The 69,219-nt window shown below is 35.1% G+C and overlaps 2 protein-coding genes across 2 annotated transcripts; one reads left to right on the plus strand and one right to left on the minus strand.

The window, feature by feature from the left end:
• Positions 1 to 3,168: 3,168 nt before the first annotated feature.
• On the plus strand, positions 3,169 to 3,573 carry LOC132559855 (helix-loop-helix protein 1-like). Its single transcript, XM_060224486.1, has one exon. It carries the CDS (start codon positions 3,169 to 3,171, stop codon positions 3,571 to 3,573), a length of 405 nt encoding a protein of 134 aa, XP_060080469.1.
• Positions 3,574 to 29,460: 25,887 nt separating this feature from the next.
• LOC132559862 (23 kDa integral membrane protein-like) lies at positions 29,461 to 54,595 on the minus strand. Its single transcript, XM_060224492.1, is given in 8 exon segments — positions 29,461 to 31,848; positions 32,304 to 32,387; positions 33,215 to 33,337; positions 33,861 to 34,013; positions 36,337 to 36,384; positions 37,051 to 37,290; positions 50,003 to 50,183; positions 54,576 to 54,595. Coding segments are annotated over 7 exon segments (777 nt in total). The 5' UTR covers positions 50,069 to 50,183; positions 54,576 to 54,595; the 3' UTR covers positions 29,461 to 31,785.
• Positions 54,596 to 69,219: the final 14,624 nt, after the last annotated feature.

The following is a 69,219-nucleotide window of genomic DNA, read 5'->3' on the forward strand; positions in this document are numbered from 1 at the left end:
CATATTCAACAATTACTGCTCTTTTTCCTTGTTGATACGGATATTTGATAACCCGAAAAGTGTTAGGTAATCCGAGGGCGTGCCCTTAAATCAATTAAATATTGATTTAATATCGTCTTTTTAAATTCTCCTCGAGAGCTCAATGTTTAAACCTACAGGATCAACAGTATACTGGGAACTCTTCGATTCGACTCTGTTTTTAAACATAACGGAAGAGAGTTCCGAGATTGGGGTTCACGAGAGGGTGACGTGATAAGTGCAATCAAGTGATACTGGTTTAACTACCCAGAAACAAGACTATAAACATCATATGAAGACAAGGGGGATTAAATCGTCTCCGTCTTTTGTACTACGTCATAAGGAAACAATATGACAGCAATATATATCATGACGTCCGAGGAAAATTTCAAACATGTAAACTTATTTCTAACACTATCTTAAGTAAACATAACATAAAGTAATTTGATATTATCTACTATAGTTTAATTGTTTACAATCGTTCGTGTTTTAATTAACCTGAAATCGTACTTAGCTTACGTCGTTTGGTGTTTGTAGCTTACGTCGTTTGGTGTTTGTAGCTTACGTCGTTTGTGTTTGAATTAATCTGAAATCGTACTTAGCTTACGTCGTTTGGTGTTTGTAGCTTACGTCGTTTGGTGTTTGTAGCTTACGTCGTTTGTGTTTGAATTAATCTGAAATCGTACTTAGCTTACGTCGTTTGGTGTTTGTAGCTTACGTCGTTTGGTGTTTGTAGCATACGTCGTTTGGTGTTTGTAGCTTACGTCGTTTGGTGTTTGAATTAATCTGAAATCGTACTTAGCTTACGTCGTTTGGTGTTTGAATTAACCTGAAATCGTACTTAGCTTACGTCGTTTGGTGTTTGAATTAACCTGAAATCATACTTAGCTTACATCGTTTGTGTTTGAATTAATCTGAAATCGTACTTAGCTTACGTCGTTTGGTGTTTGAATTAATCTGAAACCGTACTTAGCTTACGTCGTTTGGTGTTTGAATTAATCTGAAATCGTACTTAGCTTACGTCGTTTGGTGTTTGAATTAATCTGAAATCGTACTTAGCTTACGTCGTTTGGTGTTTGAATTAACCTGAAATCGTACTTAGCTTACGTCGTTTGGTGTTTGAATTAATCTGAAATCGTACTTAGCTTACGTCGTTTGGTGTATGAATTAATCTGAAACCGTACTTAGCTTACGTCGTTTGGTGTTTGAATTAATCTGAAATCGTACTTAGCTTACGTCGTTTGGTGTTTGAATTAATCTGAAATCATACTTAGCTTACATCGTTTGTGTTTGAATTAATCTGAAATCGTACTTAGCTTACGTCGCTTGGTGTTTGAATTAACCTGAAATCGTACTTAGCTTACGTCGTTTGGTGTTTGAATTAATCTGAAATCGTACATAGCTTACGTCGTTTGTGTTTGAATTAATCTGAAATCGTACTTAGCTTACGTCGTTTGGTGTTTGAATTAATCTGAAATCATACTTAGCTTACGTCGTTTGTGTTTGAATTAATCTGAAATCGTACTTAGCTTACGTTGTTTGGTGTTTGAATTAATCTGAAATCATACTTAGCTTACGTCGTTTGGTGTTTGAATTAATCTGAAACCGTACTTAGCTTACGTCGTTTGGTGTTTGAATTAATCTGAAATCGTACTTAGCTTACGTCGTTTGGTGTTTGTAGCTTACATCGTTTGTGTTTGAATTAATCTGAAATCGTACTTAGCTTACGTCGTTTGGTGTTTGTAGCTTACATCGTTTGTGTTTGAATTAATCTGAAATCGTACTTAGCTTACGTCGTTTGGTGTTTGAATTAACCTGAAATCGTACTTAGCTTACGTCGTTTGGTGTTTGAATTAATCTGAAATCGTACTTAGCTTACATCGTTTGTGTTTGAATTAATCTGAAATCGTACTTAGCTTACGTCGTTTGGTGTTTGAATTAATCTGAAATCATACTTAGCTTACGTCGTTTGTGTTTGAATTAATCTGAAATCGTACTTAGCTTACGTTGTTTGGTGTTTGAATTAATCTGAAATCGTACTTAGCTTACGTCGTTTGGTGTTTGTAGCTTACATCGTTTGTGTTTGAATTAATCTGAAATCGTACTTAGCTTACGTCGTTTGTGTTTGAATTAATCTGAAATCGTACTTAGCTTACGTCGTTTGGTGTTTGAATTAATCTGAAATCGTACTTAGCTTACGTCGTTTGGTGTTTGTAGCTTACATCGTTTGTGTTTGAATTAATCTGAAATCGTACTTAGCTTACGTCGTTTGGTGTTTGTAGCTTACATCGTTTGTGTTTGAATTAATCTGAAATCGTACTTAGCTTACGTCGTTTGTGTTTGAATTAATCTGAAATCGTACTTAGCTTACGTTGTTTGGTGTTTGAATTAATCTGAAATCGTACTTAGCTTACGTCGTTTGGTGTTTGAATTAATCTGAAATCGTACTTAGCTTACGTCGTTTGGTGTTTGAATTAATCTGAAATGTTTAGCTTACGTCGTTTGGTGTTTGTAGCTTACATCGTTTGTGTTTGAATTAATCTGAAATCGTACTTAGCTTACGTCGTTTGGTGTTTAGCTTACATCGTTTGTGTTTGAATTAATCTGAAATCGTACTTAGCTTACGTCGTTTGTGTTTGAATTAATTGAAATCGTACTTAGCTTACATCGTTTGTGTTTGAATTAATCTGAAATCGTACTTAGCTTACGTCGTTTGTGTTTGAATTAATCTGAAATCGTACTTAGCTTACATCGTTTGTGTTTGAATTAATCTGAAATCGTACTTAGCTTACGTCGTTTGGTGTTTGAATTAATCTGAAATCGTACTTAGCTTACATCGTTTGTGTTTGAATTAATCTGAAATCGTACTTAGCTTACGTCGTTTGGTGTTTGAATTAATCTGAAATCGTACTTAGCTTACGTCGTTTGTGTTTGAATTAATCTGAAATCGTACTTAGCTTACGTCGTTTGTGTTTGAATTAATCTGAAATCGTACTTAGCTTACGTTGTTTGGTGTTTGAATTAATCTGAAATCGTACTTAGCTTACGTCGTTTGTGTTTGAATTAATATGAAATCTTACCTAGCTTACAAACAACATGTGATTAATTAGTCTGAAATTAATCCTTTCCATTTGTCTTTACAGAGATACCATGAAAGACTTTGAATCGGATATTCAACACCAGCATGCACATCATGTAAATCTTATCCCCTTTTCAAGTATGGAGAATGGCAAACTCAGTGACTGTGACTCAACTGATGAATGTTTTTACCCGACTGAGGAAATTTGTGGCGGTAAATTACGAAAGACCGGAAACCAAGAAAATAGCTCCCTCTCGCGTGAAGAACGACGGAGAAGACGGCGAGCAACACAAAAATATCGCACTGCGCATGCCACACGTGAAAGAATACGTGTAGAAGCCTTCAATGTGTCATTTGCCGAACTACGTAAACTGTTGCCAACGTTACCTCCAGATAAAAAGTTGTCAAAAATCGAGATACTGAGATTAGCAATATGTTACATCTCATATCTCAACCACGTACTCGACTTAAGTTGATAACAGACTTTAAATTGAATGTAACGTTGCTATTGTTTATGATTGATAGCAGAAAGCTACCGGCCAGACATTTTCACCTGAAACCATGGTAGTGTGTGGATCTGATATGGACACGTGACATCACCATGGATGATATTAGGCATATGGTATTTAGTGTTGAATCCCACCGAAAGATATCAATGCAACGCAGGTGTGGACCACAAGGTTTAGCCTCCATACTCTCGTGAACACGATAATTGTTAAATACTAATGTCTAATTTATAATCTGATGATATACATAACATCACACCAGATAACTCTGTATACATAACATACACACCAGATAACTCTGTATACATAACATACACACCAGATAACTCTGTATACATAACATACACACCAGATAACTCTGTATACATAACATACACACCAGATAACTCTGTATACATAACATCCACACCAGATAACTCTGTATACATAACATCACACCAGATAACTCTGTATACATAACATCACACCAGATAACTCTGTATACATAACATCACACCAGATAACTCTGTATACATAACATACACACCAGATAACTCTGTATACATAACATCACACCAGATAACTCTGTATACATAACATACACACCAGATAACTCTGTATACATAACATCCACACCAGATAACTCTGTATACATAACATCCACACCAGATAACTCTGTATACATAACATACACACCAGATAACTCTGTATATATAACATCCACACCAGATAACTCTGTATACATAACATCCACACCAGATAACTCTGTATACATAACATACACACCAGATAACTCTGTATACATAACATACACACCAGATAACTCTGTATACATAACATACACACCAGATAACTCTGTATACATAACATACACACCAGATAACTCTGTATACATAACATACACACCAGATAACTCTGTATACATACACACCAGATAACTCTGTATACATAACATACACACACACCAGATAACTCTGTATACATAACATACACACCAGATAACTCTGTATACATAACATACACACCAGATAACTCTGTATACATAACATCCACACCAGAAAACTCTGTATACATAACATCCACACCAGATAACTCTGTATACATAAACATACACACCAGATAACTCTGTATACATAACATACACACCAGATAACTCTGTATACATAACATACACACCAGATAACTCTGTATACATAACATACACACCAGATAACTCTGTATATATAACATCCACACCAGATAACTCTGTATACATAACATCACACCAGATAACTCTGTATATATAACATCCACACCAGATAACTCTACACACCAGATAACTCTGTATACATAACATACACACCAGATAACTCTGTATACATAAATTATAACATCCACACCAGATAACTCTGTATACATAACATACACACCAGATAACTCTGTATACATAACATCCACACCAGATAACTCTGTATACATAACATACACACCAGATAACTCTGTATACATAACATACACACCAGATAACTCTGTATATATAACATACACACCAGATAACTCTGTATACATAACATACACACCAGATAACTATGTATACATAACATCCACACCAGATAACTCTGTATACATAACATCCACACCAGATAACTCTGTATACATAACATACACACCAGATAACTCTGTATACATAACATACACACCAGATAACTCTGTATACATAACATCACACCAGATAACTCTGTATACATAACATACACACCAGATAACTCTGTATACATAACATACACACCAGATAACTCTGTATATATAACATCACACCAGATAACTCTGTATACATAACATACACACCAGATAACTCTGTATACAACATAACATCCACACCAGATAACTCTGTATACATAACATACACACCAGATAACTCTGTATACATAACATCCACACCAGATAACTCTGTATACATAACATCACACCAGATAACTCTGTATACATAACATACACACCAGATAACTCTGTATACATAACATACACACCAGATAACTCTGTATACATAACATCACACCAGATAACTCTGTATACATAACATCACACCAGATAACTCTGTATACATAACATCCACACCAGATAACTCTGTATACATAACATCACACCCACATCCACAAAAATAACTTGATATTTTGAACTGTAGATAACTTTGTATATTGTGAACTGTAAATAACTGTGTATATTTTGAACTGTAGATAACTGTATATTTTGAACTGTAGATAACTGTGTATATTTTGAACTGTAGATAACTTGATATTTTGAACTGTAGATAACTGTGTATATTTTGAACTGTAAATAACTGTTGATATTTTGAACTGTAGATAACTGTGTATATTTTGAACTGTAGAAAACGGTATATCTTTAACAGTATATAACTGTGAATTTTGTCAACTGTAGATAACTATGTATATTTTGAATTGTAGATAACTTTGTATATTTTGAACTATAGCTAACTGTATATTTTGAACTGTAGATAACTGTGTATATTTTGAACTGTAGATAACTGTGTATATTTTGAACTGTAGATAACTGTATATATTTTGAACTGTAGATAACTGTGTATATTTTGAACTGTAGATAACTGTGTATATTTTGAACTGTAGATAACTGTGTATATTTTGAACTGTAGATAACTGTGTATATTTTGAACTGTAGATAACTGTGTATATAACTGTATATTTTGAACTATAGCTTACTGTATATTTTGAACTGTAGATAACTTTGTATATTTTGAACTGTAAATAACTTGATATTTTCAACTGTAGATAACTGTGTATATTTTGAACTGTAGATAACTATGTGTATTTTGAACTGTAGATAACTGTGTATATTTTGAACTGTAGATAACTGTGTATATTTTGAACTGTAGATAACTGTGTATATTTTGAACTGTAGATAACTTGTATATTTTGAACTGTAGATAACTGTGTATATTTTGAACTGTAGATAACTGTGTATATTTTGAACTGTAGATAACTGTGTATATTTTGAACTGTAGATAACTGTGTATATTTTGAACTGTAGATAACTGTGTATATTTTGAACTGTAGATAACTGTGTATATTTTGAACTGTAGATAACTGTGTATATTTTGAACTGTAGATAACTGTGTATATTTTGAACTGTATAACTTGTATATTTTGAACTGTAGATAACTGTGTATATTTTGAACTGTAGATAACTGTATATTTTGAACTGTAGATAACTGTGTATATCGTGAACTGTAAATAACTTTGTATATTTTGAACTGTAGATAACTGTGTGTATTTTGAATTGTAGATAACTTTGTATATTTTGAACTGTAAATAACTTGATATTTTCAACTGTAGATAACTGTGTATATTTTGAGCTATAGCTAAATGTATATTTTGAACTGTAGATAACTGTGTATATTTTGAACTGTAGATAACTGTGTATATTTTGAACTGTAGATAACTTTGTATATTTTGAACTGTAAATAACTGTTGATATTTTGAACTGTAGATAACTGTTTATTTTGAACTGTAATTAACCGTGTACATTGTGAACTGTATATTTTGAACTGTAATAACTGTGTATACTTTGAACAGTAGATAACTGTGTATATTTTGAACTGTAGATAACTGTGTATATTTTGAACTGTAGATAACTGTATATTTTGAACTGTAGATAACTGTGTATATCGTGAACTGTAAATAACTTTGTATATTTTGAACTATAGCTAAGTGTATATTTTGAACTGTAGATAACTTTGTATATTTTGAACTGTAGATAACTGTATATTTTGAACTGTAGATAACTGTATATTTTGAACTGTAGATAACTGTGTATATCGTGAACTGTAAATAACTTTGTATATATTGAACTATCAATAACTGTGTATATTTTGAACTGTAGAAAACTTTGTATATTTTGAACTGTAAATAACTTGATATTTAGAACTGTAGACAACTGTGTATATTTTGAACTGTAGATAACTGTATATTTTGAACTGTAAATAACTTGATATTTTGAACTGTAGATAACTGTGTATATTTTGAACTGTAGATAACTGTGTGTATTTTGAACTGTAGATAACTTTGTATATTGTGAACTGTAAATAACTGTGTATATTTTGAACTATAGATAACTTTGTATATTTTGAACTGTAGCTAACTGTATATTTTGAACTGTAGATAACTTTGTATATTTTGAATTATAGCTAAGTGTATATTTTGAACTGTAGATAATTGTGTATATTTTGAACTGTAGATAACTGTATATTTTGAACTGTAGATAACTTTGTATATTTTGAACTGTAGATAACTATGTATATTGTGAACTGTAAATAACTGTATATTTTGAACTGTAGATAACTATGTATATTTTGAATTGTAGATAAGTTTGTATATTTTGAACTATAGCTAACTGTATATTTTGAACTCTAGATAACTGTGTATATTTTGAACTGTAGATAACTGTATATATTTTGATAACTGTGTATATTTTGAACTATAAATAACTTTTTATATTTTGAACTCTAGATAACTGTGTATATTTTGAACTGTAGATAACTGTGTATATTTTGAACTGTAGATAACTGTATATTTTGAACTGTAGATAATTGTGTATATTTTGAACTGTAGATAACTGTGTATATTTTGAACTGTAGATAACTTTGTGCATTGTGAACTGTAGATTACTGTGTATATTTTGAACTATAGCTAAGTGTATATTTTGAACTGGAGATAACTGTGTATACTTTGAACTGTAGATAACTGTGGATACTTTTAACTGTAGATAACGGTATATTTTGAACTGTAAATAACCGTGTATATTGTGAACTATAGATAACTGTGTATATTTTGAACTGTAAATAACTTGATATTTTGAACTGTAGATAACTATGTATATTTTGAACTGTAGATAACTGTATATTTTCCACTGTAGATAACTGTGTATATTGTGAACTGTAGATAACTGTGTCAATTTTGAACTACAGATAACTTTGTATATTGTGAACTGTAAATAACTGTGTATATTTTGAACTGTAGATAACTGTGTATATTTTGAACTGTAGATAACTGTGTATATTTTGAACTGTAGATAACTTGTATATTTTGAACTGTAGATAACTGTATATTTTGAACTGTAGATAACTGTGTATATTTTGAACTGTAGATAACTGTGTATATTTTGAACTGTAGATAACTGTGTATATTTTGAACTGTAGATAACTGTGTATATTTTGAACTGTAGATAACTGTGTATATTTTGAACTGTAGATGACTGTATACTTTGAACTGTTGATAATTGTGTATATTTTGACCTGTAGATAACTTTGTAGATTTTGAACTGTAGATAACTTTGTATGTTGTGAACTGTAGATAACTGTGTATATTTTGAACTGTAGATAACTGTGTATATTTTGAACTGTAGATAACTGTGTATATTTTGAACTGTATATAACTGTGTATATTTTGAACTGTAGATAACTTTATATTTTGAACTGTAGATAACTGTGTATATTTTGAACTGTAGATAACTGTGTATATTTTGAACTGTAGATAACTTGTATATTTTGAACTGTAGATAACTTGTATATTTTGAACTGTAGATAACTTGTATATTTTGAACTGTAGATAACTGTGTATATTTTGAACTGTAGATAACTGTGTATATTTTGAACTGTAGATAACTGTGTATATTTTGAACTGTAGATAACTGTGTATATTTTGAACTGTAGATAACTTGTATATTTTGAACTGTAGATAATATTTTGAACTGTATATTTTGAACTGTAGATAACTGTGTATATTTTGAACTGTAGATAACTGTGTATATTTTGAACTGTAGATAACTTGTATATTTTGAACTGTATAACTGTGTATATTTTGAACTGTAGATAACTTTGTATATTGTGAACTGTAAATAACTGTATATTTTGAACTGTAGATAACTGTATATTTTGAACTGTAGATAACTTGATATTTTGAACTGTAGATAACTGTGTATATTTTGAACTGTAGATAACTTTGTATATTGTGAACTGTAAATAACTTGATATTTTGAACTGTAGATAACTTTGTATATTGTGAACTGTAAATAACTGTGTATATTTTGAACTGTAGATAACTGTATATTTTGAACTGTAGATAACTGTGTATATTTTGAAATATAGCTAACTGTATATTTTGAACTGTAGATAACTGTGTATATTTTGAACTGTATATAACTATGTATATTGTGAACTGTAGATAATTTTGAACTGTATATTTTGAACTTTAGATAACTGTGTATATTTTGAACTGTAGATGACTGTATACTTTGAACTGTTGATAATTGTGTATATTTTGAACTGTAGATTACTGTGTATATTTTGAACTATAGCTAACTGTATATTTTGAACTGTAGATAACTGTAGATTTTGAACTATGGCTAACTGTGTATATTTTGAACTGTAGATAACTTGTATATTTTGAACTGTAGATAACTGTGTATACTTTGAACTGTAGATAACTGTGTATATTTTGAACTGTAGATAACTGTGTATATTTTGAACTGTAGATAACTGTATATTTTGAACTGTAGATAACTGTGTATATTTTGAACTATAGATAACTTTGTATATTTTGAACTATAGCTAACTGTATATTTTGAACTGTAGATAACTGTGTGTATTTTGAACTGTAGATAACTGTGTATATTTTGAACTGTAGATAACTGTATATTTTGAACTGTAAATAACTATGTATATTTTGAACTGTAGATAACTGTATATATTTTGAACTGTAGATAACTGTGTATATTTTGAACTGTAGATAACTGTGTATATTTTGAACTGTAGATAACTGTGTATATTTTGAACTGTAGATAACTGTGTATATTTTGAACTGTAGATAACTGTGATACTGTATATTGAACTGTAGATAACTGTGTATATTTTGAACTGTAGATAACTGTGTATATTTTGAACTGTAGATAACTTTGAATATTTTGAACTGTAAATAACTGTTGATATTTTGAACTGTAGATAACGCTGTATATTTTGAACTGCAGATAACTGTTTATTTTGAACTGTAAATAACCGTGTATATTGTGAACTGTAGATAACGGTGTTTATTTTGAACTATAGCTTACTGTATATTTTGAACTGTAGATAACTTTGTATATTTTGAACTGTAAATAACTTGATATTTTCAACTGTAGATAACTGTGTATATTTTGAACTGTAGATAACTTTGTATATTTTGAACTGTAGATAACTGTGTATATTTTAAACTGTAGATAACTGTGTAAATTTTGAACTGTAGCTAACTTTGTATATTTTGAACTGTAGATAACTTTGTATATTGTGAACTGTAGATAACTGTGTATATTTTGAACTGTAAATAACCGTGTATATTGTGAACTGTAGATAACGGTATATTTTGAACTGTAGATAACTGTGTATATTTTGAACTATTGATAACTTTGTATATTGTGAACTGTAGATAACTGTGTATATTTTGAACTGTAGATAACTTTGTATATTTTGAACTATAGATAACTGTGTATATTTTGAACTGTAGATAACTGTGTATATTTTGAACTGTAGATAACTGTATATATTTTGAACTGTAGATAACTTGTATATTTTGAACTGTAGATAACTGTGTATATTTTGAACTGTAGATAACTGTGTATATTTTGAACTGTAGATAACTGTGTATATTTTGAACTGTAGATAACTGTGTATATTTTGAACTGTAGATAACTGTGTATATTTTGAACTGTAGATAACTTGTATATTTTGAACTAGATAACTGTGTATATTTTGAATTGTAGATAAATTTGTCTATTGTGAAATGTAGATAACTGTGTATATTTTGAACTGTAGATAACTGTGTATATTTTGAACTGTAAATAACTGTTGATATTTTGAACTGTAGATAACTGTGTATATTTTGAACTGTAGAAAACGGTATATCTTTGAATTGTAGATTACTGTGTATATTTTGAACTGTAGATAACTGTGTATATTTTGAACTGTAGATAACTGTGTATATTTTGAACTGTAGATAACTGTGTATATTTTGAACTGTAGATAACTTGTATATTTTGAACTGTAGATAACTGTGTATATTTTGAACTGTAACTGTGTATATAACTTGTATATTTTGAACTGTAGATAACTGTGTATATTTTGAACTGTAGATAACTGTGTATATTTTGAACTGTAGATAACTTGTATATTTTGAACTGTAGATAACTGTGTATATTTTGAACTGTAGATAACTGTGTATATTTTGAACTGTAGATAACTGTGTATATTTTGAACTGTAGATAACTGTGTATATTTTGAACTGTAGATAACTGTGTATATTTTGAACTGTAGATAACTGTGTATATTTTGAACTGTAGATAACTGTGTATATTTTGAACTGTAGATAACTGTGTATATTTTGAACTGTAGATAACTTGTATATTTTGAACTGTAGATAACTGTGTATATTTTGAACTGTAGATAACTGTGTATATTTTGAACTGTAGATAACTGTGTATATTTTGAACTGTAGATAACTGTGTATATTTTGAACTGTAGATAACTGTGTATATTTTGAACTGTAGATAACTGTGTATATTTTGAACTGATAACTGTGTATATTTTGAACTGTAGATAACTGTATATTTTGAACTGTAGATAACTGTGTATATTTTGAACTGTAGATAACTGTGTATATTTTGAACTGTAGATAACTGTGTATATTTTGAACTGTAGATAACTGTGTATATTTTGAACTGTAGATAACTGTGTATATTTTGAACTGTAGATAACTGTGTATATTTTGAACTGTAGATAACTGTGTATATTTTGAACTGTAGATAACTGTGTATATTTTGAACTGTAGATAACTGTGTATATTTTGAACTGTAGATAACTGTGTATATTTTGAACTGTAGATAACTGTGTATATTTTTTAGATAACTGAACTGTAGATAACTGTGTATATTTTGAACTGTAGAAAACGGTATTTTTTGAACTGTAGATAACTGTGTATATTTTGAACTGTAGATAACTGTGTATATTTTGAACTGTAGAAAACGGTATTTTTTGAACTGTAGATAACTGTGTATATTTTGAACTGTAGATAACTGTTGATATTTTGAACTGTAGATAACTGTATATGTTGAACTGGAGATAACTGTGTATACTTTGAACTGTAGATAATTTTGTATATTTTGAATTGTAGATTACTTTGTCTATTGTGAAATGTAGATAACTGTGTATATGTTGAACTGTAGATAACTGTACATTTTGCACTGTAGATAACTGTGTATATTTTTCTAACTGTAGATAACTGTGTATATTTTGAACTGTACTTTTTATATTTTGAACTGTAGATAACTGTGTATATTTTGAACTGTAGATAACTTTGTATATTGTGAACTGTAGATTACATGATCTTTTGAACTGTAGATAACTATGTATATTTTGAACTGTAGATAACTGTATATTTTGTGAACTGTAGATAACTGTGTATATTTTGAACTATAGATAACTGTGTATATTTTGAACTGTAGATAACTGTGTATATTTTGAACTGTAGATAACTTTGTATATTGTGAACTCTAGATAACTGTGTATATTTTGAACTTTAGATAACTGTATACTTTGAACTGTCGATAACTGTGTATATTTTGAACTGTAGAAAACTGTGTATATTTTGAACTGTAGATAACTTGTATATTTTGAACTGTAGATAACTGTGTATATTTTGAACTGTAGATAACTGTGTATATTTTGAACTGTAGATAACTGTGTATATTTTGAACTGTAGATAACTGTGTATATTTTGAACTGTAGATAACTGTGTATATTTTGAACTGTAGATAACTGTGTATATTTTGAACTGTAGATAACGGTGTATATTTTGAACTGCAGATAACTGTGTGTATTTTGAATTGTAGATAACTTTGTATATTTTGAACTATAGCTAAATGTATATTTTGAACTGTAGATAACTGTGTATATTTTAAACTGTAGATAACTGTGTAAATTTGGAACTGTAGCTAACTTTGTATATTTTGAACTGTAGATAATAATTTTGAACTGTATATTTTGAACTGTAGATAACTGTGTATATTGTGAACTGTAGATAACTTGTATATTTTGAACTGTAGATAACTGTGTATATTTTGAACTGTAGATAACTGTGTATATTTTGAACTGTAGATAACTTTGTATATTGTGAACTGTAGATTACATGATATTTTGCACTGTAGATAACTGTGTATATTTTGAACTGTATATAACTGTATATTTTGAACTGTAGATAACTGTGTATATTTTGAACTGTAGATAACTGTGTATATTTTGAACTGTAGATAACTGTGTATATTTTGAACTGTAGATAACTGTGTATATTTTGCACTGTAGATAACTGTTTATATTGTGAACTGTAGATAACTGTGTATATTTTGAACTGTAGATAACTTTGTATATTGTGAACTGTTAATAACTGTGTATATTGTGAACTGTAGATAACGGTGTTTATTTTGAACTATAGCTTACTGTATATTTTGAACTGTAGATAACTTTGTATATTTTGAACTGTAAATAACTTGATATTTTCAACTGTAGATAACTGTGTATATTTTGAATTATAGCTAAGTGTATATTTTGAACTGTAGATAATTGTGTATGTTTTGAACTGTAGATAACTGTGTATATTTTGAACTGTAGATAACTTTGTATATTGTGAACTGTAGATTACTGTGTATATTTTGAACTGTAGATAACTGTACATTTTGCACTGTAGATAACTGTGTATATTGTGAACTGTAGATAACTGTGTATATTTTGAACTATAGATAACTTTGTATATTGTGAACTGTTAATAACTGTATACTTTGAACTGTAGATAACTTTGTATATTTTGAACAGTAAGTAACTTGATATTTTCAACTGTAGATAACTGTGTATATTTTGAACTGTAGATAACTGTGTATATTTTGAACTGTATAATTTTATATTTTGAACTGTAGATAACTGTGTATATTTTGAACTGTAGATAACTTGATATTTTGAACTGTAGATAACTGTGTATATTTTGAACTGTAAATAACTTGACATTTTGAACTGTAGATAACTTTGTATATTGTGAATTGTAAATAACTTGATATTTTGAACTGTAGATAACTGTATATTTTGAACTGTAAATAACTTGATATTTTGAACTGTAGATAACTGTGTATATTTTGAACTGTAGATAACTGTATATTTTGAATTGTAGATAACTGTGTATATTTTGAACTATAGCTAAGTGTATACTAACTGTGTATATTTTGAACTATAGCTAAGTGTATATTTTGAACTGTAGATAACTTTGTATATTGTGAACTGTATATTTTGAACTGTAGATAACTGTATATTTTGAACTTTAAATAACTGTATATTTTGAACTGTAGATAACTTTGTATATTTTGAACTATAGATAAGTGTATATTTTGAACTGTAGATAACTGTGTATATTTTGAACTGTAGATAACTGTGTATATTTTGAACTGTAGATAACTTTGTATATTGTGAACTGTAGATTACATGATATTTTGAACTGTAGATAACTATGTATATTTTGAACTGTAGATAACTGTATATTTTGCACTGTAGATAACTGTGTATATTTTGAACTGTAGATAACTGTGTATATTTTGAACTGTAGATAACTGTATATTTTGAACTGTAAATAACTGTATATTTTGAACTGTAGATAACTGTGTATATTTTGAACTGTAGATAACTTTGTATATTTTGAACAGTAAGTAACTTGATATTTTCAACTGTAGATAACTGTGTATATTTTGAACTACAGGTAGCTGTATATTTTGAACTGTAGATAACTTTGTATATTTTGAACTATAGATAACTGTGTATATTTTGAACTGTAGCTAACTTGTATATTTTGAACTGTAGATAACTTGTATATTTTGAACTGTAGATAACTGTGTATACTTTGAACTGTAGATAACTATGTATATTTTGAATTGTAGATAAGTTTGTATATTTTGAACTATAGCTAACTGTATATTTTGAACTCTAGATAACTGTGTATATTTTGAACTGTAGATAACTGTATACTTTGAACTGTAGATAACTGGGTATATTTTGAACTGTAGATAACTTTGTATATTTTGAACTGTAAATAACTTGATATTTTGAACTGTAGATAACTTTGTATATTGTGAACTGTAAATAACTTGATATTTTGAACTGTAGATAACTGTGTATATTTTGAACTGTAGATAACAGTATATTTTAAATTGTAGATAACTGTGTATATTTTGAACTATAGCTAAGTGTATATTTTGAACTGGAGATAACTCTGTATACATAATATAGATAGATTTTCCGGATTGAAGATATAGAATAGCAGTTTTTATAACACAACCAGTAGAAGATTAGAGTGTGACGTTTCGATGACTTCACGGTCACCTTCATCTTATAACACAACCAGTAGAAGATTAGAGTGTGGCGTTTCGATGACTACACGGTCACCTTCATCTTATAACACAACCAGTAGAAGATTAGATTGTGACGTTTTGATGACTACATGGTCACCTTCATCTTATAACACAACCAGTAGAAGATTAGAGTGTGGCGTTTCGATGACTACACGGTCACCTTAATCTCATCTCGAATTGCCTACTGTACATAAGGTAAAAATATAAAATCTGATAAGTATGAATTATAAACCACAGCGTCAACACTGAAGTATAAATTATAAACCACAGCGTCAACACTGAAGTATAAATTATAAACCACAGCGTCAACACTGAAGTATAAATTATAAACCACAGCGTCAACACTGAAGTATAAATTATAAACCACAGCGTCAACACTGAAGTATAAATTATAAACCACTGCGTCTACACAGATGTATAAATTATAAACCACAGTGTCAAGACAGATGTATAAATTATAAACAGGGTCAGCACAGAAATATAAATTATAAACAGCGTCAACACAGAAGCGTTAATTATAAACAACGTCAACACAGAAGTATAAATTATCAATCACAGTGAACACAGAAATATAAATTATAAACCACAGCGTCAACACAGAAGTTTAAATTATAAACAGCGTCAACACAGAAGTATAAATTACAAACAGCGTTAACACAGAAGTATAAATTATAAACCACAGCGTCCACACAGAAGTAAAAATTATGAATCACAGTGTCAACACAGTAGTATAAATTATAAATCACAGCGTCAACACAGAAGTATGAATTATAAACCATAGCGTCGACACAGAAGTATGAATTATAAACCAGAGCGTCAACACAGAAGTATAAATTATAAACCACAGTGTCAACACAGAAATATAAATTATAAACAGCGTCAACACAAAAGTATAAATTATAAACAGCGTCAACACAGAAGTATAAATTATAAATCGCAGCGTCAACACAAAAGTATAAATTATCAATCACAGCGTTAACACAGAAGTATAAATTATAAACCACAGCGTCCACACAGAAGTAAAAATTATGAATCACAGTGTCAACACAGTAGTATAAATTATAAACAGCGTCAACACAGAAGTATAAATTATAAACCACAGCGTCAACACAGAAGTATTAAGTATAAACAGTGCCAACACAGAAGTATAAATTATAAACCACAGCGTCAACACAGAAGTATGAATTATAAACCACAGCGTCAACACAAAAGTATAGATTATAAACCACAGCGTCAACACAGAAGTATAAACTAAAAACAGCGTCAACACAGAAGTATAAATTATAAACCGCAGTGTCAACACAAAAGTATAAATTATAAACAGCGTCAACACAGAAGTATTAATTATAAACAGCGTCAACCACAGAAGTATAAATTATAAACAGCGTCAACACAGAAGTATTAATTATAAAGTGTCAACACAGAAGTATAAATTATAAACCACAGCGTCAACACAGAATTATGAATTATAAACCACAGCGTCAACACAGAAGTATTAATTATAAACAGCGTCAACACAGAAGTATAAATTATAAACAGCGTCAACACAGAAGTATTAATTATAAACAGTGTCAACACAGAAGTATAAATTATAAACCACAGCGTCAACACAGAAGAATGAATTATAAACCACAGCGTCAACACAGAAGAATGAATTATAAACCACAGCGTCAACACAGAAGTATAAATTATAAACCACAGTGTCAACACAGAAGTATAGATTATAAACAGCGTCAACACAGAAGTATAAATTATAAACAGCGTCAACACAGAATTATGAATTATAAACCACAGCGTCAAAACGCAAATACCACGATGTCATCCAATAGGGACAAACTATCACAGCGAAAACATTTGTGGAACTACCACACATCATCAACTGATAGGTACAAAAAATAACAAGGCTTCAACAGACGGAGACGCAAATGTCAAAGCGTCAACACAAACAATCATAATATACAAATGCGTAAACATACAACACAACAAACCTGAGAGTCTTAAACATTTGTAAGTATATCGTCTTTTCTATTCTTTATAGTCAGTAATGATCGGTATTGATAGCTTGAGGTATAAATTATTTACAAAAGCTGAGTTTTCATTGTCACGATAATGTATTTATAAACAACAGCGACAACACACAAGGACAAGTAGTTATTTCATATTTATTTGCAAAAGTTTTAATATTGCTGAATGGTAATATTCATAGGTTAAACGTGTATTTAACAATAATCTTGAATATGATAAACAAACTTTTAGAATTTCAAGTATCGTTTAATTTAAATGTTCATATCTTAAATGTTTGGTAATTTGTAATTTTTGTAAGTATTTAATAAATGAAATAATAATAATAAAAAAAAACATCGATTATTGCTGATTCGTGAAGAAAACTATTTTAAATATTGATGGGTTATAAGGTTTATTGTCAATGTTATCTACTGTCAGCGGATGAATGGTAAGACAACCTCAGACTGGACAGGATGGTCAGGATGGAACTGACATTGAATGATATTGGCTGTTAATGAAAGGAGTGAATTACGTAATGAATCTTTCTGTAACAGATGAGAAACTCTGCTCACTTTAGCTGTAACATGTCGTATTTCGATGAGTTGAAAAGGGGCGTATTTAATGAAATAAAGAATTGAACATGTTTTTCGAACGAATGAAATGTTTTTGCATAAATTAATCATTCCTTGTTGTACTTTCTGTTGTTATTTGTATTACGATCACATTACTAGAATTATTTATACATAAGTTCAGTTTGGAAAGCCCACCTTCAGTTTATACAATATTTCTAGACTAGATCCCTAACCTTTACAATTATAGCTGGCTCGTCTAAGTGTTCAACCAAGCCTTTATCTAAACTACTAACTACCATTCTAAGTACTATAACATCTGGGTTACAGTCTTATGGTGATACTGTTTACTCAAGAGGTGGAATTAATAGTATGTGGATTTTGAAGAACTCCAAAGACGTTTTAAACGATCTTCGACACCCTTTTCTGAAAACATTTAATCTATATGAATATTTAGATTACCACCCTGTACATCACCACACCCCATTCTATACTGTAGTAACACCTTCGTTCTCTTGTTCTGATAACTTTCTTCTTCAAGAAAGGTGAACGGCGGTATAAATATATATTTGTGAACGATACTGAAGCGTATTTCGTAAAATTTACGTTCAAATTAAAGTGGAGGACAAAATCATAAAAATGAGCAAGTTTCTAGTTGACAACATCTTCGTCGAGTTTGGTGGTAAGATCTTCCAAACGGCTATTGACATTTACCTATAGGAACCAACAGTGTCCCTCTTTTGGCTGAATTGATTTTGTTTTCATACGAAGCTAAATTTATTGAAGGTTTTATCGAAACAGGTCGCATAGACCATGCATAGTCGTTTAATTTCACATTCAGAAATATTGCTGACGTTTTGTCTTTAACGAGAAATTTATTGACTACGTCCATCGTGTATACCCAGCAGAACTGGAAAACAAAGTGACGACAGACTCTTATACATCAGTTGATTATCTCTTTTCCTACAACGAAATCAACATGGATAGCTTTCCAATAAACTGTATAAAAAACGTGAGGATTTCAGTTTCCCTATTGCGAATTTTCCATTTCTGGATAGCAATATACCTGCATCTCCAACCTATGGTATTTACATGTCACAATTGATTCGATATTCAAGGCTTGTCCTCATTATCACGATTTTCGTGGAAGAAGGCGTCAACTAACTGATAAAGTCGTAACACAGGCGTTCAAAAGATGCAAGTTTAAGTTAATTAGGGGAAAGTTTGATGGTCGCCATAGTGATCTCATTGAGAAATATTCTATTTCTTTGTGAGACACGAAGCTGGACGTGTTTGATGCTTGTTTGTTTGCATGTTGGTTCCATTGTTGTATACCTTGTTCTCATTTGAGAACGTGACATTACTTACCTGGATTGACCAAGGTTTATATGGCGGGTGTCGTCAATGAAGCAGAAGACGCTTACTCTTCCGGAATACCTGGTCTAATTCTTCTTTATCATTTTCAGGAGTCTCCATGTAATTTTTTCTTTTATTCACATTGTTTATATTGTTTATGTAAATCAAACAAAGATGTGATAAAGAAATACTACACAAAAAGACATAATCCTCCTCGAAATTTTGTGATTAAATATATAAAATAAATAAATATAAAACAAAACTATCTATGTTAAAATAGCACAATGAATTTCCTTGAGATCATGTTTAGAAATATCATGAATTTTAGGTCACTTACAATTTACGATTACGTTTTAAATAACTGAGATACAGAAATAGAACCAAATAATATATTGAATAGGTGACAAAGACAGAAGCCACATCAAACAGGAAACTTATAACCACACACCAATACACATAGGTGAGAATGCGAGGAAGACTAGAGAATCTGAGGACCCTTTGCAATTTGCAGAAACAAACGCGTCTCTTTCAAAGATCTAAAAAAGTGAATAACACTTTTCAAAATAAGTTAAGATGCAGTCAAATCCAACAACGAATTGATCTGCATCATACAGCTGTTTCGTCCTTCTAGGATTGGTCAGTTATGTTACATCATACAGCTGTTTCGTCCTTCTAGGACCCGTCAGTGATGCTACATCATACAGCTGTTTCGTCCTTCTAGGACTAGTCAGTGACGTTACATCATACATCATACAAGGACAAAACAGCTGTATGATGTAACGTCACTGACGAGTCCTAGGACGAAACAGCTGTATGATGTTACCATCACTGACGAGTCCTAGAAGGACGAAACAGCTGTATATGCCGTTAAATTCATTGTTTGGCTCTGTCGTATCTAACTCTTAATTTGTATTAAAAGGCGCTATTCATTTGTTTCTCGTTTGCACAATATCTGAGCGACAGTGATATATTAATCAAATAGCACACGGTAAACATGATACTGGTAAAGTTTTTTCTGCAACAAAATGAAGGTTTTTCCACGTTTTATTGACAAAGACAAATAATAATATTAATAATAATAAAAATACACCTACAAACGTACATGTCTTCCCCTCAGAAGGCCTCTCAGTCACAACAGTTCTTTCATTAACGACACATGTCCTTGTTAGAAGCATTTAATCGACAATTACTCAATAAGATAAATATTGATATAGATTATATATGACAATGAAGGCAGACCACTTTCCCCAAACCATCGAAAAAATATTATAATGATAAAAATAATACATAAATTACCCTTTATCTGGCCTCTGTCCGTGAACCGGAAGTGTCTTATAACCGCTTGCAGACACTGTGGCAGACGACATATTTTTTTTCACCAAACGGATTTTTATCTCATCATATCATTGCATCGTTTTCCGCAAATGTATATCAAAAGTATGTTTTTATTATCATACCATTTTTCATAGTTACAACAGAACATAACTAGTCTGTAATTACGACTTCAAACGAGTCCACATGTCGGTAATCAGCTCCCGTAAAGATATTAGTCAAGATTTGTCAGAACGTTTTGAAAATTACACTTTACTGCTATCCCTTGTTGATGCAACATGTACTTAATACTAGCAAAAAGAAAGTAAGATTACACAAGGGAAACATTGTTTGAAAACAGCACACTTAACAGAATTACGACTGTACTATTAAGGTTATTAAAAGTTAATAACTCAACCCAGTGGATTCCCGTCTCATCAATCTGTCAGTGTCAGTTACTAGGAAGTGTAACGAATCGGCAGTTCCCGCGAACCTGTTGGAAAGGTGAAATTTCCAACAGAATGTAAAAAGGTTTCTTCCTTTTAATGCTCTCATTCCAATCTTGTTCCAATGTATACTGCTTACATCATGAGTGAGTCATTAGTTAGTGTAAAAACTTAAAAAAAAAGATTGATTTTCTAATTTTTGTATCTATCTGTGATGACGTTCAGAATAGTAACAACTTGTATTAGTTAATTTTCTATTCAATATGATATCATATCAAACAAAAACTCTAAAAATGTTTCATTTCACTAATCACCCAGGTAAACTTAGATCATTACACTTAAACATTTTAGTGGAAAGCTGTGGAAAGCTGTGGAAATCCGGATAAATACCTGGTAAGTCTGTCATCAACAGATTCCTGTCTAGATATTAGTTACAAACACTACAATCCGGATAAATACCTGTCCTGTTGGAAACGCGTGGATGGGGGTTTGTCTTACTGTGGGTGGGAACTCGAGTCCTGTTGGAAACGCGTGGGTGGGTGTTGGTCTCACTGTGGGTGGGAACTCGAGTCCTGTTGGAATAGCGTGGGTGGGGGTTGGTCTTACTGTGGGTGGGAACTCGAGTCCTGTTGGAATCGCGCAGGTGATCCTATATCTTTTCACGTCCCTTCCGGGAATCGAACCCCGGACGGCTAGATGAAAGACACCATTGCGCGATCCACCCACTCTAAATATGATGTTGACTTGGTGACAAGGGATTAAGTAATTTTGAGACAGAGTCAACTCGAACTAGGAGAATCTTGTTGAGCAGGTCATACGTCGTAGGAAACATTTCATGATACTTAGTCTGATGTCTCCCTGTGTGAGCACCTGGATGAAGTAATAAAACTTCTTCTGGGGTAGGTCTTAAATGTTAATTACTGTCTGAATGAGATTCTCGACCACTCTACAGAACAATCAATGCCAACAGAGCCCAGCTGGTATATTCTATATTTACATTAAAACACTAATTCGCTTTAGCATTACGGCTTACAGCTTCAAAGTTAACATTATATGTAAACACATATATACAAGTAATTATCTACACCATAGCGGCATACAATTACATACTGTAAATAACATTTTTTAGCGAGAATTCAATTTATAAATGTGTAAGTCACCGTCTTGTTCGCGAATACATGATTCCGCGGGTACTACGAATACATGATCCCGCGGGTACTACGAATACATGATCCCGCGGGTACTACGAATACATGATCCCGCGGGTACTACGAATACATGATCCCGCGGGTACTACGAATACATGATCCCGCGGGTACTACGAATACATGATTTCGCGGGTAATACGAATACATGATCCCGCGGGTACTACGAATACATGATTTCGCGGGTACTACGAATACATGATTTCGCTGGTAATACGAATACATGATTTCGCGGGTAATACGAATACATGATCCCGCGGGTACTACGAATACATGATTCAAAGGGTACTACGAATAAATGATTTCGCGGGTACTACGAATACATGATCCCGTGGGTACTACGAATACATGATCCCGCGGGTACTACGAGAACATGATCCCGTGGGTACTACGAATACATGATACCGTGGGTACTACGAATACATGATCCCGTGGGTACTACGAGAACGTGGGTAATACGAATACATGATCCCGCGGGTACTACTACATGATCCCGCGGGTATACATGATTCAAAGGGTACTACGATTCCGTGGGTATACGAATAATGATCCGCGGGGGATACTACGACATGACATGATTTCGCGGGTAATACATGAATACATGATTTCGCGGGTAATACGAATACATGATCCCGCGGGTACTACGAATACATGATCCCGTGGGTACTACGAGAACATGATTCCGCGGGTACTACGAATAGGCGAATCCGCGGGTACTACGAATACATGATCCCGTGGGTACTACGAATAGGTGATTCCGCGGGTACTACGAATAGGTGATTCCGCGGGTACTACGAATAGGTGACTTCGCAAGACTAAAGAAATGATGTTATTTTGTAGACTCTTAATTTCTTTGATATCCCAATAAATCTGTTAATGCTTGTTCTAACATTTCTTGGACATTTGTGGATTAAGTGTGCCCATTCAATCCATCAAAATAAATCCCCACAAAAATTTTACTATACCCATTCAATCCATCAAAATAAATCCCCACAAAAATTTTACTATACCCATTCAATCCATGAAAATAAATCCCCACAAAAATTTTACTATACCCATTCAATCCATCAAAATAAATCCCCACGAAAATCGATGGTTTTACTATACCCTTTTAATTTATTAATGTATGACTTTCAACCAAATTTGTGCATATCATTTATATCTATCAGAATGAAAGGAAAATTACAGATATAAAACATGAATGCTACAGATCATTTTCACCAATTTCTGTATACTTTTAACCCAGGAAAAGCGTTTTTTTCTGTAGAAGATCGCTATGGGGTGACTTTTCTGAAGGCGACGAAGTCGTCCCTAACACTAAACCTTATACTCTTATATCTGTAGCTCAAAAAGTATACATACAATAGAACCTATATAGATGACGAAGTGGAAGCCTCAACGCATTAATCATTTACATATCACGGTCAAACAACTCTGAAAATCGTGGATGTTGAAAAGATGGATTTTAAACTTCTGCATTTAGCCCAGCTTCTCACTTGTGTTGCACAAACGTCACAGTGTAGATAGGGTAGAGGTAAACAATTAATTCAACTGAATAATAAGATGTAATGTTCTCAGTAGGACTCGTCTTTTGTGCTACATCAAAAACTCTTTCGTAATTCTAGGGCTCGTCAGTGATGCTACATCATACAGCTGTTTAATCCTTGTAGGACTCGTCAGTGATGTTACATCATACACCTGTTTAATCCTTGTAAGACTCGTCAGTGATGCTACATCATACAGCTGTTTCGTCCTCCAAGGACTCGTCAGTGATGCTACATCATACAGCTGTTTCGTCCTCCAAGGACTCGTCAGTGATGTTACATCATACAGCTGTTTCGTCCTTCTAGGACTCGTCAGTGATGTTACATCATACAGCTGTTTCGTCCTCCAAGGACTCGTCAGTGATGTTACATCATACAGCTGTTTCGTCCTTTTAGGACTCGTAAGTGATGCCAAGGGCCTAAATATTGAAATGTATTTGGTTGCCGAGGAAAAATCCAAAGCGATCGACAGAAAAGTCCAAATCTAGACGGGGAGGTGCAGCAGCACCATAATTAAATTAATTTCGTAATTTTATTGTATCAGACAATTCCAGAACAGCGTCAAATACATGTGTATATTCTGTACCACTTTATACACTGTTACTATTACCATAATACTAGCCGTGCATCTCTCTCTGATCACGGACTTATGCACGACCTGATCTATCTCACGATATCCTAACATACACTTGCACGTTTTTATACAGTCGTAAATCTTCACAATTCTTAATATGACTGAAGATACATTTTATTGCAGGGTTTGTACTGTATCGTTTATAATAAGCCCTGCCTATCGTCAGATTCAGCCTAATTAAAAACCTATATCTAAATCCCAAGCTCATTTTCTGCTGAAGTCGCGCGCTCCTAACCGCTGTTTACAGCAAATTTATAGCCAATATTTTCTGATTTCCCCCGGCGAGTCAATCTTTTGTTCGTCATGAAAATCTTTGTGTGTGATGTCGTACCATCATTGAAGACGAATTCGAGCCTCGTTTTACCTGCGTCTCCATCATTTAACAATAAATCGCAAAAGACAACGGGACTATCAGTCACTTGATACCGGCAAACACCTCTCCTGTTTCCGGAGATACAAAATGTTACACGGCGCGCGACGGAACTTCTCGATCAAGCGAGAGTTTGTCTCTAATTAGCAGCTTGTAAGAGAACATGCCGACAGCTGCGCTTATTTCGTATAAAGAAGATTTAAATGAATTGTCAGCTTGCTAATTTTGGAATTGTTTAAAATAAAATTAATATTTTGATTATGTTTATATCTTAACAATGTTAAGTTCTGTTATGTAAACATATGTTTTAGTATTTCAAATAGCTTTGAAAATCATTTCCATTAAATACTTAGAAACGATATTTTATTTATTTAGATTTGATGCTGTAGCGAATAAACCCGTTCCAATTAGCAGCAATTTAATGTCGATGTATCAGAGGACATTTGAGTAAGAGATCTAGCGTAGAATTGAGGAAACTGAAAAACCACAGCAGACGCCAGTCACAAATTGGTGTAAAATTGCGGTTGAATTTCAAGAGAAAAACATTTAATTCTGTATGTTTAAAGTTGGACGGAATTATCATCAGAACATTTCCTCGGAATTGGATATCCAACTTTTGTTTCTTGTTTTCTCTTGTACTAATATGTAGATTATACAGTTGTACGATAAATCAATGAGCTCGACTCAATCAGCAGTGACTACATATACCCAGGTAGAATTAATGTCGTTATATACACAGGTAGGATTACTGTCGTTATATACAGAGGTAGGATTACTGTCGTTATATACATAGGTAGGATCACTGTCGTTATAACACAGGTAGGATTACTGTCGTTATATACACAGGATTACTGTCGTTATATACAGAGGTAGGATAACTGTCGTTATATACAGAGGTAGGATTACTGTCGTTATATACATAGGTAGGATCACTGTCGTTATAACACAGGTAGGATTACTGTCGTTATATACACAGGTAGGATTACTATCGTTATATACACAGGTAGAGTTACTGTCGTTATATACCCAGGTAGGATTACTGTCGTTATATACACAGGATTACTGTCGTTATATACAGAGGTAGGATAACTGTCGTTATATACAGAGGTAGGATTACTGTCGTTATATACATTATATACATAGAATTACTGTCGTTATATACACAGGTAGGATTACTATCGTTATATACACAGGTAGATTTACTGTCGTTATATACCCAGGTAGGATTACTGTCGTTATATACACAGGTAGAATTATTGTCGTTATATACACAGGTAGGATTACTGTCGTTATAACACAGGTAGGATTACTGTCGTCATATACACAGTTAGGATAACTGTCGTTATATACACATGTAGGATTACTGTCGTTATATACACAGGTAGGATTACTGTCGTTATATACCCAGGATTACTGTCGTTATATACACAGGTAGGATAACTGTCGTTATATACACAGGTAGGATTACTGTCGTTATATACAGAGGTAGAATTACTGTCGTTATACACAGGTAAAATTACTGTCGTTATATACACTGGTAGGATTAATGTCGTTATATACCCAGGTAGAATTACTGTTGTTATATACACAGGTAGGATTACTGTCGTTTGAACACAGGTAGAATTACTGTCGTTATACCCAGGTAGAATTACTGTCGTTATATACACAGGAAGGATTAATGTCCTTATATACACAGGTAGAATTACTGTCGTTATATACCCAGGTAGGATTACTGTCGTTATATACACAGGTAGAATTACTGTCGTTATATACACAGGTAGGATTACTGTCGTTATAACACAGGTAGGATTACCGTCGTTATATACCCAGGTAGGATTACTGTCGTTATATACACAGGTAGGATTACTGTCGTTATATACACAGGTAGGATTACTGTCGTTATATACACAGGTAGAATTACGGTCGTTATATACACAGTTAGGAATACTGTCGTTATATACACAGGTAGAATTACTGTCGTTATATACACAGGTAGGATTACTGTCGTTATAACACAGGTAGGATTACTGTCGTCATATACATAGGTAGGATTACTGTCGGTATATACCCAGGTAGGATTACTGTCGTTATATACAGGTAGAATTACTGTCGTTATATACACAGGTAGGAATACTGTCGTTATATACACAGGTAGGATTACTGTCGTTATATACCCAGGTAGGAATACTGTCGTTATATACACAGGTAGGATTACTGTCGTTATATACACATGTAGGATTACTGTCGTTATATACACAGGTAGGATTACTGTCGTTATATACACAGGTAGAATTACTGTCGTTATATACACAGGTAGGATTACTGTCGTTATAACACAGGTAGGATTACTGTCGTTATATACACAGGTAGGATTACTGTCGTTATATACACAGGTAGGATTACTGTCGTTATATACACAGGTAGGAATACTGTCGTTATATACACAAGTAGGATTACTGTCGTTATATACCCAGGTAGGATTACTGTCGTTATATACACAGGTAGAATTATTGTCGTTATATACACAGGTAGAATTACTGTTGTTATATACACAGGTAGGATTACTGTCGTTTGAACACAGGTAGAATTACTGTCGTTACACCCAGGTAGAATTACTGTCGTTATATACACAGGAAGGATTAATGTCCTTATATACACAGGTAGAATTACAGTCGTTATATACACAGGTAGAATTACTGTCGTTATATACACAGGTAGGATTACTGTCGTTTGAACACAGGTAGGATTACTGTCGTTATATACACAGGAAGGATTAATGTCCTTATATACACAGGTAGAATTACAGTCGTTATATACACAGGTAGAATTACTGTCGTTATATACACAGGTAGGATTACTGTTGTTTGAACACAGGTAGGATTACTGTCGTTATATACACATGTAGGATTACTGTCGTTATATACACAGGTAGGATTACTGTCGTTATATACACAGGTAGGATTACTGTCGTTTGAATACATGTAGGATTATTGTCGTTATATACACAGGTAGGATTACTGTCGTTATATACACAGGTAGGATTACTGTCGTTATATACACAGGTAGGATTATTGTCGTTTGAACACGGGTAGGATTACTGTCGTTACATACACAGGTAGAATTACTGTCGTTATATACACAGGTAGGATTACTGTCGTTATATACAGGTAGGATTACTGTCGTTATATACACAGGTAGGATTACTGTCGTTATATACACAGGTAGGATTACTGTCGTTATATACAGGTAGGATTACTGTCGTTATATATACAGGTAGGATTACTGTCGTTATATATACAGGTAGGATTACTGTCGTTATATACACAGGTAGGATTACTGTCGTCATATTTCCGAAATAGCTGTATGAGGCAATGAAAAGGTTTTTCATCGAAACATCAATAAAAGTGTAACCTTAGAGGGGCATTCGTTCTTTAAAGCTATTTTAGTTTAGAAAAATCAAACTAGATTCCGCGAATTCTTTATTTCGCGAATGTACATCTTCAGACATTTCGCGAATACATGATTTGCGAACTGTGATCTAGAAATGACTATTAATTCGCCAATGATGTGTTATTAGACATATGGATTCCGATATCAGCATGGTTATGATCAAGAATTATTTCTGTAAAAAAAATTGCGAGGGACTTGAATTCGCGATTAAATGTCTTCGCGTATTAACGCGGAAATAAATCCCTCGCAAAATATAACTGATTTACAGTATACATTTGTCTGGAATAATAAAAGATAATGAGAAATGTTTCAGTAAATGATACCACAAAAATAACAAGAATAACAAAACCTTTAATTATTTTTTATATTCGGCCCGAAGTATGGAGATTACCAGTGCACATAGTTTCCGAGTCCATTTCATCACTGTAGGGTACCTCGTCGTTTATATATAAAGTATGGTATCATTTGTCTAAAGGTCTCGGTAAGAATGCACAAAAGTCACCCAGGTGATTAACATCATTTAATACAAACTTAGGTAAGATACAGTAGAATCAAACAAGCTAGCCGCATCATACAACAGTTTCATTCTTCTAGGACTCGTCACTGATACAAATTACCTGAATTCTAAACCTTAGAGGCGAAATCAAAATCTAGACAGGGAGGTACGCTAGCCCGTAATTCAGTACATTTCATATATCTGATAATTCTAGCAGACTGTCAAGCATATGTGTGTAGTCTGAACTGTGTTACTTTTCGAAATGAATTAAAACGTGACATGCACGTTACAGCAAACCTCGGGATAATATAAAAAACAAAATCGAGTCCGTGCTATACGAGTTATCTCCCTTCTATTGTGAACGACATTAACGATTTGACGTGATCACGATGTGTGGGTTTGAGATGAGGTAATAACACAAGGCAACAAACACAGGTCAAAATTTTTATTTCAATTCAGGAGAAAGTTACAACATCTTCTAGTTAATTCATCAGAGCTTAAGCAGTTTATACAAAAATCTGGATTTCATAAAAAGGCGAATAATTAACGTATTTGATAAAAAAGAATGGAAACATTAATAAAATTCTGGTGTATTAGAAAAATCGTTAATATATGTTTTGATATAAATTATATATTTAATCATACGATATAGAAACATCTCTGTGGTGTAAAACTTTATGAAATATATTTACAAATGCAATCATACCAAATGATGAAAATGCAATCGAACCTCGTTATCTCGAACTCGGCGGGACCATAAATTAAACGGGGTCTTCGAGAAGTATTCGAGATAATGACGTGCGACGGTATTACAAATTTCATGTATAAAAATGCTTGTATTTGTCAATGATAGAAAGACTTTTCGTTGACCCTGCATCTAACGTTTGTCGCTGGTTTTTAATGTTGGTATTTTGTTCATTTCCTGATGTGTGGCATTAAAAATCATACTCCTCTGATAAAAATTATCATAGTGAAACTTTTATATAATTCAGATTTCAAATTTTGAAGGAATGTATTGAAACTGGTTTTTTTTCTTTGTAGAGAATATCAAACATACATCCATTTTCTCTTTAAGGTGAAGAAACCCGCACAGAAATGCTCAGAAAATCAGCAGAGAACATAATTATGATAATAAATTCTTGGTAGTTTCTCTCTGGTGTTTTTGTAAACGCTTGTTAAGTAAAAATATGTTTTAAAATATAACAAGACTTTCTAAGTGAACCTAACAGAATTTACTCCGTGTTAGAGCCGATACTAAGAAACACTTTCATTTTTGTGCAAAGATCACAGTAAATACTCACTATAATGTGTTTGAATGAGGCTGATTTTACAATATATTTACTGACAATGAAAAGACAGTAAAAATCGAGGCCCAGTCTGAAGTAAGATAATCATATCTCGTTATTTCCAGTCTTAAAACTTAATCCAGTTACGCCGTTTTCATAATAACAGTAATTCCGTTCATAACAAGGAAACAATTTGTCTACGGTATACAGTGTAATCGAGGATAAAGCCTAATAATCACTCTAAAAACATAACTAACACTTCCTCATATCAATCATAACATCAAAATATATATAATCCATTTTATTTACATGTCTCGTGTCATTTGATGTGGAAAATATAGATAAGAATTTGAAATAAGGCAGACAAAAAACCAACACATAAAGGGTGATAGTTAAAATTTCCAACAGAATAAGGCTGTTCGTCAAAGCTATAGATTAAGGATGTTAACCAAATTAACTCCCAGAACATTGAATCAATTTAACCTGTAGAAAGAGTTAGACTGAGAGAAAGTACAATGAGACGAGAGAAGACGGAGCAGTTAAAAAGGCACATGTTTAATTACACCACCCAGAGTGAACACTAACAGCGAGAGAATTTGGACAGTGGTGACGAAACATCTCTACACCATGGTAGGTACTATTGGAAAGTTTTCACGGTCTTTTATGAACAAAATGCAAAGTAAATTTCCAAAACATTAAGGGAATATACATTCCTAATTACTTTTTGGAGCGCGTGCTAATGTTCTGTCATCAATACCCTACATATATAGATCGACAAGATTATAGTAAATAACAAGCAGTCATGGAAATATGATGAATAAAATTTGGTTTTGAATTTTTTAGAATTTTAAATGAGAATAAGAACATATTTATGATATTCAAAACTGAATCTTTTCCTCTTCCACACCACAAGGTAGGATACAGTATACATTTAATTTGTTATGACACGAGTCACTTTCTGTCAGTGACGTAATGTTTGTCACTGTTTACTGTGACAATGGTAAGTACATACAATCTATATTGATATGTGTACGATTCCAATATCGTCCTTACACAGCACCTTCACGGCTGATCGCAGTGCACAAACAGAAGCTGAAGATTACACACAGCAGCTGAAAGTTGATGAGAAAAATGAAGATGTTGTTAAATGAATTCAACGTTTGGATTGAAGTTTATACCTTACTATTGTCATGTTTTATTTTCTGAATATTAGCTTGTTTGCATTGTGTCTTTAATATGTACTCTCTGATATCAACATTATCACAGTATTTTCAACAACAAATCGTGAAAATGATTAGAAAATATTATCCACACAAATACAAAGTATTATTTAGGTTGCCCACTTACATATACAGTCATTTACCAATAGAAACTAATTCTATGTTTCCTTCAAATTCAAATTAAATCAATTTTCATTTTAAAAAACTTATAGACCATTCGTCTTCCTTAACAAGCGGACGTTATTATTCTTATGTAAAAATAACGACTTTTGTGTACAGCTGGCGCCATTTTGTTTTGTAGTGTTACTCGTATGAAATGTACCAGGAGTTTGGCTAATGGTAATTACCTGGAAAACGAGAACACACACACCAACGGCAATGAAGATAGTCGTGTACTTCGAGAATAAATCGTCTAACTTCGTGAAGCATCCCTTGGGAAAGAAATAAATGAATAATTAGGACCAATCGGTGAGGCGAACGGCCTCTCACATATTTTCACTGGTTTTGATTTAAACATAGTTTTTGTTATGAGATGTACAGGTAGGATTGGGCACAAGTTTTTTTTAACTCATATTAAGCCATTTCTTATAAAGTTTGACAAATTACATATTAACAAGACAAAATGATATTTTTAAGTACAATTATTATGCGAAGAGAGAGAGAGAGAGAGAGGTAGAGAGAGAAGGAGGGGGGAGGGGAGAGAGAGAGAGAGAGAGAGAGAGAGATATTCTATCTCCTATATCTATTATATCTCCCTATATCTATTATATCCATATAACCTACATTCTACTCTATATACACTACATAATCAGCAGCTCCATTATAACATCCCGATTATCTACACAAGTTAATGATGTTTTACGAGATTGAGATTACACATGTTCTGGTGTCGTATTTCTCAATTTTATGTATCGTCAGTCTTGGAGAACAGATTGTAATACTGTAAATCACCTAGATTTCGCGAATACTTTATTTCGGGGACATACATCTTCGGGAAGAATGGGCTATCAGATATGTAGACTCCAACATTGGTACCTGAATCAGCACGAATATCATCAGGAATTATGTCTGTACAAATAATCGCGATAATTACTTCGTGTCTTAACGCGAAAATAAATCCCACGCGAAATATAAGTGATTTACAGTATACTAGTAAACACATCTGTTAATCAGACTTCTCCGACTATCACAAACTTATGAGATCTCGGAGTACTTGTTCGGTATACTGAATTTACAGTTTTGTTTTTATTACACTTGCCTCGTTCGCATTGAGTCCATTACAAGATGCTGATGTTGCTGAAGACGCCTGACAACACTCCGCTGGTAGGTTACCCCCGGCTGATGTGATGTCTGAGGAGCTAGAGATGCCGCAACACTCAAACTGTGAAAGTATTGTATAGTGTAAATAAAAATATCTAGACAAAATAAAGCCAAATACATTTCAATAAGATATATGTTAAGTTAATTAATGCTTCCGCCCGGTCTCAAACCAATGATATCTGGCTTACTAGTCTTACACAACGGACTGAGCTTAAGTGAAGTTCTCTCTTAACTAGCGGTATTATTAAATCATACAGCTATCTCGTCACACTAGGTCTCGTCAGTTATGTTACACCATACAGCTGTTTCGTCCTTCTAGGACTCGTCAGTGATGCCACATCATATAGCTGTGTCGTCCTTCTAGGACTTGTCAGTGATGTTACACCATACAGTTGTGTCGTCCTTCTAGGACATGTCAGTGATGGTAACATGATACAGCTATTTCGTCCTTTTAGGACTCGTCAGTGATATTACATGATACCGCTGGTTTGTCATTTCAGGGCTCGCCTGTGTTGCTACATCATACAGCTGTTTCGTCCCTCTAAGACTCGTCAGTGATGCTAAAGGCTCTAGGTCCTACTTACCGTTTTGAACAGATTGTTGAATCCTTCCTTAACTTTCTTTTGTTCATCGGTTGGATTGGTGGCGCTATAAGTCTCATTTAACAGACTTTTAGCCTCGTTTGAGAATGAATCAGTTATCTGTAAACATTAATAAGAAGCGTTTAGATATGATACCTAATGTCAAAACACAGCATTGTATCACTTTGAGAGTTACACAAGTACAGTCGGACCTCTTTATCTCGAACTCGCCGGGACCATGGCAAAACTTCGAGGAAACCGAGTGTTCGAGTGAGTTTGAATGCTTTGTGTATAGTAAGGCAAAGACTGACGAAAAGTTCGAATTAAATAGGATCTTCGAGTTACACGTGTTTAAGATAACGAGGTTCGACTGAATTTGGTATCTCGAAGTAAAAGACTGTATATAGAGTATACAAACGACTCCCAGACTTTCCAGACACATCAACACCAGATTACCTTTAGACAAGGGAGTCATCTCCAAATTACAGACCAGTCAAGCCCTAGACGACTCCAACCCGTAAGGGGAGCACCGCCTCACCTCGCCAGAGAATTGACACACGTCAATTGGACAATGCCTGGCGGCGGGCACAGTCACGGAGACGAGAAAATCATCATCATCATCATCATCATCATCATCATCAACGACTCCCAGACTAATTGTCCAATCAGGTTTTACAATTTGGGGACAAACACAATAAGTGTGTTGACTAGATACACACGTCATTACTTAAAAGGTTCGCAACATGGCAACGTTCTGTTTTGTGTATGTCGAAGCATTAATAGATACTCTTAAAATCAATAAAGTCATAGCTTGATCGATGAACTCAGACACGTGCATTCTTTTTACTACCCTATTGCGTGAACCCGCGAAAATTTAATCCATAGAAAAAAACTTATTTGAAAATGGATCACCTATTGTACATATAAACATACTTTCCTTAAGAGAAAAAAACACGTGCGACCGTTTCATGTGTGTGCATTGTATAAATTAAAAAAAAAATGCGACCCTTTCGTGTGTATGCAGTGTACAAAAAAATATTTAACACGAGCGACACTTTCATGTGTGTGCATTGTATAAATAAAAAAAAGTGTGACCCTTTCATGTGTGTGCAGTGTATAAAAAAATTAAAAAAAAAAAAAAAACACGTGCGACACTTTCATGTATGTGCATTGTATAAAGTAATAAAAAAAAACCACGTGCGATCGTTTCATGTGTGTGCATTGTATAAATTTAAAAAAAATGCGACCCTTTCATGTGTGTGCAGTGTATAAAATAAATTCTAAAAAAAAACCACGTGCGACACTTTCATGTATGTGCATCGTATAAAGTAATAAACAAAACACGTGCGACCGTTTCATGTGTGTGCATTGTATAAAGAAGTAAAAAAGCACGTGCGACCGTTTCTTGTGTATGCAGTGATAAATAAATAATAAAAGCACGTGCGATTGTTTCATGTGTGTGCATTGTATAAAGAAATAAAAAAGCACGTGCGACCGTTTCATGTGTGTGCATTGTATAAAGAAATAAAAAAAGCACGTGCTACCGTTTCTTGTGTATGCAGTGTATAAATAAATGATAAAAGCACGTGCTACCGTTTCATGTGTGTGCATTGTATAAAGAAATAAAAAAAGCACGTGCTACCGTTTCATGTGTGTGCATTGTATAAAGAAATAAAAAAAGCACGTGCTACCGTTTCATGTGTGTGCAGTGTATAAATAAATAATAAAAGCACATGCGACCGTTTCATGTGTGTGCATTGTATAAAGAAATAAAAAAAGCAGTAGGTCATGTAATAGGTACTGCACAGATGTTAATATTCGCGGTGAATGTAATTTCGCCATAATCGCGATCATAATACAATAAAATGTCTAGTCAAGATATAATTTTATCAGGAAATCTATGTTATATACCTGTATATATGTATACCAGTGTAAAAAACGTTTGCTGAATTTAATCCCTGTGAATGAAATTTGGACAACCGCGAAAAATAACAGGTATTACAAAACAGATTTTATATATCCACATAACAGGTATTACAACAACGGATTTTATATATCCACATAACAGGTATTACAACAACGGATTTTATATATCCACATAACAGGTATTACAACAACGGATTTTATATATCCACATAACAGGTATTACCAAAACAGATTTACGATAACCACATAACAGGTATTACAAAAACAGATTTTATATATCCACATAACAGGTATTACAACAACGGATTTTATATATCCACATAACAGGTATTACAACAACGGATTTTATATATCCACATAACAGGTATTACAACAACGGATTTTATATATAGTTTATTGTATATAGACATAAAACAAAGATTTTATATATCCAGTGATATATATAACAGGTATTACAACAACGGATTTTATATATCCACATAACAGGTATTACAACAACGGATTTTATATATCCACATAACAGGTATTACAACAACGGATTTTATATATCCACATAAGCAATCTGTACTATCAACAGTAGGATAACCACATAACAGGTATACTATTTTATATAACCACATAACAGGTATTGATATCCACATAACAGGTATTACAACAACGGATTTTATATATCCACATAACAGGTATTACCAAAACAGATTTACGATAACCACATAACAGGTATTACAACAACGGATTTTTTTATATATAACCACATAACAGGTATTACAACAACAGATTTTATATAACCACATAACAGGTATTACAAAAACAGATTTTATTTAACCACATAACAGGTATTACAAAAACCGAGTTTATATATCCACATAACAGGTATTTACAACAACAGATTTTATATATCCACATAACAGGTATTTACAACAACAGATTTTATATATCCACATAACAGGTATTACAAAAACAGATTTTATATATCCACATAATAGGTATTACAACAGATTTTATATATCCATATTGTTACTTTCTATAAATGATAATGATAAAGATTTGAAATCTCCATATTGTAGCTTTCTATAAATAGTAATGAGACAGATTTTAATGGTAATGAGACAGTTTTTACATATTTATTTCAGAATAAGACAATAAAGAGCAATCTCAAGTTAATTCCTGGGTAATCATCAATATTTCCCACAGTGCATTGCGGTACCCCAATAATGTGTCTATAAGGAACAACAACCCTGGAAGAGTTACAAATTTTGTAACTTACGATCACGAGCATCCATCTCCATTGGCAACAGGCTCCACAACATCCGAAGAAACCGATGGCGAAGATGATGAAACCGACGGCAATGAAGATGTTAGACATCTGGTTGAGCATTGTGTAAACATCCACTCCTCCGACCATATCCAGGTTGATTTCATCCAGTACATCTTTGATGTTGTCCTGCAGCAGGTCCTCACCGAATTTAAAATATAGTCCGATTACCGCAATAGCCAATCCGAGCAACTACAATAAAACAAGGGAGTGGAAAGTGAAATTAGGTCATAATGAAATATTGATTAACAGTTTCTGGCAGAAGAAATGGTGGTCCGATGCTACAGTGCTAACGCACTGGCCTTTCACAAAGACGTCCGGGGTTCGATTCCTGACAAAGACGTGAAAAGGTAGGAGGGGTCACCTGCCCGACCATTTGGGTTTTCCGTGGGTACTCCGGTTTTTCCACCTACAATAAGACCCCTCGCGCGATCCTATCCGAGCCAACAAAATTGATTATGTAATCTTAAAGCTTGTTTTGTAATTGCTGTAAAATAAATTAAGTTTATATTTATTTAAAGATACCGTGAAAGGTGAATTTAAAGAATTTCTTAAATATTTCATGTGACAACATAGAAATGTCGGATATTTTATCACTTGTAATAGTTCAAAGAGAAATGTTGTATCTAGTTACGACAAAAGTCTAACATCACACAAGTAACTTGTTATTGTAAATATACCAAGCCAATATTTTTGCAAAAAGTATATAGAAATTTGTGTAATATTTAATATAATTCAGTGTTTGACGTAAGGTACAAAGATTTTTGTGTAAAACGTACAGAAATGTGTGTAATATGTAATATAATTCAGTGTTTGACGTAAGGTACAAAGATTTTTGTGTAAAACGTACAGAAATGTGTGTAATATGTTATGTAATTCAGTGTGTGACGTTGGGTACAAATATCTTTGCGTAAAACGTACAGATTTTTGTGAAATGACGTAAGAAGGTGAGATGACGTCACACATTACAAAATTGCAAAGAAACAATGCCGACCATATACTTACATATGTGTGTGTAAATATACAGTGAATATATATGACCAATGAAGTAATAGCAACAGTACGGACAAGTGAATTGTCAAACCTGTTTCTTTATCAAGACACAAATATTACGTAAATTTCATCACAGAATGTCTCAAAAATGAAACAATTCACTTGTCCGTACTGTCGCTATTACTCTATTTACCATATATCTACCCCAGTAATACGCATCCAACGAACATTGTTTGTTAGGATCCAGAACCAATATTGGACTATACCGTCGATATTACTTACTAGATTATATATATAGAAGATCCAGTACCAATATTGGACCATACCGTCGATATTACTTACTAGATTCTATATATAGAAGATCCAGTACCAATATTGGACCATACCGTCGATATTACTTACTAGATTCTATATATAGAAGATCCAGTATCAATATTGGACCATACCGTCGATATTACTTACTAGATTCTATATATAGAAGATCCAGTACCAATATTGGACCATACCGTCGATATTACTTACTAGATTCTATATATAGAAGATCCAGTACCAATATTGGACCATACCGTCGATATTACTTACTAGATTCTATATATAGAAGATCCAGTACCAATATTGGATCATACCGCCGATATTACTTACTAGATTCTATATATAGAAGATCCAGTATCAATATTGGACCATACCGTCGATATTACTTACTAGATTCTATATATAGAAGATCCAGTATCAATATTGGATCATACCGTCGATATTACTTACTAGGTTATATATATAGAAGATCCAGTATCAATATTGGACCATACCGTCGATATTACTTACTAGATTCTATATATAGTATCAATATTGGATCATACCGTCGATATTACTTACTAGGTTATATATATAGAAGATCCAGTACCAATATTGGACCATACTATCGAAATTACTTACTAGATTCTATATATAGAAGATCCAGTATCAATATTGGACCATACTATCGATATTACTTACTAGATTCTATATATAGAAGATCCAGTACCAATATTGGACCATACTATCGATATTACTTACTAGATTCTATATATAGAAGATCCAGTATCAATATTGGACCATAATCGATATTCTTACTAGTATCAATATTGGACCATACTATCGAAATTACTTACTAGATTCTATATATAGAAGATCCAGTATCAATATTGGACCATACTATCGATATTACTTACTAGATTCTATATATATATATATATATATATTTAACTTCATGTGTGGCATGAAATCGTACATTCTCTACAAAACTTGCCGGAATAATCAATTATGATATTAAAGCGTGTCCGTTTCCATGGTTATGAAACTTGTCAAAGCTCGGCAAGGTTAAAAATTCTTACATTCGATTTATAAATCACATATCTAAAGAAAACCCATGAAAGCTGCTATACTTGTATCGATTTTTGCGATGTGAATTGGCGTAGTGACGTCGAGGTTTATTGCTAACATCTGAGGGCATGATCAAAGGGAGATGACTCTGCCCAGCTTGTGGACAGAGATTACTTTCCTCTGTCATAAGCGACTGCATTCCTTGATATATATATATATCAAGAAAAGTTTGTGATCGACACCATATTAAGCCTGATATGGAATTTTACGGTATTTTAAAATTCGTTTCATTCAAGAAATAATCAAGGATCGGTTTAAAAATAGATTTTCTTTCTCGAGATCTGGCAGTCCATAAACGGTGTGATAAAGATATTAATAACATTCAGCCAAAAAATCAAAAGTTTAAAAATATTTCTATCAGTTAACGAGCTCTTTAAAACGTCTACAGGCTTTATAACACGGTTATCTTTCTCATACTGGTATTTTAAACAATCATGTTTTGTTTCTGATAAATCAGTATTGACGATGACCCGGAGTTGTAGCGATAATTACCATGGCAACATACAGCTAATGTAAATATTTAACAACGATTACAACTCGGTTTAAGCATATGGGCGAGTATTGATTTTTCTGAATCATGTCACAATATCAGACAAAATATGGTAGTTGTATCTCATTATCGGCTCTAGTTGTGATAGCAACATCAGGATAATATTGCCTTTCGTCGTATGTCTTAATCTACCACAATAAGGTGTTGTGGGTGGGTTGGAGGGAGGGGGTTATTTGCGAATCTCCTAGAGGGATGAAATAGCTGTATGATGTAACATCACTGACGAGTCCTAGAAGGAAGGACGAGACAGCTGTATCATATAACATCACTGACGAGTCCTAAAAGGACGAAACACCTGTATCATGTTACCATCACTGACGAGTCCTAAAAGGACGAAACACGTGTATCATGTTACCATCACTGACGAGTCCTAGAAGGACGAAACAGATGTATCATGTTACCATCACTGACGAGTCCTAGAAGGACGAAACAGCCGTATCATGTACCATCACTGACGAGTCCTAAAAGGACGAAACACGTGTATCATGTTACCATCACTAACGAGTCCTAGAAGGACGAAACAGCCGTATCATGTACCATCACTGACGAGTCCTAGAAGGACGAAACAGCCGTATCATGTAGCATCACTGACGAGTCCTAAAAGGACGAAACAGCTGTATGATGTTACCATCACTGACGAGTCCTAGAAGGACGAAACAGCTGTATGATACAGTTGAATTCGTTGTTTGACTCCACTGTATGTAACTCTTAATTCGTATTAAGATATCAAAAGGTGGTTTTAATTTATGTGTCATTTGTAAAACCTCTAAAGTGTTTCTGGAAAGTGTCGTGACTGGAGCTCCCCAACTGCAATGCAGATAGTGTAGAAAAGATTTAGCTTTGTAATTTTGATTGTTTAAGATTAACGTGTGTGACGTGTATATGTAGAGCCAATCCATTTAAAATCTATCGTCCTTCTGTGTTACCTGGCTGTAAGCAGGAAGTTGATAAGTGTTGTACTTCGATATAGAAAGGTGAGGGGCTATCAGTAGTAACTGATATACCACATGCTAAAGGTGTGTCTGTCTACACGATCTGTAAACAAAGAAACGTTTACACGTCTGTTGTAGAAAGGCTTTGTGAGATCGTGATGTACCCGAAGTATACGCCCTAAAGGAATTAGGATTCTCTTTATCACTCTACATATGGTAGACATATTGTTTGTCACGTGTGTAGACAAAAATGTTCAATAGGTCAATGTGTTTGTTCATTAATCCGAGTTAACAACACAACAGATAGTAACTTTCCTGTATTAAATATGATGAATGTTGTGAGCCCCACGTGTATAGATATATAAACTACATATATTTAAAAATAAGTCAAGTTACCACCAACACTTATTTTGGAATGCGGATGATAAAAATGCGAGGGACCATTATTGATGACGTCAGTTCGGAGACATCTTTTGTAAATACGTCGTTTATTCATGAATAGTCTAAATCCACACAAATATTTTTCATGTCCACGAAATGATAAACGGACAAAGGCTGACATGAATCAGAGTACGAGGTAGTTTGTGAGGGAGGTTTGTCAACAAAATAAAGTGCTAAAGAAATTACTTTTGGAAAACCGCGAAATTCAAGCTACACGAAAATATCTAATTTCATAGTAAATAGAAAACATAGCTGAATGGGAAAGAATTCTGGATCGAGTCTATTATTAAACCTTGGATCACATTAGACATAGATAGATAAAGGTTTATCATACTGACAACCAGGAATACTGACATTTCGTGGTATGAATATTCACCGTGATTTATCTATACATTTCTTCGCAGTAAGTATATACTTCATGCCATTTTTTACTTCCAGTAATTTTCGTTGCATATTTATGTCATTATGTGCACATTTGACTCGAGAGCAAATTAGTCTGTTTCTGTTAAATCTACCAAATGTTGACAACGATCGTACATCATATACTTAAATATTATTAATTTACGCGGGGATTTTTTCTTTGATGGATAAAACTTTTATTGTGCTTTTAAAGATTGTCACCAAATAACAATTTTGCATGAAAAAAGGTTGTGGAATACCAAACTCTGAAAAAATAACGATTATAAAAAATATGAAGTCGGAGAGAACGTTTCTTTCCATATAGGAAGGATCATCTACTTCGTGGACGGTTACTGTATAATCATTAATTTTCGGGGTGATTTATTTTCATTGCTTTCCTGGGTATCTTGAATCCATGAATTAACATGCCCATGAAATGTTAACAGGTCAGCGTAGATTTATTGAGATTCTCAGAACTATCGTGAAAAGTATAGTGTCACCTGCCCGACCACGTGGGTTACCCGGATACTCTGGTTCCTCTCACAGCAAGACCTCTCTCACGCCACGCTTACATCCGGGACAACATGAGTGATGAGACAAAATTTCTATAACTTATTTCGCAACTGTTGTAAATATGAATATATTTTTCTATTTATCTTCACTCGGACAAGCTTTCCGACATTTTAACCCTCGGCGAAGCCTTGGATCAGACTGTGGTTTATCTCCTCCCCGGGTAGAGATTTCTCTGTCCGACCCTCGCCGAGCCTTGGATCAGACTGTGGTTTATCTCCTCCCCGGGTAGAGATTTCTCTGTCCGACCCTCGCCGAGCCTTGGATCAGACTGTGGTTTATCTCCTCCCCGGGTAGAGATTTCTCTGTCCAACCCTCGTCGAGCATTGGATCAGACTGTGGTTTATCTCCTCCCCGGGTAGAGATTTCTCTGTCCGACCCTCGCCGAGCCTTGGATCAGACTGTGGTTTATCTCCTCCCCGGGTAGAGATTTCTCTGTCCGACCCTCGCCGAGCCTTGGATCAGACTGTGGTTTATCTCCTCCCCGGGTAGAGATTTCTCTGTCCAACCCTCGTCGAGCATTGGATCAGACTGTGGTTTATCTCCTCCCCGGGTAGAGATTTCTCTGTCCGACCCTCGTCGAGCATTGGATCAGACTGTGGTTTATCTCCTCCCCGGGTAGAGATTTCTCTGTCCAACCCTCGTCGAGCATTGTATCAGACTGTGGTTTATCTCCTCCCCTGGTAGAGATTTCTCTGTCCAACCCTCGTCGAGCATTGGATCAGACTGTGGTTTATCTCCTCCCCGGGAAGAGATTTCTCTGTCCGACCCTTGGGTAATATCCTATTAATTCACGAAATGAAGTGTCCATAAAAACACATAGTTTTGAAAAAAATGAGGCCCGCAAAGCTGTATTTTATATTACAGTATAAGGCACAGAAAAATAATGATGGTAAAATCAACTGAGTATCAGCTCACTTTTCTAAATGAAAAAAGGCTACAATCAGACATTTTAGTAAAGTCTTCATGACAGAACAAATTGTGTTACTGTTGTAATACTAACAGTGATGTTTGTGTTATTTTTTTCCGGATGAAATATTTTTTGTGTTAACTTTCTTTTCATTTTTCCGGATATGGATATTTTTTGTGTTAACTTTCTTTTCATTTTTGCGGATATTACGTAACACTGTGTGTTCATTATTTACCCAAGTCACTCCTGGGAGCCTTGTGCTAACAAATATTACGATCAGGAGAATTTTTAATCAGAACGGACCACAGTCTTAGTTATCTCACCCATTAACCATTCTTCACACTAGTCTCTATAAATAGATCAGCGTGTATAGTTATTGACTTTTGTCGGACACGCCCACAATCCTGATCGAACATTGACACGATTTGTCATAGCTTTGCCTTACTCTTATCAGACTGTTAGTAGTGGTCAATAATGGTTTTTATACGGAGGCGTGTAACAGCTTGGTGTTATCAACATCAAAGATATGTGACGTTTTACTACCCTATAAGTAATTACAACATGTAAAAACACATACTTCGTCCTGTTATCGCTGCCCTTTTCCCTCTCATTGATACGGTCGATTTTTCTGTAAAAGTGTTTTCTATCTCAATAATAAATATTTCTATATTTCTGTAAACCGCCTGTATGTCAGTGATATTTCTATATTTCTGTAAACTGTCTGTATGTCAGTGATATTTCAATATTTCTGTAAACTGCCTGTATGTCAGTGGTATTTCTATATTTCTGTAAACTGTCTGTATGTCAGTGGTATTTCTATATTTCTGTAAACTGTCTGTATGTCAGTGGTATTTCTATAAACTGTCTGTATGTCAGTGGTATTTCTATATTTCTGTAAACTGTCTGTATCTCAGTGGTATTTCTATATTTCTGTAAACTGTATACCAGTGTAAGTGTCACCCTGTTCTTTACACCTTGCATACCAAAGCATTGAATGAATAAAGAAATGAATGACAAAAACCTTGTATCCTTAAAACATTCTTTCAGTATATATAATCAGATAGTGGAGTTGGAAACATGAAATATTTAGATTTTTAAGAAATAGTGTTAAGAAATACATAGAATGTTTCTGCTTGTATTTTTGTACATATCTTTAAGATGACACAAACAGTACACGAGGAGATATGACGGGTGTATTATAATACAGACAGACGACACGAACAGTACACGAAGATGACGAATGTGTTGTAATACTGACAGACGACACAAACAGTACACGAGGAGATATGACGGGTGTATTATAATACAGACAGACGACACAAACAGTACACGAGGAGATATGACGGGTGTGTTGTAATACAGACAGACGACACAAACAGTACACGAGGGTGACTGGTGTATTATAATACAGACAGACGACACGAACAGTACACGAAGATGACGAATGTGTTGTAATACTAACAGACGACACAAACAGTACACGAGGAGATATGACGGGTGTGTTGTAATACAGACAGACGACACAAACAGTACACGAGGGTGACGGGTGTATTATAATACAGACAGACGACACGAACAGTACACGAAGATGACGAATGTGTTGTAATACTAACAGACGACACAAACAGTACACGAGGAGATATGACGGGTGTGTTGTAATACAGACAGACGACACAAACAGTACACGAGGGTGACTGGTGTATTATAATACAGACAGACGACACGAACAGTACACGAAGATGACGAATGTGTTGTAATACTAACAGACGACACAAACAGTACACGAGGAGATATGACGGGTGTGTTGTAATACAGACAGACGACACAAACAGTACACGAGGGTGACGGGTGTGTTGTAATACAGACAGACGACACAAATAGTACACGATGATGACGGGTGTGTTGTAATACTGACAGACGACACAAACAGTACACGAGGATGACGGGTGTGATGTAATACTGACAGACGACACAAACAGTACACGAGGAGATATGAAAACTTTGATACTGATTGTGATGTTTCATTTTGTATGTTTGTGTGTATCGAGGAGATATGAATGAAGTGTTGTTATACTGATATGCTGGCTCCAATTAAACAAACTGTGATACCATTACAACTGACCCGCTTCGCTATCACTGGTCTGGCAAGATTTCACAAAACAAAAACAACACTTGTGAAAAGAATGTTAACGCAAACAATAATTGGATAAAACATATTAACCAACAGGTATACTAACGAGCATCAAACATGGTAAACAACAGCTTAACCAACAGGTATACTAACGAGCATCAAACACGGTAAACAACAATGGAACCTACAGGTATACTAACGAGCATCAAACATGGTAAACAACAGCTGAACCTACAGGTATACTAACGAGCATCAAACATGGTAAACAACAGCTTAACCAACAGGTATACTAACGAGCATCAAACATGGTAAACAACAGCTTAACCAACAGGTATACTAACGAGCATCAAACATGGTAAACAACAGCTGAACCTACAGTTATACTAACGAGCATCAAACATGGTAAACAACAGCTGAACCTACAGGTATACTAACGAGCATCAAACACGGTAAACAACAGCTTTACCAACAGGTATACTAACGAGCATCAAACACGGTAAACAACAGCTTAACCAACAGGTATACTAACGAGCATCAAACACGGTAAACAACAGCTTAACCAACAGGTATATTGACGAGCATCAAACACGGTAAACAACAGCTTAACCAACAGGTATACTGACGAGCATCAAACACGGTAAACAACAGCTTAACCGACAGGTATACTAACGAGCATCAAAAATGGTAAACAACAGCTGAACCTACAGGTATACTAACGAGCATCAAACACGGTAAACAACAACGGAACCTACAGGAGTACTAACGAGCATCAAACACGGTTAACAACAGCTTAACCAACAGCTATACTGACGAGCATCAAACATAAACAACAGCTGAACGTACAGGTATACTAACGAGCATCAAACATGGTAAACAACAGCTGAACCTACAGGTATCCTAACGAACATCAAACGCGGTAAACAACAGCTTTACCAACAGGTATACTGACGAGCATCAAACATGGTAAACAACAGCTTAACCTACAGGTATACTAACGAACATCAAATATGTTAAACAACAGCTTAACCAACAGGTATACTAACGAGCATCAAACACGGTAAACAACAGCTGAACCTACAGGTATACTGACGAACATCAAATATGTTAAACAACAGCTTAACCAACAGGTATACTGACGAGCATCAAACACGGTAAACAACAGCTTAACCAACAGGTATACTAACGAGCATCAAACACGGTAAACAACAGCTGAACCTACAGGTATACTAACGAACATCAAATATGTTAAACAACAATGGAACCAACAGGTATACTAACGAGCATCAAACATGGTAAACAACAGCTTAACCAACAGGTATACTAACGAGCATCAAACATGGTAAACAACAGCTGAACCTACAGGTATACTAACGAGCATCAAACATGGTAAACAACAGCTGAACCTACAGGTATACTAACGAGCATCAAACACGGTAAACAACAGCTTTACCAACAGGTATACTAACGAGCATCAAACACGGTAAACAACAGCTTAACCAACAGGTATACTGACGAGCATCAAACACGGTAAACAACAGCTGAACCTACAGGTATACTAACGAACATCAAACACGGTAAACAACAGCTGCGAGCACTTTAAAAGAATCAAAGTTTGGTGATAATTGTCCGTATGTAAACGATAAAATACATGATATTGCCTGAAGGACGACACAACTGTCATTCACAATCAAATACATCCAAGTAATGATATTGATCTACATCGTACAGCTAAACCTGTTTGTCACCTTGGTAACATACTAGCCACAATATACTACTCGGCTAGAGAGAACTTCTCTTTACAATTCTCTTTAGCTCTATTGGTTGAGCGTTAGACTAGTAAGCCAAGGTCCCGGGTTCGATTCCTAGCGGAGGCATTGAAATAAATAATAACCTCTGTTACAAGTTAACAATAGTATATAAGTGGACCTTGTCAACAGGATACATAATCTTCCATCAGAATGAAGTGGAACAGGTTACTCCATAAATGAATTAATTAACAACCTAGTGTATTTGTAATATAGTACATTGTATAGGTATGACTGGTTAGTATGTCCTCGGCACGGACACAAAGCACATGACCTCGATTTAAAGAATTTGTTGTACTCTTATCTTTAAAACACTTAAATATAGAAATAACAGTATATCGCAGTCATTATCTCGCGTTCGAGTTAACGAATACGAAGAAAAAAAGCGATGACGAAAAATAAAAATAGATGAAAAACAATTGTAAAGAGCTGACGTTAAAAACGAAAAAAAAAAAAAAAAATACCAACGTGTCAACACAATCATAATTCAAACTCAAATTCAATTAAACTAACTAAAACTTAAATAAAACTTAGACAAAAGAAAAATTTACACGGAGAATAACACCAGGAGTTCAGGGAGAGTAAGCGTCTTCTTCTTCATCGACTACAACTGTCATGTAAATCTTGGTTTATCCCAGTAAGTAATGTCATGTTACCAAATGACAAGGAACCACAAGGCCAAGAAACATCAAATACGTCCTACTTCATATCTAAAAATAATCCCAGGATACGGGACTGTGTTACTGAGATTGACCGAGTTGTTCTGTGAATTTACACTCATTTTAGTAGTAAGTTTGTCTATCGAATTTCACTTTAAACATCACCTGTCATTGATAACTGTCAGAGTACAATCTAAATAGCGTGCCAAACCACGTGATGTAGCAACAATAGCAGACGGGGCCACACGGGTCAGAAGAAGATCACAGCCGTGTATTAGAGAACATCTTAGATAATAGAAAAACGAGGATCCGTATGTAAAGCAAAGTAACAAGGTTTTGTTACGTAATTCCTGTAATAGTAGGGGAAAGTGAAAGTAGACATTGGGTAACTGCCAAAATCCAGTGAATCAGAGCAAAAGTGAAAGTAGTCAGACAACCAATAGAAGATAAAGAGTGCGGCGTGTCGATGGCTACATGGTCAGCTTGATCAGACTAATGACCAGTATGGTGCGTACTAGCACTGACGCACGTAGTGTACGAGATGGTAAGGAATCGGTATTTTTTCGGCTGTGCTATAATCCTGTGTAAACTACTGTCGAAATAGTGTGACGAGATGGTGGACAGATAGAAACCAAATATACACAATATGGTAGTAATGTACTGTAGTCAATTCGGCTAAGTTTTTTTTTTTTTAAATCAACACTTGGTTAGAGATGTGCGATCTCACAAGACTTTCAATCCATCCTAGGATAAAACACACAAAGACAATGTCGTAAAATTCATATACAAGATCGGATGTAAAAACTGCGACGTATCGTATATCGGAGAAACAGGCAGGTGATTCGGGGTCCGACTTAATGAACATCAGAAAGACGCGGAACTCCAAGAAAGACAATTCATATATATATATGAATAAATAAAAAACTAGATCAGAGCATGCTCAGCCCCCAGATCAATAAATGCGCACTTACAGATCATACAGGAAAATAGTATCATTGGCTGGAAAATGTTAAAAAACGGAGAAAATAAACTTTTCCTGCGACTGTCACACATCTATGACCAAGTGTAAAACAAAGCGTAGCCGAATTGACTACATCAAATTGTTACCGTCTGTGTATCATTTCGGTTTATTATCTGTTTACCATCTCGTCACATTATTTTCGACCTTAGTGTGCATAGCATTAAAGTACAGCCGAAAAAATTGGTCGATTCTTTACCATCTCACACACTATATGTGTCTGTGCTCGTACGCTCCACACAGGTTATTTGTCTGATGAAGGTGACCGTGTAGTCATCGAAACGTCACACTCTAACCTTCTACTGGTTGTGTTATAAGATGAAGGTGACCGTGTAGTCATCGAAACGTCACACTCTAGCCTTATACTGGTTGTTATAAGAACGTTTTTATTGACATTACCAACGTGAAGAAAATGTTCCAAAACAGAGAGACATTGGTTTACTGCCAAAATCTATAGAATCATGGCGAAAGTGAAAGTAGAAAGACATTTGTTTACTGCCAAAATCTATAGAATCAGGGCGAAAGTGAAAGTAGAAAGACATTTGTTTACTGCCAAAATCTATAGAATCAGGGTGAAAGTGAAAGTAGAAAGACATTTGTTTACTGCCAAAATCTGCGGAATCTTGGCGAAAGTGGAAGTAAATCAGAATTGAGTCAGAATCTGGGAATGTTTGTATAAAACCGAAACAAACTCAAATTCAATAATTAATAATAGAAAACTAATCAAAAATCCAAACTGAAATTCAATCAAACTGGGACAAAGACCAAGAGACGAACATCAGTTTTACTGCATGTGATCAGAAAGATTATCGGAACTTGTCATTCTGTTAGTGGTTATGATATCTCATTAGTCAAAAGATGTTTGTTTTGTCGTGTTTTATCTAAATACAGGCTAATCAAGCTGTAGTAGTCACCATCATTCGATAGATAATACACTTTAATGTTACAGAAAATAAAGGTAGGATTCTGGATCAATATATGCGATAATGTTCAGTAAAAAAACAGTCTATCAAAATCAGAGCAAACACCAACTTAAGTTATTTTGAAATGGAATTAAAAAACACGAAAAGTGCTTACCAGAAAAATCACATTCACCACCACTAACACCACCTTGGCGAGATTCGCGCCGCATCCTGCCACCATTTTGATTTGTAGCAAAGTGTCGTCAGGTTTCCTGGAAAATGAAAGCTCTTTTTGTAACAGCTTATCGTGTGTTCAGCAGGATTACCTGTGTCCAGTTACTGTTGTGACGTCACACCTGAAACCAAATGGACATCTGTCAGTACAATACGGCTGTGGGATTAAATATTGATTTTTTCAGTATCTAAATTGGGGACATCATTGTCAGTTAATATTAGATATATGATATACGCATGTGTGTGTTTATATAAGGCGGTTCTCTAGATACATATTCTTGATTTTTTTTTCTGTTTCTAAGTTAAATAAAAGCTTATCTTTCACAATTGTGAAACAAGTCATTCCGGCTTCTATTAATCATTGTTGTTGTTCCGATAACAGTGCGCGAGGGGTCCTACTGAATCCCACGTGCTTGTACAGGTGACCCCCATACCTTTTGATGTTGGACGTTTGAGCAGAATTAATCTGAAGTAAAGAACGTTGACCTCAAATGACCTTTACGTAGTTTGAATGTCACATGATTTTATATTTATACACTTCTACCTCAATATTTCGCATTTGTATTAGGTCAGCGTTCACTTTTCTCAGTTATCACCAAAATTCCAACATTCTGGCCCTTCGCATCATTGACGAGTTCGAGGAAAACGAACGAAACAGTATATTTAGAATATAGTTTGACTCTACTTTAATTCTTGATTTTTATTAAATATTGTCTTCCACTTCAGTGACCTTTATCAAATATTGTTATATGCTCTATATATATGTACGAGATTTTACTAAATGAATTGAAAAAAAACCCATCAAATACAAATATTGGAAACAGGAAGTTATGGGTATGTTATACCAGACACCTGGCCAATACTATTTCGCAATAACTGTCAGTATTCCGTCCTTGTTGGCAGTACATTACCCTAGTGTTGTAGATAGTGTGAGAGGGGGTAGGGGTGGGGTCGACTGTTCCGGTGTTGTAGATAGTGGGAGAGGGGGTAGGGATGGAGTCGACTGTTCCGGTGTTGTAGATAGTGGGAGAGGGGGTAGGGATGGGGTCGACTGTTCTGGTGTTGTAGATAGTGGGAGAGGGGGTAGGGATGGGGTCGACTGTTCCGGTGTTGTAGATAGTGTGAGAGGGGGTAGGGGTGGGGTCGACTGTTCTGGTGTTGTAGATAGTGGGAGAGGATGTAGGGGTGGGGTCGACTGTTCCGGAGTTGTAGATAGTGGGAGAGGGGGTAGGGATGGGGTCGACTGTTCTGGTGTTGTAGATAGTGGGAGAGGGGGTAGGGATGGGGTCGAGGGGTTGTAGATAGTGGAGAGGAGTCGACTGTTCTGGTGTTGTAGATAGTGGGAGAGGGGGTAGGGGTGGGGTCGACTGTTCCGGTGTTGTAGATAGTGGGAGAGGGGGTAGGGGTGGGGTGTAGATAGTGGAGAGGGGGACTCGACTGTTCTGGTGTTGTAGATAGTGGGAAAGAAGGAGGATGGGTAGACACGGAGTCGTCTGTTCCTGGTGTTGTAGATAGTGGGAGAGGGGGTATGGGGGGATGGTTGGTGTGAGAGGGGGTAGACTGTTCTGGTGTTGTAGATAGTGAGAGAGGATGTAGGGGTGGGGTCGACTGTTCCGGAGTTGTAGATAGTGGGAGAGGGGGTAGGGATGGGGTCGACTGTTCCGGTGTTGCAGATAGTGAGAGCGGGGGTAGGGATGGGGTCGACTTTTCCGGTGTTGTAGATAGTGTAAGAGTGGGTAGGGATGGGGTCGACTGTTCTGGTGTTGTATATAGTGTGAGAGGAGGTAGGGATGGGGTCGACTGTTCTGGTGTTGTATATAGTGTGAGAGGGGGTAGGGATGGGGTCGACTGTTCTGGTGTTGTAGATAGTGTGAGAGGAGGTAGGGATGGGGTCGACTGTTCCGGTGTTGTAGATAGTGTGAGAGGAGGTAGGGGTGGAGTCGACTGTTCCGGTGTTGTAGATAGTGTGAGAGGAGGTAGGGGTGGAGTCGGCTGTTCTGGTGTTGTAGATAGTGTGAGAGGAGGTAGGGGTGGAGTCGACTGTTCCGGTGTTGTAGATAGTGTGAGAGGAGGTAGGGGTGGAGTCGACTGTTCCGGTGTTGTAGATAGTGTGAGAGGAGGTAGGGGTGGTGAGTCGACTGTTCCGGTGTTGTAGATAGTGTGAGAGGAGGTAGGGGTGGAGTCGACTGTTCCGGTGTTGTAGATAGTGTGAGAGGAGGTAGGGGTGGAGTCGACTGTTCCGGTGTTGTAGATAGTGTGAGAGGAGGAGGTCGACTGTTCCGGTGTTGTAGATAGTGTGAGAGGAGGAGTCGACTGTTCCGGTGTTGTAGATTGTGTGAGAGGAGGTAGGGGTGGAGTCGACTGTTCCGGTGTTGTAGATAGTGTGAGAGGAGGTAGGGGTGGAGTCGACTGTTCCGGTGTTGTAGATAGTGTGAGAGGAGGTAGGGGTGGAGTCGACTGTTCCGGTGTTGTAGATAGTGTGAGAGGAGGTAGGGGTGGAGTGAGAGGACTGTTCCGGTGTTGTAGTAGTGTGAGAGGAGGTAGGGGTGGAGTCGACTGTTCCGGTGTTGTAGATAGTGTGAGAGGAGGTAGGGGTGGAGTCGACTGTTCCGGTGTTGTAGATAGTGTGAGAGGAGGTAGGGGTGGAGTCGACTGTTCCGGTGTTGTATATAGTGGGAGAGGAGGTTGGGGTGTAGTCGACTGTTCCGGTGTTGGATAGTGTGAGAGGAGGTAGAGTCGACTGTTCCGGTGTTGTAGATAGTGTGAGAGGAGGTTGGGGTGGAGTCGACTGTTCCGGTGTTGTAGATAGTGTGAGAGGAGGTAGGGGTGGAGTCGACTGTTCCGGTGTTGTAGATAGTGTGAGAGGAGGTAGGGGTGGAGTCGACTGTTCCGGTGTTGTAGATAGTATGAGAGGAGGTAGGGGTGGAGTCGGCTGTTCCGGTGTTGTATATAGTGTGAGAGGAGGTTGGGGTGGAGTCGACTGTTCCGGTGTTGTAGATAGTGTGAGAGAAGGTAGGGGTGGAGTCGACTGTTCCGGTGTTGTAGATAGTGTGAGAGGAGGTAGAGGTGGAGTCGACTGTTCCGGTGTTGTATATAGTGTGAGAGGAGGTAGGGGTGAAGTCGACTGTTCTGGTGTTGTAGATAGTGGGAGAGGAGGTAGGGATGGGGTCGACTGTTCCGGTGTTGTAGATAGTGGGAGAGGAGGTAGGGGTGGAGTCGACTGTTCCGGTGTTGTAGATAGTGTGAGAGGAGGTAGGGGTGGAGTCGGCTGTTCCGGTGTTGTATATAGTGTGAGAGGAGGTTGGGGTGGAGTCGACTGTTCCGGTGTTGTAGATAGTGTGAGAGGAGGTAGGGGTGGAGTCGACTGTTCCGGTGTTGTAGATAGTGTGAGAGGAGGTAGGGGTGGAGTCGACTGTTCCGGTGTTGTAGATAGTGTGAGAGGAGGTATGGGTGGAGTCGTGATGCTATATTTATGTAGCTGATTACAGATATTGATAAACATTTGACAATATTATACCTGTCCATCGCTTTATTATAATGGTCACGGCGGGCGTGAGTATACATTCTATAGTAAACTAGGTATGATGCTCCAGATATTCCAGAGATATATCGCGGGACGTACACTCAGTTTTAAACGTCCGCGGGCACGAGCTAACGACGAAGATTATATCCGGCCAGTGTTTGGGGGAAGACGTATACTTGTGAGTGTTTGTGTGTTTTTTTTATACACGTTTTATATTACAATAAACAAATAAACTCAATCACAATTTCAGGTCTGTCGATATTTTCTGTTTTCAATTTTGAAATGATATTTCTCATAAAACCAGGAATGTTGTATAAGATCTGATATTGTATAATAATACCAATACGACTTCATATATATATAATTACAATTTTGTCATTGTCAAGAAAACAAAACATCGCGTGCAAGACGAAAATTTCAAATACAAAGGCGATAAAGCGTCGCTCGCTCTGTAAACAACGTCCCTGACACAGAGCTTACTTTGCTGGCCATCTCGCTAATTTAAATATGAAAAGCACACCAGTGGGAATGTGACAGATTTCTGGCAAAATCTCCACATATCTTAAATATGCTATGTAAATAAAGGTGTTTCTTTAACATTGTGATTTTAGATTTATATATAAAACCCTAGTCGAGAAACAAAATGCACGTTTTTTCATTAAAACGCGAACTCACAGATCTATATATAGGTCAGTGCTTAGCTATAACCTAAACACCATGTTAACAGGAAATTACAACAGACAGAATGTCCTAAACACTGATATTGTAAAATCTGCTGTATATCGAGGAGAAAAATAATTTAATATTACAGCTTTCTGATATAAAATACTATATAACTCACAAATTGACAGATAAGTTCGAGATAAACGAGTGTTAACGTACCGTGTTGTTTTGTCGACAAACATTACACAGTAACAGAATCAATTCTTCAAAACTATGTTAATTAATTACGATGTTTAAAACGACAAAATCGACGTAAAATACCACTTACCTGCTCAGTAGCAGACGCCAGTGTGAGTGTGTCTATCACACAGCACACATACTACGTTAGTGTGTACATAGCTACACGTTAGTGAAATAGACACCTGTCCAAATCACATCTCAGTATTGTCAGCTTAATGATGCTGTATTGATTTATATCGTCTAATTTATAAAGAGGACTACAAACATGATGTAGTTACACTTCAAGTGAACACAAATTAAGAAATATCTTGTGCAGTATAGCCCGGAAATCTAAGAATTGTCAGCTTGACTGTACTATAACATATGGACAGCGCACGGAAATCTAAGTATTGTCAGCTTGACTGTACTAAAAAGTATGTATAGTGCTCCGGAAATGTAAGTATTGTCAGCTTGGCTGTACTATAACGTAATGTATAGTCCTCGGAATCTAAGTATTGTCAGCTTGACTGTACTGTGACAGTGTGTTATTTATGCTTTTTAGGGCATGTTTTGACAATGTCAGAAATGCATATTTTATATCTTCTGACATGGGTCAGGTTGTTAACTTTATATGTATTTTTAATAGGTAACATGTCTATATGTCTGACATGGGTCAGATATTTATAATGTTTTATTTTTAGTTATAGAATGCCAGGTAAGTATGTCTTGTGATGTGAATTGTACTCACTATTAACTGTATGAATCCCATATATGGTAAATACATGTACATGCACAAGTTTGACCTATGACAGCCACTGACCTGTCCAGTGAACCGACATTGACGATTTTGATTGGCTAGAGTCCATCATGAGAGGGAAAGTAAGCTTGATTTGAACATCGGTATTCAGTTCTTTGTTGGAGAACAGATTTAGATTCCCAAGGGGAAAGATGCATTTTTGATTAGAAAGAAACGAAGATACATTATAATTGGTAAGTTATATGTTTATTAATATTTCAGAATATTGTAGTTAATTTATTGTTTAATATATATTACAATAAATTAGTCCTGTAGAATAAATGCATTTTTTGAATATATAGTATATAGTATAATACTTGTATCATTTTTTTCTTTGGAAGTTTGGCTATCCCAAGTTTATCTGCAGTGCTACAAAGTTGCCTGATCATATTTTTAATTCTCAATTTGTGTTGTCTATTGTCATGTTAAACGGTATATGACAAGTATTCAGTAGTTGTATTAGTTTTATAGATAATTGGAGAGTGATAGCGGGAGACAGCATAGTTTCAAGTGTGTATATTAGAGAACCTCTATAAACCTCTACACCATATGTAGGGTGAGTTTACTATATAAAATTAGTACGTTGAAATGTATATTCGATGTTAATGAATATGGATAGTATATGTATGTTTCAGGAAAGTAAGACAATTTAGTCATAGAAGTATTTTCTGTGTTTTGTATTATTTAATCATATAACAGTACTGTATAAGTAATGTTAATTTAAATAATCTAATAATATTGTAAAGTTGGTAAACAATTTGTATTTGCCATAATTTAGATAATAGAGGAAAAAATAGGTAATTATACAGTGCGAGAGTTATGTCCCCTGATGTTGTGTGTGCAATAATAAGTGTTTGTATTTGTTTCTTTTCTAGGGTTTTTTATGCATTGAATAAATGTTATTAAGAAGAAAACAAGCTTTGGCGTGGTGTTTTCACCCTGTTACAGTACTATAACTTATGTATCTTTGTTACTGACCTTGACTGAGGCACCCATTGTTATTTTACCAACATTCTTTAAAACCTTATCAGCATTTTTTGACAGGTTGTTCTGTTTGATGTTAACAATCTCTGAAGAAGAATGAAAACATCTATATATATTTTGTGAAGCTAAATGAACGAAGACCTAGGAATCAACTAGAACTTACTTTAACAAAACAATCGGATAATTTTAGGATTGACATCGACTTTTATGACAAATCTTTTTTTTTGTTTTGTTCGTTTGTTTTTAAGCAAATGATCTCCACTTCTCAGATACCGAAAACGTGTACGTAGAATATATATCAGATGTGAATGGGCCACGGGCAAATAGCAACAATAAGGAATTCGATGACTTAACGGCTCAATGAACACAGTCAAATATCATCAAAGAGGCGTTCGATGACCTCACTGCTCAGTGAACACAGACAATTAGCAATGATGACGGTTCAGTGAACACAGGTAAATAGCATCAACGAGGAACTCGATGACTTCACGGCTCAATGAACACAAACAAATAGCAACAATAAGGAATTCGATGACTTCACGGCTTAGTGAACAAAGACAAATATCAACAAAGAGGCGTTCGATGAATTCACGGCTCCGTGAATAGAGACAAATAGCAATAATGACGGTTCAGTGAACACAGGTAAATAGCAACAATAAGGAATTCGAAGACTTAACGGCTCAACGAACACAAACAAATAGCAGCCATGACTTCACGGCTTAGTGAACACAGACAATTAGCAATTATGACGGTTCAGTGAACACGGGCGAAACGAAACAAGGAGGAATTCGATGACTTCACGGCTTAGTGAACACAGCCGAATATCAACAAAGAGGCGTTCGATGAATTCACGGCTCCGTGAATACAGACAAATAGCAATCACGACAGTTCAATGAACTCATGTCAATAGCAACCTTTAGGAACTCGATGACTTCACGGCCCAATGAACACAAACAAATAGCATCAATGAGGAATTCGGTGACTTAACGGCTCAACGAACACAGACAATTAGCAATGATGACGGTTCAGTGAACACGGGCGAAACGAAACAATGAGGAATTCGATGACTTCACGGCTTAGTGAACACAGACAAATATCAACAAAGTTCTAAGTGTTCACGGAGCCGTGAATTCAGACATTGCGATCTCAGGACAGTTCAATGAACTCATGTCAATAGCAACCTTTCACGGCTCACGTGAACACAATACAGACAAATAGCAATCAGGACAGTTCAATGAACTCATGTCAATAGCAACCTGTAGGAACTTGATGACTTCACGGCTCAATGAACACAAACAAACAGCATCAAAGAGGAATTCGATGACTTCACGGCTCGATGACTTCACGGCTCAATGAACACAGGCAAATAGCACCCTTGGGGAATTCGATGACTTCACGGCTTAGTGAACACAGACAAATATCAACAAAGAGGCGTTCGATGAATTCACGGCTCCGTGAATACAGACAAATAGCAATCAGGACAGTTCAATGAACTCATGTCAATAGCAACCTTTAGGAACTTGATGACTTCACGGCTCAATGAACACAAACAAATAGCATCAATGAGGAATTCGATGACTTCACGGCTCAATGAACACAGGCAAATAGCACCCTTGGGGAATTCGATGACTTCACGGCTTAGTGAACACAGACAAATATCAACAAAGAGGCGTTCGATGAATTCACGGCTCCGTGAATACAGACAAATAGCAATCAGGACAGTTCAATGAACTCATGTCAATAGCAACCTTTAGGAATTCGATGACTTCACGGCTCAGTGAACAAACGCAGAACCAAACACAAGATTAGCCTCTACTTGATCTTGGTGTCGGTCCCTTCACTGTACATCCCTGACATCGGAAATTGAAATTATAACAGATGACGATTTGGTGGCGGATTGGCTGACGTCATCTAACGAATGTTTTAATATGATATACAAACATCACGGAAATATTTATATATAATATACAACTGTGTAAATAGTTAGTTTCCGGATCTGACATACATTCTGAGTTATCATGCATTTGACAATGACCGGAGTTGTACATAATTACAATATATGTTTTATTGGAAAATGACAATGTTCCAGTTGTGTAAACCACGACTTTTCGTCATTATTTTAAAATCATGACCTAATTTATTTTCAGAGGTTGTTAGCTTCTTTGCAGTATGTAACCGTGAAGGCACCATGTCCCACGTTCTAACAACTTTTACCTTTTCTGCTAAGTGTCCGAAATCAATATATTGATATATAGGGCTAAATAATAATACTGACCGAAATCCAAGGTCGTTTTGCATATTTCATATGTACCGGTTATCTGATTATTGCCTTGTGTATATTTATTTAAACTGGTTTATTTAAGACATTTTTTTCTGAACAGAGTTTCAAAAATATTAAACCTTTTAACAAATGAACGCTAACATTCCGGACTCTGTATAGTCCGTCTGTTTTGGGTTTAGAAACATAAATTCCCTATTTTTTTAATTCTGACTTCTATAAATAGATTTGTTATTCTTACAATGGATCGTCTTTAAACTTTTACTGTATACAAAGAACAGTGCTGCCCTTTTGGTCCATGAATAGGGAGGGCGAATTTAAGATGGAGGCGAAAATTTGTTATATAATCCTCAGAGGGCGAAATGAACATGATACGTTTCGTGTTTACCGATAAAATGACGAAAACTTCCCAGTTTACAGCATTGGGGGTATTCCTTTTTTATAATTTTTATTTTTATCCCCCAAGATTTTACATGGTATATACGTTCTACACACTTACACACACCCTCACACACACCATCACACACACCATCACACATCAACACACTGGTGCTTATAGGGGTATTTGGCCATTGCGTGTCTTACAAAACAAGATTGCTTGTAATCATACACTCAGCAATCTTTGAGATCCTCCTCCTCCTCCTCCTCCTCCTCGTCGTCATTCATGATAATCATTCCCACCATTAATATCATGATCATCATACACAATAACAATGCATCATCATCATCATCATCATCATCATCATCATCATCATCATCATCATCATCATCATCATCATCATCGTCGTCGTCGTCGTCGTCGTCGTCGTCATTCATGATAATCATTCTCACGTTGACATCATCGTATTTCGAAATCATCGTCAATAACATACATAATGAATATCCTCATCATCCACGTCATAACAAAGCCAACATTATCATAGTCATCATTGGGAGTATATTCTATCATCAACGGATTCTGTTCTAAAATCATAGGATAGGTGATGAATACACCACGAAATGTTTCATCAGTGGTTCTGACGTCAGAATGAACGACAGTAAGGCTTGGAAAAGGGTCAGTCAATAATTATAGGGAAGCAGTCCATAACACTATCAGCTGCACTAACATAATAACAGATATGTCGGTTCAACCGTGTTCCCTATTCCATTCTGATCTCCTAGTGTTACTTCCCTTTGTGTCACTAGCTTGACAGTCGATTGGGGCCGAAAATGTCCCGTACTTGTTGAGTGAGAAACATAAACACGAATGTCCCCAATATTTAGAGACCTACCAAAAACCTGATGGTACACGAATGTCCCCAACACTTAGAGACCTACCAAAAACCTGATGGTACACGAATGTCCCCAACACTTAGAGACCTACCAAAAACCTGATGGTACATGAATGTCCCCAACACTAAGAGACCTACCAAAAACACTGATAGTACACGAATGTCCCCAACACTAAGAGACCTACCAAAAACACTGATAGTACACGAATGTCCCCCAACACTTAAAGACCTACCAAAATCACTAATAGTACACGAATGTTCCCCAACACATAAAGACCTACTAAAAATACTGATAGTACACGAATGTCACCAACACTTAAAGACCTTCCAAAAACACTAATAGTACACGAATATCCCCAACACTCAGAAAACCAAGAAACCTGATAGTACATGAAAACATCAACAATTTTACCATATACGTCCCTGATTTTACCAACTTAAGTTTCCTTTCTGTTTTAGAAATCCCACTTTCCCTGTTTTCATCCGTTTTATTTTCTTTATCTACAGGCTTCAGCTTTAAAAATACGGATCATGTGCTTTGTGTTGTTATGAACTCTTTAATGAAAGAAATAAGTTTTATCATAAATATTCGCTTTCTACTAAATTACCTCCCCTTCCTGTGGATTGTGTGACTCTAGATTAAGCGTTATCAGGTATATCAGAATATCAAGACAAATTTTATTATGAATTAAATATTCTAGAGAGATGGGCCAATCTAGGATTACAATGACAATTATGGTTTGAATGTTTTACACAGGTCAGTGTTTGTAATCAACCCCCGTATCGCATGAAACTATTTGTGAACTATAGATTGATATGGACACAAGAAACAGGAAGAAACCAAGGGTTATGATCACTTCATCGCTATATCAGGAAGTTCTTAAGTCAAGTGTCAATTTAAACACGACACAAAAGGCTTATCTAAATATATTTAGATATATATATTTTTTTAGTTTGGATGTTCAGAGTACCTTCCGAGATAATCACGAGTGGTATTCTGTTAATACTTAGGCGGACTGCTCGGTGTTGTAATCTCCCGTCGTGTATCGTCAGGAATTTCACGACTTTATGAAAATTAATTACATTTATCACACAATCCGCCAGTTATCAAGTGAATTTATCCATTTAATATGTTTGCGTCAGTAGTAATATACCCTAAAGCGGATTTCATTGGTTGCGCCGAACAGAATTCTGCTGTGATGTCATGTATAGATACTGACGTTACGTCAAGATAATGGCGCAACCAAATGGCTGCCTACGTTTGAGATGTCTTCTATATTTTACTATAAAAACTGTAGAAATGTAACTTGAAAGAAAGTGCCTTATCTTGTCAAGGCTCGCAAAAACAAAAACTTCTTGAGACTAAAGCTTTACAGAGACTCTACATGTATGCTGAATTAAGACAGTGCTAAGTATACAGTATGTTTTGTGAATGGTTACGAATTTGTGATTGATTAGATAAAACAATACCCGAGTAACCCTATCTACTGGATACAAGTTTCAAATTTCGCTTTTTTACTTGATTCAGTCACATGGGACAATTTGGGATATACAGTGACAAATTGAGAGGTCTTTACATATCGGACACGTCACATTGTACATAAAGTCACGTGGGACACTTCGCAATGTATAACAGTCACGTGGGACACTGCGAGATGCCTGTATACGTAGGACACTTCGGGAGATACGGTACAATCACTATGGATACGTAGTAATGTCTGTATGGTGTTTGTTAAGGATGTTTAACTGTCCACACTCCTCCATTATCTGTAAGGGTAATACAGATAACAGTAAACATTGACACACCTGTAATACAACCTGTGTTATATAACATCACCTAACAGTCAGTGCCAGGTATTGCCAGTATGTATAGTCACAGACGTATTACACAAAAATGTGGCGTGGGCTTTGTTTTATACACACACATACGAACACGTTCAGTGATTAGGAAATGAAGGAGTTCTGTGTTGTAGATTGATTTTATGGAAAACATCCCGAGTTTATCGTGAGGTCGAGGTCACTTAGTGTGGAGAAACAGTTCTTTATAAACATACATTTGATTTCCATATAATTTCCTATCAGATCAGAATCACTGCAAATATTGGTAAACTGAAATATCTTTTATTCCAATATGTCTTCCTGTTTTATTTACATGTTATATTAATTACTATTTTAAGTAGCTGAAATCCGCCATCTTCCATTAGCGATTTAGGAAATCTCCACTGTCATATTCTGTCTCAGATTTACATTAAACACTTCAAAACTGTTTCCGGTACAGTTATAAGGACAAGTTATACATCACGTTGACAAAATGAAAAAAAAAAAAGAAAAAAAATGAAAATATAGAAAAGGCCCAATGTAGAATGTAACCGTGTATAGACGTCAACATGAAGTATCTATTTTGAATGATGCATGTCGGGTCATTACGCGCGGTCTAGTTTCGGCTGACCTCTATTTATCACTAGGACAGTAAACTGGTGTACCGTGACACTGAGGAATTTCAAGCAAGGAAAAAAATGACCACTTCCAGCGACAACGTAGCAGAGAATGCAAAGAACGTTGTCATTTAAGATTAATGTTTCAAAGTTTTCACGGACAATCACCATTTTGTCTCAACTTGTTTAATTGTGTTTTATAAATCTTGATCAGCAAAGACATATACATTCAAAAGTTTGAAAGACTGTCGTAATAATTACCTTCAGAAACCTCGTATCATATCACAAGTCATTGGATGGCAGAAACGGGCTACCGTAAGTCTATAGGTCTATGACAATGCTATTCTAACTGGATCTGATTTTCTATCTGTATCTGTAATTTTCAAAGAGCAATAATATAATTTTTAAAGTTCAGTAAGAACAACTTGACTTTAATTTAACAACATGTCATGAATTTCTTTTGAATTATTCACACGAAACTTGATTCTTATTTCATTTTATAGTCTTTTCTGTCACATTTGCTTACGACTGGGATGACTCTTGCAGCAGACTAAAGTGTTTCTTTTCCGAAGATTCATATAATATATCAACCTACGATTAATTAATATTAAATTAGTTACTGTCAGTAACGAATACTTTATTTCGCGAACTTATTTCTTCAGACATTCTCGCGAATATAAATGTACACGATTTCGCGAATGACGGTTCAGAAATTACTTTAAATTCGCGTATGATGGACTGAGGGATATATTGACTCTGATGTAATACACCTAACTTACAGCTTTTGTAAACAGTGTTTAAATTAAAAAGAAAATGTGTTTTAATCTAGAGCTGTATATGTATATGTTATTGGAGATAAAATAAACTTCTATTCTAGTGTCAGTATAATAAAATATTGTGGAAAATGAAATAAATAAACAAATAAATAGACAGATAAATGAATAAATAAATGCTTAATATAATGATAATGACAAAGTCCTACCGATGAATTATACACTTACCTGTGTGTATGGAGACCCTTGGTAAACAGAGTGTTAGTTCTAGTCTCCTTGTAATTTATAAACTATAGGCGTGTCCAAACTTCGTAAATCCAAACTGACCAACAAAAGGAATGATTCACGGTCTCGCGGTCGTAAGAACAAAGTTTCGAAATAAGGAACACTGAATGAATACAAACCTCACCTCGGATATGGAACGCCGGCGCATGCGCAGAAACTGAACTGATAACTCTGGCCACCTAACGACAATGTCACGTCGCTGAACGTTAATGATAAACAACCGGTCACACACAGGTAAAACCGCCTCTGACACCAACAAGAATGGTTAGTTTTAGAATTTCATCACCTCAAATAATTTTCAAAGTTAGAATACCAGTACAATACATGTTTTGTTATTTATTTCATATCAACATTTAAAAAAATTTCCATGCAATATCACATATCGACTTTTTTTTCAAATCCGAAGTATCAGTTGTGTATTTGCTCAAGTCACTACAAAGGGAGGTAACTGTGTTTGATGACAGTGGTTCAGTACTGTATGTGTAATTCCCGATATATGATAGAAAAAGGGCGTATCTTGATAAACCTCCATCATCTTTACTTAATGTGGGAATTATTTCTTGTCGACTAGAAGGGACAGTCAGATCAACAGTGTCAAATCAATACCTCCATTATTTCTTCATTATAACATAAGGAACATTGACGCTTTGTCTTTATAACATTAGAAACATTGACGCTTCGTCTGTATAACATAAAAACATTGACGCTTTGTCTTTTGAATATTAGGAACATGGACGCTTCATCTTTTGAATATTAGGGAAATTGACGCTTGGCCGTTATAACATAAGGAACATTGACGCTTTGTCTTTATAACATTAGGAACATGGACGCTTCATCTTTTGAATATTAGGGAAATTGACGCTTGGCCGTTATAACATTAGGAACATTGACGCTTTGTCGTTATAACATAAGGAACATTGACGCTTTGTCTTTATAACATAAGGAACATTGACGCTTTGTCGTTATAACATAAGGAACATTGACGCTTTGTCTTTATAACATAAGGAACATTGACGCTTTGTCGTTATAACATAAGGAACATTGACGCTTTGTCTTTATAACATAAGGAACATTGACGCTTTGTCTTTATAACATTAGGAACATGGACGCTTCATCTTTTGAATATTAGGGAAATTGACGCTTGGCCGTTATAACATTAGGAACATTGACGCTTTGTCTTTATAACATAAGGAACATTGACGCTTGGCCGTTATAACATTAGGAACATTGACGCTTTGTCTTTTTAACATTGACGCTTTGTCTTTATAACATAAGGAACATTGACGCTTTGTCTTTATAACATTAGGAACATTGACGCTTTGTCTTTTTAACATAAGGAACAATGACGCTTTGTCGTTATAACATAAGGAACAATGACGCTTTGTCGTTATAACATAAGGAACAATGACGCTTTGTCGTTATAACATAAGGAACACTGACGCTTTGTCGTTATAACATAAGGAACAATGACGCTTTGTCGTTATAACATAAGGAACATTGACGCTTTGTCTTTATAACATAAGGAACATTGACGCTTTGTCTTTATAACATTAGGAACATTGACGCTTTGTCTTTTTAACATTAGGAACAATGACGCTTTGTCGTTATAACATAAGGAACACTGACGCTTTGTCGTTATAATATTTACACGATTTACCTTGAAGAATCTTATCAATAATTAGTAATAATTATCATTTAATGTCATGGTCTCCAGTAAGTTAGCAGCAAAAATAGAATCGGACATCGAAAATCTGAAAAAAACCTCAATTATAAAATCCATGGTGTTAAGTGATGATGCTACTACTTCTAATTTTAACGTGACGAACCTGATGAGAAACGGATATCGTATTGTAACAACGGATTTATAAGGCCGCGGAAGTAGAGAATACCGGCACGTGCTCTCTGGTACCAGAACGGTAGAGTAGTAGAGTTTTTCATAATCTGTAAAGTTATCGTGTATCTTTGCCTATCATTGACTAATTTTATCTTTGAAAAACGTACTGGATATCTGGTGCCACAAGATGAGTTTGGCTACATTAACGCGGAAACCGTTGCGAGATCTATTTTGTTTTTATGGCATAGAGTATAGCCGAAGCTTGGAAGAATTATTTTGTTTTGTGATGCACTCCGCTGGGCCCGTATTCATGAAACCATTCTCATGCTCAAGCATAGATTCTGCAAAAGTTTTCTTGGCCAACCAACTCCAAAGAAAAATCTTCCATACTCAAATTCTATAGACAATACAAACCTAGTGTCTTATCGCCTGAATTGTTCTTTATAAAGAAAATGATTTATCAAGTTACCTGCCAGAAAATATATTTGAGCCCCACGAAAACAAGATTTTATTGATCGCAAATATCTTATGTTGAGCTGATCAATGAACATAAGTAATTAGCAATCCTGAACTTCTCTCTAGACCTCAAGTAACTCTCCGTGCTTATAAACACCTTTCTTTCTCCCCTTAAAGCAACCCCTTTTAATTTGTCTCACCTCTCTAGATCAGTGGATATCATTTATATGTATATATAATTAAATGATAGCTATTCTTGTGGATAAATGAAACAAGGTCAGGGGCTATATATATATATATATATATGTAGGTGTTATATTCCAAATTAAGTGATTCTGAAATTTCAGCTTAAAGGGAGATAACTCGTACAATAAAAAGAACAAATGTATCTTTGCAGCGCTTATATAAGCATATCTGATTTTTTTTTGGCTGAGTGAGTATCAGTCTTTTCTAAATTAAGCTTTTTCACTCGGAGTCTTTCGCGGGCAAAAGTCAAAAGACGAAACGTCAGGGATAAGCCTACTCAATTCTACCAAGAATGCGCGAATATGGCAAAGTCTAAATGCATGAAAGTATACAGGTAGTATACAGGTAAATCAATATCTACAGGAAGTATACAGGTAAATCAATATATACAGGTAGTAAACAGGTAAATCAATATCTACAGGTAGTATACAGGTAAATCAATATATACAGGTAGTATACAGGTAAATAGATATATACAGGTAGTAAACAGGTAAATCAATATATACAGGTAGTATACAGGTAAATCAATATCTACAGGTAGTATACCGGTAAATCAATATATACAGGTAGTATACAGGTAAATCAACATATACAGGTAGTATACAGGTAAATAAATATCTACAGGTAGTATACAGGTAAATTAATAAATACAGGTAGTATCCAGGTAAATCAATATCTACAGGTAGTATACAGGTAAATCAATATATACAGGTAGTATACAGGTAAATATCTACAGGTTGTATACAGATAAAACAATATATACAGGTAGTATACAGGTAAATCAATATATACAGGTAGTATACAGGTAAATCAATATATGCAGGTAGTATACGGGTAAATCAATATATACAGGTAGTATACAGGTAAATCAATATATACAGGTAAATCAATATCTACAGGTAGTATACAGGTAAATCAATATCTACAGGTAGTATACAGGTAAATCAATATCTACAGGTAGTAAACAGGTAAATCAATATCTACATGTAGTATACAGGTAAATCAATATATACAGGTAGTACACAGGTCAATAAATATCTACAGGTAGTGAACATGTAAATCAATATATACAGGTAGTATACAGGTTAATAAATATATACAGGTAGTATACAGGTAGTATACAGGTAAATCAATATCTACAGGTAGTATACAGGTAAATCAATATATACAGGTAGTATACAGGTAAAACAATATATCTACATGTAGTATACAGGTAAATAAATATATAAAGGTAGTATCCAGGTAAATCAATATCTACAGGTAGTATACAGGTAAATAAATATATACAGATAGTACACAGGTAAATCAATATATAAAGGTAATAAACAGGTTAATCAATATCTACAGGTAGTATACAGGTAAATAGATATATACAGGTAGTATACTGGTAAATCAATATCTACAGGTAGTAAACTGGTAAATCAATATCTACAGGTAGTACACAGGTAAATCAATTTATACAGGTAGTATACAGGTAAATAAATATATATACAGGTAGTATGCAGGTAAAACATTATATACAGGTAGTATACAGGTAAATCAATATATACAGGTAGTATACAGGTAAATCAATATATACAGGTAGTATACAGGTAAATAAATATATACAGGTAGTATACAGGTAAATATCTACAGGTAGTATACAGGTAAAACAATATATACAGGTAGTATACAGGTAAATCAATATATACAGGTAGTACACAGGTAAATAGATACGTATATCTACAGTAAATTGATAGACATTATGGATAGTCTTCCGTTTTTTTATAAAGCAAATCTTGAAACAAAAACGCTTTCCCAAGTCAAGTTCCCCCTGAGTCAGAATCAGAAGTCAGAGTTCGCCCATTCAGAATCTGTCCGTGTCAAAGTCTGTCCATTCAGAGTCTGTCTCTGTCAAAGTACGACCATTCAGACACTGTCTCTGTCAAAGTCTGTCCATTCAGGGTCTGTCTCTGTCAGAGTCTGTCCATTCAGAGTCTGTCTCTGTCAAAGTCTGTCCATTCAGAGTCTCTCTCTGTCAGAGTCTGTCCATTCAGTGTCTGTCCGTGTCAAAGGCTGTCCATTCAGAGTCTGTCTCTGTCAAAGTCTGTCCATTCAGAGTCTGCCTCTCAGAGTCTTCCCATTCAGGATCTGTCCCTGTCAGAGTCTGTCCCTGACAAACTCTGTCCATTCAGAGTCTGTCTCTGTCAGAGTCTGTCCATTCAGAGTCTGTCTCTGTCAAAGTCTGTCTATGTGGAGACTCTCTTTGTCAAAGTCTGTCCATTTAGGGTCTCTCTCTGTTAAAGTCTATCCATTTCGAGTCTGTCTCTGTCAGAGTCTGTCCATTCAGAGTCTGTATCTGTCAAAGTCTGTCCATTCAGCTTCTGTCTTTGTTAAAGTATGTCCATTCATAGACAATCTCTTTCAAAGTCTGTCTATTCAGGGTCTGTCTCTGTCAGAGTATGTCAAACTCAGAGTCTGTCTCTGTCAACGTCTGTCCATTCAGAGTCTCTCTCTGTCAGAGTCTGTCCCTGACAAACTCTGTCCATTCAGAGACTGTATCTGTCAAAGTCTGTCTATTCAGAGACTCTCTTTGTCAAAGTCTGTCCATTCAGGGTCTGTCTCTTTCAGAGTCTGTCCATTCAGAGTCTGTCTCTGTTAGAGTCTGTCCATTCAGGGTCTGTCCGTGTCAAAGGCTGTCCATTCAGAGACTGCCTCTTAGACTCTGCCCATTTCATGATCTGTCCCTGTCAGAGTCTGTCCCTGACAAACTCTGTCCATTCAGAGACTGTATCTGTCAAAGTCTGTCTATTCAGAGACTCTCTTTGTCAAAGTCTGTCCATTCAGGGTCTGTCTCTTTCAGAGTCTGTCCATTCAGAGTCTGTCTCTGTTAGAGTCTGTCCATTCAGGGTCTGTCCGTGTCAAAGGCTGTCCATTCAGAGACTGCCTCTTAGACTCTGCCCATTCATGATCTGTCCCTGTCAGAGTCTGTCCCTGACAAACTCTGTCCATTCAGAGACTGTATCTGTCAAAGTCTGTCTATGTAAAGACCCTCTTTGTCAAAGTCTATCCATTCAGGGTCTCTCTCTGTTAAAGTCTATCCATTTAGAGTCTGTCTCTGTCAGATTCTGTCCATTCAGGGTCTGTCTCTGTCAAAGGCAGTCCATTCAGAGTCTGTCCAAGTCAAAGTCTGTCCATTCAGCGTCTGTCTTTGTTAAAGTATGTCCATTCATAGACTGTCTCTGTCAGAGTCTGTCCATTCAGGGACTGTCCGTGTCAAAGTCTGTCCATTCAGAGTCTGCCTCTCAGAGTCTGCCCATTCAGGATCTGTCCCTGTCAGAGTCTGTCCCTGACAAACTCTGTCCATTCAGAGACTGTATCTTTCAAAGTCTGTCTATTCAGAGACTCTCTTTGTC

Source organism: Ylistrum balloti, unplaced genomic scaffold, assembly GCF_031769215.1.
Source record: "Ylistrum balloti isolate Yb309-2 unplaced genomic scaffold, AGI_CSIRO_Ybal_v1 Utg370982, whole genome shotgun sequence".
NCBI classification, from domain to species: Eukaryota; Metazoa; Mollusca; class Bivalvia; order Pectinida; family Pectinidae; genus Ylistrum; species Ylistrum balloti.

What these genes read in the sequence shown, in the direction of transcription:
- LOC132559855 (XM_060224486.1), top strand. Translation starts at nt 3,169, where the DNA reads ATGAAAGACTTTGAATCGGATATTCAACACCAGCATGCACATCATGTA.